This window comes from Triticum aestivum, chromosome 6D (genome assembly GCF_018294505.1).
Source record: "Triticum aestivum cultivar Chinese Spring chromosome 6D, IWGSC CS RefSeq v2.1, whole genome shotgun sequence".
In the NCBI taxonomy this organism is placed as follows: domain Eukaryota; kingdom Viridiplantae; phylum Streptophyta; class Magnoliopsida; order Poales; family Poaceae; genus Triticum; species Triticum aestivum.
In genome coordinates this window covers 245,279,359-245,351,447 of record NC_057811.1, presented here as the reverse complement: position 1 = coordinate 245,351,447, position 72,089 = coordinate 245,279,359, and the positions used below count along the sequence as shown (strand labels likewise).

Below are 72,089 nucleotides of genomic sequence, written 5' to 3'. Positions count from 1 at the left end.
CCAAACGGTTGAATACTAGCAAGCGTTTGCCCACAACACACGGCCTATTCCATTACAAATAGGTCGGATGGATCAACAGTATGCCATGTATCGCACATTCTCAAAAAGTAATGCGGTAGACCTTCTTTAACATGTGTTAAAAAATAAAATAAAAATAAAAAAACAAGGACCTCGAGGTTAAATTAGCTGAGGGAATGGGACATTTCGGTCATTTGACCGAAATGACCCATCCCAACACCTAATTTAGCATCGACACAACTTCCCATCCAGTCACCCATCCGATGGCTACTCTAGCCTGAGCACACTTAACTTGATAGTTTTCTTACATAAGCTACTGGTAGAAAAGCTAGTCCTTGCTGATAGAAATGCCTCTTCGCATCCTTATGGCGTATCCGGATGACGGACCGTCCCACAATGGCCAATAGATGTTGTGTAGACAGAGCATATCACATACGTCTTATTAGAAGTAGTCGTCTGCGTTATTATCGGTCTTCGCACACGTTTCTGATTACAGACCTGTTTGCCGCGTATCACACACATCTTGTTATATTGAACCGTTTATGTTCTCTTGCCTAATCACAAACAGTTCATCCGAGTGAACCGTATGATGTACATCACACACACCTTTGATCTGGCTGACTGTTTCTTTTGTGTTGCCTAATCATAAACAGTTCATCCGAGTGAACCGTATGCTGTGTATCGCACACGCCTCCATCTGGCTGCCCGTTTCTTTTGTTCCTCCTCATCGCAAATAGTTCATTGAACTGAATCGTATGCCCTTCATCGCACACGCAACTAAAACCTGAACTATGTTTGATGCATCCGTCATCGCAAACGTTTTACACATTTCTGACGGTTTTCATACAGCACCGTTTGCGATTATGGCATCGCACACAGTTTCTCGAAGGGTCTCTGATCGTAGTGTCACGTTAGCAGCATCCTGTAGTAGTGTATCATGATAAATGTTTATTATTCATGCTAGAATTGTATTTACCGGAAACTTAGTACATGTGTGAATACATAGACAAAACAGAGTGTCACTAGTATGCCTCTACTTGACTAGCTCGTTAATCAAAGATGGTTAAGTTTCCTAGCCATGGACAAGAGTTGTCATTGGATGAACGGGATCACATCATTAGAGAATGATGTGATTGACTTGACCCATCCGTTAGCTTAGCACTATGATCGTTTAGTTTATTGCTATTGCTTTCTTCATAACTTATACATGTTCCTATGACTATGAGATTATGCAACTCCCGAATTCCGGAGGAACACTTAGTGTGCTATCAAACGTCACAACGTCACTGGGTGATTATAAAGATGCTCTACAGGTGTCTCCGATGGTGTTTGTTGAGTTGGCATAGAACGAGATTAGGATTTGTCACTCCGATTGTCGGAGAGGTATCTCTGGGCCCTCTCGGTAATGCACATCACTATAACCTTGCAAGCAATGTGACTAATGAGTTATTTACGGGATGATGCACTATGGAACGAGTAGAGAGACTTGCCGGTAACGAGATTGAACTAGGTATTGAGATACCGACGATCGAATCTCGGGCAAGTAACATACCGATGGCAAAGGGAACAACGTATGTTGTTATGCGGTTTGACCGATAAAGATCTTCGTAGAATATGTCGGAACCAATATGAGCATCCAGGTTCCGCTATTGCTTATTGACCGGAGATGATTCTCGGTCATGTCTACATAGTTCTCGAACCCGTAGGGTCCACACGCTTAACGTTCGATGACGATCGGTATTATGAGTTTATGTGTTTTGATGTACCGAAGGTAGTTCAGAGTCCCGGATGTGATCACGGACATGACGAGGAGTCTCAAAATGGTCGAGACATAAAGAATGGTATATTGGACGATGTTATTCGGACACCGGATGAGTTCCGGGGGTCACCGGATAAATATCGGAGTGCCGGAAGGGTTATCGGAACCACCAGAGAAGTAATGGGCCTTATTGGACCTAGGGGGAGAGAGATGGGCTCCCAAGGGCTGGCCGCCCCCCCCCCCCCTCCCATGGTCCTAGTCCGAATTACACTAGGGGGAGGGGCGGCGCCCCTCCTTCCTTCTCTTTCCCCCTCCTTCCTTCTTCTCCTAGTAGGACTAGGAAAGGGGGGAGTCCTACTCCTACTAGGAGGAGGATTCCTCCCCCCTTGGCACGCCTATGAGGGCCGGCCGGCCTCCCCCTCCCTCCTTTATATACGTGGGGAGGGGGCACCCTAGAACACACCAAATTTGATCTTAGCCATGTGTGGTGGCCCCCTCCACATATTTCCACCTTGGTCATATCGTTGTAGGCTTAGGCGAAGCCCTGCATCGGTAACTTCATCACCACCGTCATCACGCCGTCGTGCTGACGAAACTCTCCCTGGCCTCAGCTGGATCAAGAGTACGAGGGACGTCACGGAGCTGAATGTGTGCAGATCGCGGAGGTGTCGTGCGTTCGGTACTTGATCGGTTGGATTACGAAGACTTTCGACTACATCAACCGCGTTACTTAACACTTCCGCTTTCGGTCTACGAGGGTACGTGGACACACTCTCCTCACTCGTTGCTATGCATCACCCAGATGGATCTTGCGTGTGCATAGGAAATTTTTTGAAACACTACGTTCCCCAATAGTGGCATCCGAGCCAGGTCTATGCGTAGATGTTATATGCACGAGTAGAACACAAAGAGTTGTGGGCGATAATAGTCATACTGCTTACCAGCTGTTGGTGGAAACGACACCTATGGGATCACAGGGAATCCATTCAACGGTTGGCGGGCGCGGGCCTGTGGAAAGAGCAGGTTTAGAAGATCAACACGGGGGAATTTATCCAGGTTCGGGCCGCAAGTGATGCGTAATACCCTACTCCTACTGGTTTGTGTTTATCTGGTGTTCTTGGACTAGCTACAAAGCGTGCAGGGTCCAAAAAGTTTGAATCCTTCTCCAGTATGCCTCGGTCCTCCTTTTATAGCCAAAGGGGTCGCCACAATGGCACCCAAGAGGTGGAAAGTTTGTAATGTATACAAGTCTATCCCCTGGCACCCTAGGACAAATGCATTTAATGCGGTGCCGATGTGCCCTCTCACTTTATCGGGGATGGCAAGGAAGCTCGTCCCGTTCGTTGCCGCCTCGCCTCGCTCTGACGCGTGTCCAAGCTGACTATGCGAGCAGTGCCATGCTGGCTGGCTAGCTGCTGAGTTGGTGCGGTGGCAGAGTATTCACGAAGATCTGCAGGCCACCACACAGGTGCTTGCTGAGTTGGCCTGGAAGCTGCACGTTGCTACGCAGGTGCCTGTCTTGTTGGCGGGTTGACTGTTGTGTTGGAACGGCGGTGGAGCCTTGGCAGGTGTGGGCCTGGCTGCGGCCCCGCAAATGTCCCCGACAAGGGTCTTGCCGGGGCCCCGGCAAGAGCCTTGCTGGGGTCTCGGAGGTGTCCCCGGCAAGGGTCTTGCCGGGGGTCTTCTGAGCGTCCCCGGCAAGGATCTTGCCGGGGGTTTCCGTCTTCTAGTTCTCATCTAGTCTTGTATGTTCTTGGTCTTCACAAAGATCTGCATGCCACCATGCAGGCGCCTCCCGGGCCTTGGTTCCAATGTTATCGACGGTGTCGGAACTCTTAGGCTCAAGGGTGGCAACCTTGCTGGTGTTGGGCAAGTTCCCCCGGCAAGGCTCTTGCCGGGGCTACGTAAGCTGCCCCGGCAAGGCTCTTGCCGGGGAGAGCCCACCTTGTCCCTCTGCTCCTCGCGCCTTTGGCTTGGCCCTGCTCTGGTAGTCTTGCGTCTTTGATTCCTCTGCCCCGCCAAGCGTGGCCATTGGCGTGTGGCTGCAACTACCCGCGCACAAGTAAAGGGGTATAAAAAGGACCCCTACTTTTGTACATCGACAGGAGCCCCCGGGCCTGGGCCACATATAAGCGCGGAGCGATATTGGGCCAGGCCCAGAACTGTGCACGGGTACGTGTGGCAGAGTTTTACCGCAGTAACTCCCTCGCCAGTTGCGCTTCCCCACGACACGCGTTGAATGTGTGACGTGGGGGTCGTGCGTGGGGCGATTGCTGCCCGCTTGCGTCACGTCATGGTAAATGGTAAAGAGGTGGCCCACGCCTTCCTCATAAAAAGAGGAAAACGCAGGGGCGCGGCTCATTTACTAAGTGCACTCGGGTCATGGCCTTCAAGGCGCCCGTGCCCCACGATCACGGGGTGGAAAACAGTCGCTTCACTTGTCTTCTCGATTCTGGCCTGCTCGCCATGTGTTCTCCATGCCCCAAGGAGGGTAGGTGGTGGACGCGGAGGGCACGGGCCTTAATGGCGAGGCAGGAAACCGGGTCATCGCTGATTGGAGCAGCGGGTCGGTCCCGATTCCCTGCACCCCTGGCGCCCGGATTGGTTAAGTGGGGCGGCCGAGCCCCGGCCCCGCCCCCTTATAAGAAGAGGAGGGGGATGGCATCCTTCAATCCTTCAACATTCATCTCATTCCATCTTGACTCCTTCCTTCCCTTCGCTATGGCGAGAGGGCGCGCCAGCGCTCCGATGGCAGCGATGAGGGTCTCTGCTTGACAGCGTGCCCCTCCTCCCCAAGAGCTCGTGGTGGCAGAGCCGGCCGCGAGAGGAAGAGGGAGGGGCGAGGTTGAGGCCGCCGTGGCGCTCGGGGGAGAGGAGAACGGGGCGGCGCACCGGCTGCGCCTCCGCCAGCGGCTCCTCCCCCAATGGAGGGCCATGTCGGAGACCAGCCCCATGAATTCTTCATCAGGCTGCACAATCTAGTGCGTGGTCGCCTCTGTCTCCCCACTTCGTTCGCTCGGGAGATGGAGCTCGACCCGCCACAGGCCTTGAGGCTGCATATGATGGGCTGCAGGAATGGCAGCATGCGGGTCGACGTCGACTTCCCTGCCCCTCACGTCATGTATCTCCGCCGCCGGTGGAAAACCTTCGCCCGCGCCCATAGCCTGTCGGAGGAGCTTGTCCTCCACTTTGCATTGACGGAGAGCGGCCTACTTTCCGTCAAGGTCTTTGGGCGCTCGGGAACTCGCCTAAGGTGTTGTGTGGAGAGCTCCACTGACGACGAAACTTCCTCCTCGAGTGAGAGTCACTAGGAGGACAGCGACATCAACGACGAGGGCGTCAAACGGAAGGACGCCGACTCTGACTCCGACTGACCACGTCGCCCTCCTCCCTCGGCCACGCGCCCTGCCGATGGTCTTCCTCGTCAAGCTCTCCATCGGCGCGTTCCCCGCCGCTTCCTTTTTGCCTTCACCTGCCGCACCTTGGAGGAAAGGGGCAAGAACGGAGATCACGGGGCACCTACCTTTCTTTTAAATTGTAGGCAATTGCCAAATCTTAATTTCTAGATAATGTAATCTCTCGAGCCCATGCTTGTGTCATGTAACCTCTGTTCTTGCATCAGCATGTTAATGAAAAAGTCTAGCCTTGCCGGGATGAAAGTGCGTTATATCGACTAGAGGGGGTGAATAGGCGATTTTTATGAATTCTTCACTGAGGAATTTGCCAGTGAGGAAATTCCTTAGCAAAGAAATACTTGCAGTGGAATAAGTACTCAAAAGTATGCATAGCAGAACACAAGCATGGTCATCATGATGAAATGAAGACAAGCACAGAGTACAGAAAGCGTAAACACAGGATAACATAGGATGAAGACAAACAGACTGAAGAAATTGAACTGAGGAAATTGAGAAAGTCTTCAGTCAAAGTCTTCAAACACATATATGAACAAGTGCACAACACAGTTATGAGGAAATGAAAGAATTGAGGAAATAGAACCAGTTGGCTTGGTGAAGACAATGATTTGGTAGACCAGTTCCAACTGCTGTCTCAGTTGTACATCTGGTTGGAGCGGCTAGGTATTTAAACCTGAGGACACACAGTCCCGGACACACAGTCCTCAGCGTATTCTCCTTGAGCTAAGGTCACACAGACCTCGCCCAATCACTCGTGGTAAGTCTTCAGGTGACTTCCGAACCTTCACAAACTCGGTCACTCGGCGATCCACAATTCCTCTTGGATGCTCTAGACCATGACGCCTAACCGTCTGGAAGAAGCACAGTCTTCAAAGGTAACAAGCGTTAGATCCACGAAGGATCAATCTTTTCAGTGATGCTCAATCACTTTGGGTTTGTAGGTGTTTGGGTTTGGGTTTTCCTCACTTGATGATTTTCGCTCAAAGTCCTCGGAGGATGGGATGCTCTCAAATGACAAGTGTCAGTTTCTCTCGGAGCAGCCAACCAGCTAGTGGTTGTAGTAGGCGGCTATTTATAGCCTAGGGATCAGCCCGACATGATAAGACATAAATGCCCTTCAATGATATGACCGTTAGGTGGGTAGATATTTTGGGACAGCTGGCGAATAGCACAGCAACGGTCGGAAATTTGATATCAAATTCCTCAGGGCTATCATGTTCCTCACTGTGTAGGCAATCCGCACTGGCGAATTCCTAACTCCTCAGTCAGAAGAAATTCTTCAAAGACCAGAAGAACTTCGTCTCTGTCACTGAAGAATATGACTGAACTGTATGAGATTTCCAATGGCTTCACTCGAAGGGATTGGTAGGTGTAGGATTTTGAGTTGATCATCACATGGAAATTTTTCCTTAGTATTTCCTCGACCCCCTTTAACAGTGCGGTGTTTCCTATGACTCAAGAGAGGGAAAATGAAACTACGAAAACAAAAGTCTTCATGCTTCATGTTCCTCAAATGAATACCAAGTCTTCAAGGTCACACCAATTTCTTCACTTTCAAAGTCTTTAGAAAGTCTTCAGAAATCCAAAGTCTTCAGTCGAAGAACTTCATTTTTAGGGGTCGACTTTCTCTGTAAATATCGAAGTCCTCATAGACTTATAGACCTGTGTACACTCATAAACACGTTAGTCCCTTAACCTATAAGTCTTCAATACACCAAAATCACTAAGGGGCACTAGATGCACTTACAATCTCCCCCTTTTTGGTGATTGATGACAATATAGGTTAAGTTTTCAATGGGGATAAACATATGAAGTGTAAATACTAATATTGAGGAATTTTATTGCAAGATATAGAAGAACTCTCCCTGAAGATGTGCATATTGAGGAATTTGCTTTTGAAGCAATGCACACTTGAAGAGTAAAATCATGGAGATCTCCCCCTATATCTTGTAATTCATACACGCATTTGACATAATATATGAAGAATTTGAAATGCATGATGAAATATGGTGACTGATGTAATTCAGCATGCGTGCAATAACATTAACGAGGAATAAGCATGCAGAAGAAACAGCAAAAGTATCAGGCCACCATAGAGTTTAAGTTTACAACTTGATCCAACAAAGTCATCAGAAGAACGAGAGTTGTAACTTAGAAAAAAACGCCCATATAGATAGACCCACTTGAAGACTAACTCAAATTTCTCCCCCTTTGTCATCGAATGACCAAAAGGTTCGAAAATGAGGACTAACGCCCTGAAGAATATCAAGTTGATGAAGGAGCGCCAGCGTTGTTGGGGTCGTTTGTTGATGTAGGGCCTGCCGCAGTGTCGTCCAAGTCTTCATGCTCGTCGGTGTCACGCGATGAAGAATAGGAGCTGGCCACCAAGGACGGAACCTTGACCTTCTTGTATTTCTTCGGTGGAGGTGCAGGCCAGTCAAAGTCCTCCTTGATACCCATTTTCTTCAGATCTTCTGCGCTATAAATGTGCGACAGAACAGTCCGGGTGCGGTTGAGGGTTTCATGAAGGTAGTAATGGTTTTTCTTCACTGCATTGTGGGTAGCAGTCATGTTGTGAGGAATTGAACCAAACTGACGCTTGACCCATTTGTGATTGCGATCAACCTTCTGGTGAAGACTGAGGAGAAGCTCACGGTCAGTCATCACCCTGGGAGCTGTGCCTTGAGGATTTGGCTTGGTTGCGTTGGCGGCAGAGTCATGGGTGGCAGTCATCATTGGTGGAGTAGGACGTAGCCTTGCGAAATTGACCATCCAATGGACGAATGCCTTCATCAATAATAGCAGTAGCCTTGCCCTTTTCATCAGCTGAGGAAAATGTCCGTTTGAGGACTTCAATTGGGGGCAAGTAGCTGCAATGGTTTAGTGTATCAGCTTTGTAGTTGAGTGAAGACCTTGTTCTGATGAATCTCATAATCCACGGAGCATAAGGCTTCAACTCAAATGGTGACATTGCGACATTGGCCAGAGTCCTCATGAAGAAATCATGGAAGTTGACGGGAACGCCATGAATGATATTGAAAAGCAGATTCTTCATGATGCCAATGACTTCTTCTTCATTCGAGTCGTGGCCCTTGATAGGACTCAATGTCTTCGTCAGAATGCGATAGACAGTCCGAGGCACATATAACAATTCCTTCACAAGGAATTTAGTTCTTGGGGCCTGACCTGGCTTCAATGGCTTCATCAGCACTTGCATATAGTGATCTGTAAGCTCAGGTTCACTGTAGACGCAACGAGCAGCTTCAAGGGGAGGACTGAGAGGCAAAGCACGAAGCAATTCAGTAGTTGGTGCCTTGTAGTGAGTATTTTCACACATCCAGTCCAGCACCCATGAATTCACATCTTCAGAGTCTCCGGTGATGTGCAGAGTTGCATAAAATTGAAGAATGAGCTCTTCATTCCAATCACATATATCAGTGCAGAAATTTAACAGTCCAGCGTCGTAAAGAACACTAAGGACTGGCACGAAGCACGGCAGAGATTCCATATCCACGTGAGGAATGTGCTCATGATCGAAGACTTTGTCTTTGTTGAACAGCACTGAGGAATAAAAATTTGCCTGGCTGGCAGTCCAAAAACGCCTCTTCCTAATGCGAGCAGAGTCATAGGGGTTGTAATCAGTGAACAATACGTGCTCGCCGAAGAAATCATTAACCTTGAATTTTTGTTTCCTTGAGAATGGCTCCTTTGGCTTGGGCAGAGGAGTGTCAGTCAGTTGCATTACAACCTCAGGAATCGCAATCTCAGGTTCCTCTTCAGTGGCAGCCTGGGTCTTCAATTCTTCATTTTCATTTTCTTCAGCACTAGTGGCTGGAATTTCTTCATGAGCTTCATCAGATCCCATTTGAACTGTAGTTGTTGGGGACTGAGGAATTTGTTGCAATGGTGTGAAGAGTGGAGAGTTGGGGTGCTGACTTTCCCAAAAGTCATCATTCATCACTGGTGTGGTACAGCCAATGTCCACGTCTTCATCTTCTATTTCTTCAACGCCGGCCTCTTCAGCAGTAAACTGAGGCATAGGCGAGGAAACTGTGGGGGTTGAAGGGATTTTATCCACTTCAATTTCTTCATCCATCTGCTCTGACGAAGCGGCAGAAGGATTTTCTTCATCAGATCCGCTAGGGATCACATATTCTTCATCAAAAGGGACGATTTCCTTTGATGGCATGGAGGAAATAGGAACAGCATCAATTGGATTAGCAAATGAGCTTGTCAATTTCTTCATCTTCTTCGGTGCTGAAGAATCTGAAGGAGCTGATGCTTAACTTTCCTTCATTGTTGCATGCTCTGCAGCCTTGGTCTTCTTCACATCTGATGCAGATGGAAGAATTGGAGTTGGGGTAGGCGCGGGAGGAGCAGAGGAATGTGGTTGATTTTCTTCAGGCACAACTGATGCAGTTGCCCTAACCTCTTCATTTTCTTCAGGCGCACCACTAGTGGATGCCCTGGCAATTTCATCAGCGGCTGGAATGCAGTCATCAGCCCTGGAACTCACATTTTCTTCAGCAGCCTGAATGTCATCAGCGGTGCTGGCATGTTCTTCAGTTGGCTGAGCAGATGCTTCAGCCTGAGGAATTTCTTGTTGCAATGGGGCTGCAACATTGGAGGTGAACTTTTCAGTCAGTTTAACAAACCTGACCTTGGCTCCTTTCCAATCAGCATAGTAAGCATTGAAATCATCGCTGAGGACTTTGATTTCAGACTGGATCTTCACAAGTTCATCAGTTGTCATAGAGACAACGTTGTTCTTCAGGAATTTCTCCTTCCTGTACTGCGCTTTCTTGAGCTGGCTGGCCTTCTCAAATTTCCATTTCTCTTCTTGGATGAAGGCAGTCAGCATATGACTTTGGCCAGGAGTCAGCTTGAAGTCGGGCATAGGAGTGTTTGGGTCCTTGTGCCAGAGATCAATGTAATCGAGGATCAACTTTGGATCCAAAAGCAGAGGCACATTTGTGCCCTTGGCTCTAGCGGCCCTGACTTGCCTATCTCTGATGATTTCAGCAAGTTCTTCATCATCAGCTTCGTCTTCTTCAGACGGCACTTGGAAGGCGACCTGCTTCTTGTGAGGACTTGGGTGAGAGCCTCGTCCAACAGTTGTCTTTGTCTTCAGCAGAGAGGGTCCTGTTGAAGAATTTGGTGCAGCTGAGGAACTAGCTGAAGCTCCTGAGGCAATAGAGATGCCTGTAGTCCTTTGGCACATGGCAAGATGCACAGGATCTGAGGATTTGGTCGGAGCAGCTGAGGACTTTGGAGGAGCAGGAGCAGCGTGAGGAATTGGCCGTGAGGACATTGACGGTGAAGCACTTGGCTTACGCGCAGGCTTCTTTGCCATGGATTTCTTTGGCTTGACAGAGACCTCAGCGGCAGCGGCAGCGGCAGCAGCAGAGTCTTCATTGAATTTCCTCACTGCTTCTCTGGCTTGTCTAGCCAGCTTGGCCTGGCACTTGGCCCATTCATCAGGATAATCCTCACCGCGCTTGAGGCTGGTGGGATCCGCTTCTAGCCCAGGTGCCAACGGAGGTCTTGAGCATGGAGGATTGAGTGCGAATTTCTTCATGTACTTGGGAGTCACATACCTGTACTCCCTCTACTCTCTTGCCCATCTCCTCTCTATCTTCTGAATGCGCACCTTGCGCTGATTTTTATCTTCCTTAGGGGGTGTGCAGTACCCAACATAGATGTCCTCAGGGATTTCAAATGCAGTGTTGATCTCAGGCCTCTTTCCTCCTTTCTGTGGCTTCTTTCCATCAGCCATTTTCTTCAGATGAGGAATTCGAACAATTGAATTCTCTGAAGAAGTATGCAACCTTTCTTCGAGGAATGCTACAAATGAGTTAAGTTGATGAGAACCTAGTGATTCAGCAGCGGACATGAGTACTTGTGAACAGAGTATAGTTGCGAGGAATTTGGAGAGGTCATATGCGTTCTCAGAAGATTTTTCAAAAAGAACAAGTTTGAGGAAGTTGACCAAATGAGTCTTGAAGAATTTCACTAAGCGTTCTTTGTCTTAGGTTCCAGAGTTGTATAGATCGAAGATCCACACAATTGAGGAATCTTTAAGAACAATTATTGCTTAGAGAAATGAATCAAGAACAGATGACATGTAAGGTGTTTAGTGTGTGAAGAATTTGAAGAATAAACACCTTTGAAGATTTTGTAGAGATCATTTGAATCAAAGAGGGCATTAAAAGTAACTTTTAATTTACCCTGAACGAAGAACACGACGAACTGTGAGGTAGAGATGAGAAGTTCGTCTGTGCAGATCTTCCACGCCCTAACTCGGCAGAGGAAGACGGCTACGGTGGCGGCGGAGCGAAGATTTCCGCGGCCGGCGCGAGTACGGCAGCGACGAGGTCGTGGCAGTGAAGCTCTTCCTCACCGGCGATGATGAAGTAGCGGCGGCGCTAGGGTTTGAGAAGCTCGAGCTGGAGAGAGGTCGAGCGGAGTAAAGGAAGTGAGGAAGGGGAGAGGGGTTATTTATAGCCACGGTGAAAAACTGTTCGCCCGAAGAAATTGGACGAACGTGCCCCTGACCCTTCTCATTCTCTTGACATGTGTCACCCACGTACTGAGAAGTGGAGATCGTGTTAGATCGTGGGTGAATAGATAAGTATTTCGTGGGATGCGGATCGGTTTGAGCGGCAAAGCCGAAAATTTGGATAAGATAAGTTAAAAGTTCCGTTCGCAAATTCTTCAGCTGACAAGGACACAGTGAAGATTTTGAACGAGTTTCAAATAGAATGCACATGAAGAATTTGTGAATAGATTGGGTTGAGTATAGCATAGAGGGGGAAGGGTCCGATCACATTCACTTAGCAGAAAAACCAACTTGAAGAATTAGCCATAAGTGAATGTTGTAGAGGACATAAACTCATATATATATATATATAGCCAATGAAGAAAAACGACGGAAACAGTGAAGACAATGCAAAGTTGAAGAACATGAACAACTGAGGAATTTCAAAAACTGAGGAAAAACTCAAATTGAAGATTTTTCAACTTTTGTGGTGGCGTGACCCACCGTATAAGAATGATGATTTCAGACACCGCGTACAATTGTCGTAGGGCTCTGAGAATCAAATTCTTCATTAATTTCTTCACACTTAGAGTGTTATTCTTCATTGATTGAAGAAAAACGTTTCTTCATGTGTTGCACATCTAAGTCATCGATTTTGCATAAGTGTTAGGATGAGTTCCTTTTCAAAGAACATTCGAAGATTCTAGGATATTTAGCTCACACCGCAACTTGCTAAATCTCTTCTCATCCAAGGGCTTTGTGAAGATATCGGCTAGCTGTTCTTCAGTCTTCACATGCTCAATAGAAATGTCGCCCTTCAACACATGATCGCGAAGGAAATGATGACGAATCTGAATGTGCTTTGTCTTCGAGTGCTGAACTGGGTTGTGAGCAATCTTGATGGCACTCTCATTGTCACAGAAGAGAGGCACATTCTTCACATTGACGTTCTAGTCCTTGAGAGTTTGCTTCATCCACAGCAATTGAGCACAGCAAGAACCAGCAGCAATGTACTCAGCTTCAGCAGTAGACAGTGATACACAGTTCTGTTTCTTCGAGGACCAACAGACCAAAGATTGTCCGAGGAAATGACATGTACCAGATGTTGACTTGCGGTCCACACGATCACCAGCATAGTCAGAGTCAGAAATATCCAATGAGATCAAAAGTCGAGCCCTTGGGGTACAATAATCCAAGTGTTGGTGTGTGAGCTAGATATCGAAGAATATGTTTCACAGCCTTATGGTGTGATTTCGGTGTAGCTTGAAATCGGGCACACATGCAAACACTAAGCATAATATCTGGCCTAGATGCACATAAATACAATAACGAACCAATCAAGGAGCGGTATACCTTTTGATCGAAGTCAATACCATTTTCATCAGTGCACAGATGGCCATTTGTGGGCATCGGAATTTTGACGCCTTTGCAATCTTGCATGCCGAATTTCCTCAGTACATCCTTGAGGTATTTCTCCTTAGATATGAATATGCCATTGCACTGTTGACGAATTTGAAGACCTAAGAAGAATTTCAACTCTCCCATCATAGACATTTGATATTCTTCACTCATCATATAGGCAAATTCATCACTATAACGTTGGCCAGTACAGCCAAAGATAATATCATCAACATATATTCGGCACACAAACAATTCACCATCATAAGATTTAGTGAAAAGAGTAGGGTCGAGTGAACCGGGTTTGAAGCCTTTCTTCATGAGGAATTCCTTCAAAGTATCATACCATGCCCGAGGGGCCTGCTTGAGGCCATAGAGGGCCTTATTGAATCTGAAGACTTTGTCAGGATGCTTTGGATCTTCAAAACCTAGGGGTTGAGCAACATATACTTCTTCCTCAAGCTTACCATTGAGGAATGCACTTTTCACATACATTTGATATAAAGTGATATCATAATGGTTAGCATAAGCAAGTAATATGTGAATAGCTTCAAGTCTAGCAACACGTGCAAAAGTTTCATCGAAATCAATTCCTTCAACCTGTGTGTAGCCTTGAGCTACAAGCTGTGCCTTATTCCTCACCACAAGGCCATTTTCATCTTGCTTGTTGCGGTAGATCCACTTTGTGCCAATGATATTGTGCTTGCGAGGATCTGGACGTTTAACCAGTTCCCAGACGTTGTTGAGTTCGAATTGATGTAATTCTTCTTGCATGGCCTGAATCCACTCAGGCTCCAGAAATGCTTCATCTACCTTAGTGGGCTCTGTGATAGAGACAAAAGCATAGTGCCCACAAAAGTTAGATAAATGTGAAGCTTTTGAGCGTGTGAGAGGACCTGGTGCTTCAATGTCATCGATGATCTTTTCAACTTGCACTTCTTTTGCAATGCGAGGATGAGTAGGTTGTCGTCGAGGAATTTGATCAGCATTTTCTTCAGCACCATTTTCTTCAGCATTTTCTTCAGGTGCATTAGCTCGACGTTCTTCACGTTCTGGAATGAATTCTTCAGCAGATTGTTTGGTAGGAATGACATCCTCAGTAGCCTTGAACTTGATAGTTTACTCAAGTGTAGGTTCATCTATCACAGAGGGCAGGTGCTCTCTTTGCGAGCCATTAGTTTCATCGAACCGCACATCTACAGTTTCAACAACCTTGTGAAGAACGTTGTTGAAGACTTTGTAGGTGTGCGAGTCCTTTCCGTAACCAAGCATAAAACCTTCATGTGCTTTTGGTGCAAATTTAGCATTGTGATGAGGATCTCTAATCCAACATTTAGCACCGAAGACTTTGAAATGACTCACATTGGGTTTCTTGTCAGTGAGGAGTTCATAGGCAGTCTTCTTGAAGAATTTGCGAAGATATACCCTGTTGATGATGTGGCACGCAGTATAAATTGCCTCAATCCAGAAGTGACGAGGCGTCTTGTACTCATCAAGCATAGTGCGAGCCATCTCAACAAGAGTTCTGTTCTTGTGCTCCACGCCGCCATTCTGCTGAGGAGTACAAGGAGCAGATAACTCATGAGTAATACCAAGTCCATCAAGATAGTCATCAAGACCAGAATTCTTGAACTCAGTTCCATTGTCACTTCTGATGTGCTCGATCTTCACACCAAAGTTGGTTGAAGCCCTCGAGGAAAATGGTTTAGACTTCCTGCACTTCATGTTTGTAAGTAACAATGTGTACCCATGTGTATCGAGAGTAATCATCAACAATAACAAAGCCATAGAGAGATGCGTCATTTGTGACTGCTGAGTAATGGTTAGGACCGAAGAGATCCATATGAAGCAATTCAAATGGTCGAGTAGTGGTCATGATAGTCTTCGCTGGATGCTTAGCCTTGGTCATCTTTCCAGCTTCACAGGCTCTGCATAAGTGATCCTTGAGGAATTTGACATTCTCAATGCCAATGACATGCTTTTTCTTCCCAAGCGTGTGCAAATTCCTCATGCCTGCATGACCAAGTCGTCGATGCCATAGGCAGCCTTCTGAAGCTTTTGCAAGTAGGCACACGGCTGGTTGCGGTCCTGTAGAGAAATCAACAATATACAAGTCTCCTCTCCTAAAGCCTTCGAAGACTTTGGAATTGTCAGCTTCCATGATCACAACACAACGATACTTGCCAAAGACAACAACCATATCAAGATCCAAAGCATTGAGACAGACATGAGGTTGTATCCTAAGGACTCGACAAGCATGACTTTGTCCGTGTGTCGATCCTTTGAGATCGCAACCTTACCTAGACCCAATACCTGACTTTTGCCTTTGTCAGCGAAGATGATATGCTTCAGATGAGATGGTGATAAGGGAACATCCATCAATAGATTCTTGTCACCAGTCATGTGATTTGTACATCCACTATCGAGGACCCACTCAGTGGCTTTGGGTTGATCATCCTGCAGATGAATTAGTGCAGCTTACAAACTCATATACTTCATCAGTGAAGAATATGACATCAATTCATCAGATCAATTTCATCAAGTTATAGAACAGATAAAGCAGTATGAGGACGTGAGAAATGAAAGTTCATTTCTTCATGATTAGCCCGCGTCCTTTCAGGCACTCTTCAGGTCTCCAGCAAATTTTTCAGACGTTCAAGCACGTCTGGAGACCTGACCCTGCATAAAAGATTAGTTCTTTTTCTTAACCACCCACATCTGAAGGGGTGGCAAAGAGTTCATCACTCTACGAGCTCCATACGAGAAAGGTGGCATAGAAGCCAATCCATTTTGTTTCACATAAGAGGAGTTAGGGTAAGCATATGAATAAGCAGAGAAATTCTTTGAGGACTTATGAACATAATGATTAGAAGAATAATGCTCATATTCATAGCCCTTAGCTCTTCCCTGCGAAACAGAGTTGTTAGCACGATGATGTTCATATGAGGACTTTGATCCTTTTGAGGAATATGATCCACGTGAGGAATTCGATCCGTATGAGGACTTGGATCCATATAAAGAATTTGATCTGGGGTTCCTATTCTTCACAGGTGGTGTCATGAGGACATTCACCTGAAGACTTTCAAGGCACCTTTTGGGAACCCAGATTTTCTTCATAGGAGAACCGTTCCTGCAGTTAGTGCCAACATATCTAGCAAATACTTCACCATTCTGATTTTTAAACAGTTTATAGTTGGAGTCAAATGACTCATCAGAAGAATGAGAAGATTCACATGTAAAGCCAGATAAATTAGATGGATGAACTGGAGGTCCCTTTGCAGCAATCCATGAGGTTTTAGGGTACTGCTTAGGCTTCCAATATGTACCATCAGCATTGATTTTCCTCTCAAAGGCAATACCCTCTTTCCTAGGGTTCCTGTTGAGGATCTGCTTTTTAAGCACATCACAAAGAGTCTGATGCCCTTTGAGGCTTTTGTACATGCCTGTCATGTACAATTCCTTCAGCCCTGCATTGTCAGTGATACTAGCAATGTCCTCAGATGAGGAATTAGTGATAGCAGAGACAGTTGAAGAATTTGTAGCATTAGAAGCATTTGAACATTCAGGTGAAGAATTAGCATATTCACGTTCAATGCATTTCAAACACGGAGGAACAAATTCTTCCTGAGCAGCGCTGATCTGTTGAGCAAGTAATGAATCGCGCTCCATCTGAAGATCTTCATAACTCACTCTTAGCTTCTCAAGATCTTGCTTTCTTTGAAGAAATTCATAAGAAAGCTTCTCATGAACAGATAAGAGAGTGTTATGATGACCTTGAAGGTTGCCAAACCTAGTCTGAAGTCTCTGAAGATTTTCAGTCAAGGTTTTAGTGCGATCCATTTCTTCACCCAACATATCATCACTTTTGTCTAGCATGTTTTGAACCTTTTCAAAAGCCCTTTGTTGTTTCACAGCAATCTTAGCAAGTTTAGAGTAGCTGGGCTTGAGGTTTTCATCAGATTCATTCTCACTAGATTCAGAGGAGGTATATTTGAGTACCTTGGAACCCTTTGCCATGAAGCAATAGGTGGGAGCGTAGTCATCATTGCCTTCATCAGCCTTGTTGGTGAAGCCATTTTCTTCGGAGTTGAAGATAGACTTGCTGACGAATGCAGTAGCGAGAGCTAGACTCGCTACTCCAGACTCGGACTCCTCAGATGCCTCCTCTTCCTCATGTTCCTCAAATTCAGCTTCAGAGTCCATTTCCTTGCCAATGAATGCCCAAGCCTTCTTGGATCTGCTCTTCTTGTGAGATGAAGACTTTGAGGATTTTGATGATGAAGATTTTGAGGATTTCTTCTTTTTCTTCGCATCATCAGAACTGTAATCCTTGTATTTCTTCTTCTTTGATTCCTTTTCCCACTGAGGACAATCTTGAATGTAGTGTCCAGGTTTCTTGCATTTGTGACAAAGCCTCTTCTTGTAGTCACTGGATGAGGAATCATTGCTCCTTGAGGATCTTCCAAAGCGACCACGTCTTGAGAACTTTTGAAATTTCTTCACGAGCAGTGCTAGTTCCTGGCTCAGTTCTTCAGGATCACCAAGGCTGCTGCCAGAGTCTTCATCTTCAGACTCAGAAACTGCCTTGGCCTTCAGTGCACGTGATCTGCCATAGCTCGAACCATAGAGGTCTCTCTTTTCAGCAAGCTGGAACTCATGAGTATTTAGCCTTTCGAGGATATCAGCGGGATCAAGTGACTTGTAATCAGCACGTTCTTGTATCATCAATGCCAGAGTATCAAATGAGGAATCAAGCGATCTCAACAATTTCTTCACCACCTCATGGTCGGTGATGTCAGTGGCACCAAGCGCTTGAAGCTCATTTGAGATGTCAGTGAGGCGATCGAAGGTTTGTTGAACATTTTCATTGTCGACTCTTTTGAAGCGGTTGAAGAGATTGTGAAGAACATCAACTCGAGAGTCACGCTGAGTTGAGACTCCTTCATTCACTTTGGACAGCCTATCCCAGATAAGCTTAGCAGTTTCCAAAGCACTCACTCTTCCATACTGTCCTTTGCTCAGATGGCCACATATGATATTCTTCGCTTGAGAATCGAGTTGCTTGAATCTCTTCACATCGGTAGCGTTCAGTGAGGGTGAGACAGAGGGAACACCATTTCCCACAACATACCAGAGATCGTTATCAATTGCCTCAAGATGCATTCACATCTTATTCTTCCAGTAGGGGTAGTCCGTCCCATCGAAGGTAGGACACCCAGCAGAGACCTTGATCATACCTGCGGTCGACATAACTAAAACTCCAGGCGGTTAAACCAAAATCACACAGAACAAGGGAGTACCTTGCTCTGATACCAATTGAAAGTGCGTTATATCGACTAGAGGGGCGTGAATAGGCGATTTTTATGAATTCTTCACTGAGGAATTTGCCAGTGAGGAAATTGCTTAGCGAAGAACTACTTGCAGCGGAATAAGTACTCAAAAGTATGCATAGCAGAACACAAGCATGGTCATCATGATGAAATGAAGACAAGCACAGAGTACAGAAAGCGTAAACACAGGATGAAGACAAACAGATTGAAGAAATTGAACTGAGGAAATTGAGAAAGTCTTCAGTCAAAGTCTTCAAACACAGATATGAACAAGTGCACAACATAGTTATGAGGAAATGAAAGAATTGAGGAAATAGAACCAGTTGGCTTGGTGAAGACAATGATTTGGTAGACCAGTTCCAACTGTTGTCTCAGTTGTACATCTGGTTGGAGCGGCTAGGTATTTAAACCTGAGGACACACAGTCCTCACCGTATTCTCCTTGAGCTAAGGTCACACAGACCTCGCCCAATCACTCGTGGTAAGTCTTCAGGTGACTTCCGAACCTTCACAAACTCGGTCACTCGGCGATCCACAATTCCTCTTAGATGCTCTAAACCATGACGCCTAACCGTCTGGAAGAAGCACAGTCTTCAAAGGTAACAAGCGTCGGATCCACGCAGGATCAATCTCTTCAGTGATACTCAATCACTTTGGGTTTGTAGGTGTTTGGGTTTGGGTTTTCCTCACTTGATGATTTCCGCTCAAAGTCCTCGGAGGATGGGATGCTCTCAATGACAAGTGTCAGTTTCTCTCGGAGCAGCCAACCAGCTAGTGGTTGTAGGGGGCGGCTATTTATAGCCTAGGGAGCAGCCCGACATGATAAGACATAAATGCACTTTAATGATATGACCGTTAGGTGGGTAGATATTTTGGGACAGCTGGCGCATAGCACAGCAACGGTCAGAAATTTGAGTATCAAATTCCTCAGGGCTATCATGTTCCTCACTGTGTAGGCAATCTGCACTAGCGAATTCCTAACTCCTCAGTCAGAACAAATTCTTCAGAGACCAGAAGAACTTCGTCTCTGTCACTGAAGAATATGACTGAACTGTATGAGATTTCCAATGGCTTCACTTGAAGGGATTGGTAGGTGTTGGATTTTGAGTTGATCATCACATGGAAATTTTTCCTTAGTATTTCCTCGACCCCTTTAACAGTATGGTGCTTCCTATGACTCAAGAAAGGGAAAATGAAACTACGAAAACAAAAGTCTTCACGCTTCATGTTCCTCAAATGAATACCAAGTCTTCAAGGTCACACCAATTTCTTCACTTTCAAAGTCTTCAGAAAGTCTTCAGAAACCAAAAGTCTTCAGTCGAAGAACTTCATTTTTAGGGGTCGATTTTCTCTGTAAATATAAAACTCCTCATATACTTATAGACCTGTGTACACTCATAAACACATTAGTCCCTTAACCTATAAGTCTTCAATACACCAAAATCACTAAGGGGCACTAGATGCACTTACACGGGAACCCGTGCACGTGTATGCTCGTGCAGAGGCGAAACGCGTCCTTAATGTAAATAAACGAGTCCTCCCGGCAAGCTGCCCTGCCGGCGCCCTTTGCGCCTGCCGGAGAATCATATCTGTCGGGTTACAGACAAAGGGTCCAGCCCCCCGTCTACCTCCTTTTAGCAAGGGCTACTACGACCACTCCGACCGAAGCAGCGTTCGGGCCGGAAATGGGAGCACCCAAGTTTTTAAAGAAGAGTGGCGAGGTTTTCTAATGCACAAGTCATAGGTTACGAACACGAATGGGCAAGAGGTAAACTTTATCTGTTTGGTTTGCTGGGGATCGTCGTGCTGGGCGGTCTTCTCGACTTCTTGCCGGAGCTGGGTCCTCGACGGGATCGCGCGCCCTTGTCGTGGCTGGAAAGAAGAGAGGGTAAGAGTATGGTGAAGGAAATATGCCCTAGAGGCAATAACAAAGTTGTTATTTATATTTCCTTATATCATGATAAATGTTTATTATTCATGCTAGAATTGTATTAACTGAAAACTTAGTACATGTGTGAATACATAGACAAACAGCGTGTCACTAGTATGCCTCTACTTGACTAGCTCGTTAATCAAAGATGGTTAAGTTTCCTAGCCATTGTCTAAGAGTTGTCATTTGATAAACGGGATCACATCATTAGAGAATGATGTGATTGACTTGACCCATCCGTTAGCTTAGCACGATGATCGTTTAGTTTGTTACTATTCCTTTCTTCATAACTTATACATGTTCCTATGACCATGAGATTATGCAACTCCCGAATACCGGAGGAACACTTAGTGTGCTATCAAACGTCACAACGTAACCGGGTGATTATAAAGATGCTCTACAGGTGTCTCCGATGGTGTTTGTTTAGTTGGCATAGATCGAGATTAGGATTTGTCACTCCGAGTATCGGAGAGGTATCTCTGGGCCCTCTCGGTAATGCACATCACTATAAGCCTTGCAAGCATTGTGACTAATGAGTTAGTTGCGGGATGATGCATTATGGAACAAGTAAAGAGACTTGCCGGTAACAAGATTGAACTAGGTATTGAGATACCGACGATCGAATCTCGGGCAAGTAACATACCGATGACAAAGGGAACAACGTATGTTGTTATGCGGTTTGACCGATAAAGATCTTCATAGAATATGTAGGAACCAATATGAGCATCCAGGTTCCGCTATTGGTTATTAACCAGAGATGAGTCTCGGTCATGTCTACATAGTTCTCGAACCGGTAGGGTCCGCACGCTTAACGTTCGGTGACGGTCGGTATTATGAGTTTATGTGTTTTGATGAACCGAAGGTTGTTAGGAGTCCCGAATGTGATCACGGGCATGACGAGGAGTCTCGAAATGGTTGAGACATAAAGATCGATATATTGGAAGCCTATGTTTGGACATCGGAATGGTTCCGGGTGAGTTCGGGCATTTATCGGAGTACTGGGGGGTTACCGGAACCCCCCGGGGAGTACATGGGCCTTAATGGGCCTTAGTGGGAGAGAGGAGGAGGCGAACAAGGAGGGGGCGCCCCCCCAAGCCCAATCTGAATTGGGGGGGGGCCCCCCCCCCCCCCCCCCTTTCCTTCCTCCTTCCTCCCCCTTCCTTCCTCTCCTAGTCCAACTAGGGAAGGGGGGAATCCTACTCCCGGTGGGAGTCGAACTCCTCCAGGGTGCGCCATAGAGGGTCGGCCCTCCCCCCTCCTCCACTCCTTTATATACGGGGGAGGGGGCACCCCATAGACACACAAGTTGATCATTGTCTTAGCCGTGTGCGGTGCCCCCCTCCACCATAATCCACCTTGATCATATCGTTGTAGTGCTTAGGCGAAGCCCTGCGCCAGTAGCTTCATCATCACCGTCATCACGCTGTCGTGCTAACGAAGCTCTCCCTCGACACTCAGCTGGATCGAGAGTTCGTGGGACGTCACCGAGCCGAACGTGTGCAGATCATGGAGGTGCCGCACTTTCGGTGCTAGGATCGGTCGGATCGTGAAGACGTACGACTACATCAACCGCGTTGTCATAACGCTTCCGCTTACGGTCTATGAGGGTACGTGGACTACAATCTCCCCCTCTCATTGCTATGCATCACCATGATAGATCTTGCGTGTGCGTAGGATTTTTTTTGAAATTACTGCGTTCCCCAACACATGGAACCTCGGTGCTCCACTATCAATTATTGGAATCAAAAAGCAGCACAGTACCCTGGACAAGCATGCATATACGTATACACATATACATGGAAATCGATAGGAAACTATACATACTAAGGGATTTCTTTCCCTGACTGAGCATAGGGTCTGCGCCTGGCTTTGTACATAGGGTTACATGCCTTGTCGGCAAGGCTAGTACAAAATGGGGGTTGCCGGGGCTCCCGACAACCGTGCCTTAGGGGTAAAACTTGCGAAGATGTTCGAAATTCCAGGAATTGCTCACCGGAATGCTTCGGTCTCCAGGCGGACTACGCCGGGCCTGGTGACTCGTATTACCCGATAAGGGCATTCCCACTTTGGCGTCAACTTGTTTGAATTCTTGGCGGACTGAATCCGCCGAAGAACAAGGTTGCCTTCCTCAAGGCTTCGGGCGTGAACCTTGCGGCTATGATAGCGGCGCAAGGCCTGCTGGTAGCGAGCGGCTCGCACAGCAGCCCGAAGACAATCTTCCTCAAGGAGCGTCGCAACCTCTAGGTGCAACTGCTCTTGCTCAAGCTCATCATAAGCGAGCACTCGAGGTGACCCATATATGAGTTCCGTGGGGAGAACTGCTTCTACCCCATAAACCAGGGAAAAGGGTGTCTGGCCAGTAGCTCGATTTGGTGTCATTCTGATCGACCAAAGAACTGTTGGCAACTCATCAACCCAGCGCCTTCCGCACTTGTGCAGCTTGTCAAAAGTCCTACTCTTGAGGCCTCGCAGCACTTCTGCATTCGCCCTCTCGGCCTGGCCGTTACTTCTGGGATGACCAATAGAAGCAAAACAGACCTTGCTGCCGAGGTCTTGATTGTACTGCATGAAGGTGCGGCTCGTGAACTGTGTGTCGTTGTTGGTGATGACTCTGTTGGGCACACCAAAATGGCAGACTAGCCCCTTGAAGAACTTGACGGCTGACTGTGCTATCACCTTTCTCACTGGTTCCACTTCCGGCCACTTTGTGAACTTGTCGATCGCGACGTACAAGTACTCAAAGCCCCCGACAGCACGGGGAAAGGGGCCCAGTATGTCGAGCCCCCAGACCAAAAATGGCCAGGAAAGAGGGATTGTATGAAGAGCTTGGGCTGGTTGATGAAGCTTCTTTGAATGGAACTGGCACGCTTCACACTTGGTTACTAGGGCAGTTGCATCCTGGAGGGCAGTGGGCCAGAAGAAGCCTTGCTGGAATGCTTTGCCGACAAGGGCTCTCGACCCTATGTGGGAGCCACACATGCCTCCATGTATCTCTGCCAACTGCCTCAGTCCGTCTTCCCGAGGAATGCACTTCAACTTCACACCGTTCAATCTCCTTCTGTATAGGGCATCATCCACAAACTGGTACATGCTGGACCGATGGGATACTTTCTCTGCTTCTTCTTGTTCCTCAGGAAGCTCCCCTATTTGGAGGAAACGGACGGTGTGTTGTGCCCATGTTGGAGCCTGAGGCTCGATGGCAAGGACTAAAGGCACATCTTCGGTCGCAAGGGCAACTGCCTCTACGGTCAGAGCTCGAGGCTCTGCGGGGGGTTGCTGCTCTCCGGCAAGCTTGGGGCACCCGGCAACGTCCTTGCCGGCGGCTCCTGGGAGCTCAACGGGAAAGTACTTGCTAGGGCCTACCTTCCTTCGCTTGTTCTGTCCTGCTGATGGCTCGATGGACGGTTGAGTTAATTGAAGCACAAAGGTACCTCGTTCCACATGCAACTTCAGGGCGACGCGTTTCGACAGGTTGTCAGCAATGCCGTTCTCCGCTCGGGGAACATGCTCCGCTTGCAATCCGTCAAAACGCTCTTCCAACTTCCTCACTTCATCCACCTAGGCCTCCATAAACGGGCTCTGGTAATCCTTGTTGACTTGCTTAACGAAGAGCTGCGAATCACCTCTGATGATGAGCTTCTTGATTCCGAGGTCTGTCGCGATCCTGAGACCGACAAGCGATCCCTCGTACTCCGCCGTGTTGTTCGTTGATTTTTTCTGGGGAAAGTGCATCTAGACTACGTACTTGAGGTGCTCTCCGGTGGACGCGATGAGTAGCACGCTGGACCAGCACCTTGCAGTGAGAAAGCACCATCAAAGTACATAACCCAATCGTGGCAGGTCTCCTTGCCGGGAAGGGTGGTTTCTTGAACCTCTTCGTCGGGCATTGTGGTCCATCTCAGGGACTACTTCAGGCCCCCGTGGGGGAGGGAGACGACGGGGCACCCTGCCACGCGCATTGTCCCTACCGATTTCGCCAAGGCCGGCCCAAATCGGTACCCCTTCTTCATTGACTACTTCTCTTGCGGGCTCTGCCCCCCTTTCTCTGATTTCTTCAACGACGTCATGCACACCTATGACTTCCATCTTCTGGATCTTACGCCGAATGCCGTGGCGTGCATGGCCTTCTTCGCCCATCTGCTCAGACTCTATCTTGCCGGGACCGAGCCTTGCCGGGGGTTCCGCCTTGCCGGCATTAGGCCCTACCGGGAAGGGCCCCAGCCCACCATCCGACGGCTCTGCTGCTATTGGTGCTTCTTCCTCAAGTTCCCTCTACGCCACCAGCGCAACACTGACCACTTGATTCATTATTGTGAAGTACAGCAGCAACGGCTTTTGTGGTTTATGCGCGACTAGTATTGGCGTGGAGGAGAGGTACCTCTTCAAATCTTGCAGCGCTGCCTCTGCATCCGGAGTCCACTTTACTAGACCCGCCTTTTTCAAAACTTTGAAAAAGGGGAGGGCGCGCTCAGTAGATTTGGAGATGAACCTACTCAGGGCAGCAACGCAGCCGGCGAGCCTACGGACGTCTTTGACCCGTTTTGGCGCCTCAATCTGCTCGATTGCCTTGATCTTGTCGGGATTTGCTTCGATTCCACGTTGGGACACAAAGAACCCGAGAAGTTTGCCAGAGGGGACACCGAACACGCACTTCTCTGGGTTGAGTTTGATGTTGATCTTGCGCAGATTTGCAAATGTTTCCTCTAAATCTTGCACGAGCGTGGCCCTGTCCTTGGTTTTGACCACTATGTCGTCCATATAAGCTTCCATATTTCTATGTAGTTGGGGCTCAAAACCAATCTGGACCGCTCGGGCAAACATTGAACCAGCGCTCTTCAACCCGAAAGGCATTCGTACAAAACAGTACGTACCACATGGGGTGATGAACGTGGTTTTTTCTTCGTCTTCCTTCATCATGAAGATCTGGTGGTATTCTAAATAAGCATCGAGGAATGACAGCAGGTCACACCTGGCAGTGGAGTCCACTATATGGTCGATGTGTGGCAGAGGGAAAGGATCCTTTGGACAGACTTTATTGATATCTGTGTACTCAATACACAGCCTCCATTTCCCATTTGCCTTACGCACCACCACTGGATTGGCCAACCACGTGGGGTGGAGCACTCCTCTAACCAGGCATGCCGCCTCTAACTTCCTGATCTCCTCGATGATGAACTCTTGTCGCTCCAAAGCTTGCTTCCTGACCTTCTGCTTGATGGGCCGTGCATGAGGACAGACAGCAAGATGGTGCTCAATCACCTCCCTAGGAACGCCGGGGATGTCGGATGCTTGCCATGCAAACACATCGACATTCTCCCGCAGGGAGGCGACGAGCATGCTTTCCTATTTGCTGTCGAGGGTGGAGCTTATAGTGAAAGCCCCACCCGTGCCGTCCTCCTTGACGTACACCTTCTTGGTCTCTGGTGGTGCAGCCTTGGACTTCTTGCTCTTGTCGGTGGAGCTCTCTGGCACGTCCTCAACGGGAGCGCAGCACTCCGAAGAGGCGCGCTTGCCGGAGTGGGTGCAAGAGGTCTCGCCGGAAGAGGTCTTGCCGGAAGGGGTCTTGCCGGCAGAGGTCTTGTCGGCCTTCTTCCTTCCCGGGGCTTCAGCGGCAGGAGCAAGTGCCTTGGCGGTAGTTGCTGCGACTGCCTCTTGGTAGAGTTGGTCGGCGCAGATGAGCGCGTCTTTCTTGTCAAAGGGGACGGTGATGATGGTCAGCGGCCCCGGCATCTTCAATGTGTTGTAGGCGTAGTGTGACACCGCCATGAACTTGGCGAGCGCTAGGTGGCCAAGGATCCCATTGTACGGCAAGGGGATCTCGGCGACATAAAAAACGATCTTCTCTATCCTATAGTTCAGCTCACCCCCAAACGTAAGGGCAGCGTGATTTTACCTTTCGGCTAACTCCTTCCCGGGTTGACCCCTTGAAACGTGCCCGTCTCCTCGAGATCTCCATCAGGAATCTGCAGCTTCTTGATAACAGCGGGCGAGATCAAATTCTGACCGGCCCCACCATCAACCAGCACTTTTGTCATCTTGAGGTTGCGTATTGTTGGTGAAACCAACAACAGAAAACACCCAACCACAGTTGTGCGATCAGGGTGATCCTCGGTGTCAAAAATGATGGGCGTGCGGGACCACTTCAGTGGTTTCTGGGCACCGAACGATGGCTCTACCGCAGTGACCTCACGCGCCCACTGCTTTAGTTGGCGGTGAGAGGTGTGCAGCGAGGCGCCACCGTCGACGCACATGGCCTCTCTAGCTTTCTGGAATTCGTGCTCGCCGGACTCTTCGTCCTCGTCATGATCATCATCTTCCTCCTTCTTGTCGCGGCCCCGAGCGGGCCTCTCTTGTTGATTATCTTTGCCACGGTGACCTCCTTGGCCGCCATGCTTCTTGTCGGACCCCTCAGGACCATCCTGACCCTTCTCCTTGTCCCGCCTTTCATATCCAGCTTTGCCACGGTGACCTCTCTTGTTGATTATCTTTGCCACGGTGACCTCCTTGGCCGGCATGCTTCTTGTCGGACCCCTCAGCACCATCCTGACCCTTCTCCTTGTCCCGCCTTTCATATCCAGCTTTCTGCTTCTCTGCAAGCAGCTCAACCTGTCGGCGGTTCTGGAGGTCATGGCCCTTGGTGCGGTGGATCTTGCAGTACTGCTTGTCGGATCCTCCTGGCTTGTCGGCGGCCGCCAAGGCCCGGCAGGCGGCGCACCCGGCAACCTCCTTGCCGGGGTCGTCAGCCTTGGCCTTCTTGGTGGCGCCGGGGTCACCGGATCCCTCAACGGCAAGCACAGTCTTGCCCTTACGCTTCCTGTTGCGGCGCCAGCCTTTCTTCGTCGGGGCGGCGGCGTCTTCGTCCGTGGAGTCGGTTTCCGCGTCGGCATCCTCGCCGGGGTACTTCCTTCCTTCCTCACTCCAAGCACATCTATCAGCCAGAACATAAAGTTCGGCTACATCCTTAACCTTATTCATCGCCAGCTCTTCACGCATCTTACGGTTGCGTACATTCTGATGGAACACACTGATGACAGTGGCGGGATGAACATCTGGGATTGTGTACTGCACACGGCTGAATCTTTGTATGTACTTACGCAGGGACTCGCCATCCTTCTGGGGGGATGACATGCAAGTCACTCGCCTGGCCAGGAGCTTGGTGGCCTCCGGTAAAGGCGCCAACAAACTCGTGGCACGGATCCGACCAGGAAGAGATGGAATCCACTGGCAGGTGCATAAACCACGACATGACGTTGGGCTTAAGCGCCAACGGAAAGTAGTTGGCGAGCACCTTGTCGTCGCGAGCCCCGGCGGCTTGCATCGCGATAGTGTAGATGTTGAGGAACTCCGACGGGTGAGTCTTGCCGTTGTACTTTTCCCCAACATCAGGCTTGAACGTGCGGTGGGAGGGCCACTGGAACTGCCGCAGCTCTCAGGTAAAGGCCGGACAACCCACCTCATAAGGCAGGTCGCCAGAGCCCCCCGACGCTGGGTGGTCCATAGCAGACCCCGCACGCCGATCCGACTGATGGCGCGCCTCCCGCCGTCGCTCGATGGTAGTTCAAGCGTCTTCCTGAGCTCGCTCTCGAAGAACTCGACGTTGGCCACAGCGGGTTCGTGGGTCGGACGACGCTGTGGAAACGTTGTCACAGGCGTCGGCCCGACGAGCCGGTGGCTGCTGTCGCGGCCGTGGGGGAGGAGAGTGCACCATGGTTGCAGCATCTCCAGTCCTCCCACCGCCGGCATGCACTGGCTCGATAGAACGCCAACATGAGGGTCCCGCTGGGAGCGGCTCGTCTTTGTTGGCGAAGCTGACAAGGCTTCGGATGGTGGCCCTCCACTCGTTGAGCTTCTCCGCAGCAGGGGGAAGTCAAGGAGCAGTTGCACGCGTGCCAGAGCTTCTGCTGGCATGGGCGGTGGTGAAAGCTGCGTGGACCATGACGCGCTCCGACTTCTAACCAAGTTAGAAGGAGCTCTGTCATGGTCTCGCGGCCGCACGCCGCTGCCGCCAGTGTCAGGGTGCGCACGCCGGCCTGGTGCGTCCTGAGAGTGGCGCACAGGGCTCTTCCCGCGGCGGTGCCCGGGAGCTCCGGCGTTGCAGTGTCGCTCATCACGCGCGGCCTGGGAAGGTCGCGGCGCGGGCGCCAGCTGGGGTGCCATAGAGGTTGCCGCGCCGCCCGTGGGCAGCACGGCCCCGCCCCCAGACCCAGCGGCGTGTGGATCGTCGTCTTGGACTCGAACAACGCCGCTCGCCTGGCTCTGATTGCTAGAGTGTCATGGATGCTCACGGGCCACGTCTCCGGCACCATTCGCGGCCACCCGGCCGCCTGCCCGCGCTGGTGCGAACGGGCCGGCTCCGGACGACCCGATCACTGCGATCCCCTTCTTCTTGGGGGCCATGGTGATGACGAAGTCGATGCGCTAACTTCCAAACCGGATTTTCACAGCTTGCGCCCCCTACCTAGCATGCCAAAGATGTTGGTGGAAACAACACCTATGGGATCATAGGGAATCCCTTCTACGGTTGGCGGGCGCGGGGCTGTGGAAAGAGCGGGTTTAGAAGATCAACACAGGGGAATTTATCCAGGTTTGGGCCGCAAGTGATGCGTAATACCCTACTCCTGCTGGTTTGTGTTTATCTGGTGTTCTTGGACCAGCTACAAAGGGTGCAGGGTCCAAAAAGTTCGAATCCTTCTCCAGTATGCCTCGGGCCTCCTTTTATAGCCAAAGGGGTCGCCAAAGTGGCACACGGGAGGTGGAAAGTTTGTACTGTATACAAGTCTATCCCCTGGCACCGTAGGATAAACACATTTAATGTGCTGCTGACGTGCCCTCTTACTTTATCGGGGACGGCAAGGAAGCTCATCCCGTTCGTCGCCGCCTCGCCTCGCTCTGACGCGCGTCCAAGCTGACTAGGCGAGCAGCACCATGATGGCTAGCTAGCTGTTGAGGTTGTGCGGTGGCAGAGTCTTCACGAAGATCTGCATGCCACCATGCTGGTGCTTGCTGAGTTGGCCTGGAAGTTGCACGTCGCTACGCAGGTGCCTGCCTTCTTGGCGGGTTGACTGCTGTGTTGGAACGGCGGTGGAGCCTTGGCAGGTGTGGGCCTGGCTGCGGCCCCGCAGATGTCCCCAGCAAGGGTCTTGTCGGGGTCTCGCGGGTGTCCCCGGCAAGGGTCTTGCCGGGGGTCTTGTGAGCGTCCCCGGCAAGGATCTTGCCGGGGGTTTCCGTCTTCTAGTTCTCATCTAGTCTTGTATGTTCTTGGTCTTCACAAAGATCTGCATGCCACCATGCAGGCGCCTCCCGAGCCTTGGTTCCAATGTTGTCGACGGTGTCGAAACTCTTAGGCTCAAGGGTGGCGGCCTTGCTGGTGTTGGGCAAGTTCCCCCGGCAAGGCTCTTGCCAGGGCTACGTAAGCTGCCCCGGCAAGGCTCTTGCCGGGGAGAGCTCACCTTGTCCCTCTGCTCTTCGCGCCTTTGGCTTGGTGCTGCTCTGGTAGTCTTGTGTCTTCGCTTCCTCTGCCCCGCTAAGCATTGCCGCGGCCGTGTGGCTGCGACTGCCCACGCACAAGTAAAGGGGTATAAAAGGGACCCCTACTTTTGTACACCGACACCAGCATGTCATACTTTGATTCGGCGGTATTTTTGGATGAAGCGGCTCATACCGACATTACGTGTACGCTTACACGAGACTGGTTCTACCGACATGCTTCGCACACAGGTGGCTAGTGGGTGTTTGTTTCTCCAACTTTAGTTGAATCGAGTGTGACTACGCCCGGTCCTTGTTGAAGGTTAAAACAGCAAACTTGACGAAAAATAGTTGTGGTTTTTATGCGTAGGTAAGAACAGTTCTTGCTAAGCCCGTAGCCGCCACGTAAAACTTGCAACAACAAAGTAGAGGACGTCTAACTTGTTTTTGCAGGGCATGTTGTGATGTGATATGGTCAAGACGTGATTATATAGATTGTTGTATGAGATGATCATGTTTTGTAACACAGTTATCGGCAACTGGCAGGAGCCATATGGTTGTCGCTTTATTGTATGAAATGCAATCGCCATGTAATTGCTTTACTTTATCACTAAGCGGTAGTGATAGTCGTAGAAGCAATAGTTGGCTAGACGACAACGATGCTTCGATGGAGATCAAGGTGTCAAGCCGGTGACAATGGTGATCATGACGGTGCTTTGGAGATGGAGATCAAAGGCACAAGATGATGATGGACATATCATATCACTTATATTAATTGCATGTGATGTTTATCCTTTATGCATCTTATTTTGCTTAGTACGACGATAGCATTATAAGATGATCTCTCACTAAATTTCAAGGTATAAGTGTTCTCCCTGAGTATGCACCGTTGCTACAGTTCGTCGTGTCGAGACACCACGTGATGATCGGGTGTGATAAGCTCTACGTTCACATACAACGGGTGCAAGCCAGTTTTGCACACGTAGAATACTCGGGTTAAACTTGACGAGCCTAACATATGCAAATATGGCCTCGGAACACTGATACCGAAAGGTCGAGCGTGAATCATATAGTAGATAGGATCAACATAGTGATGTTCACCATTGAAAACTACTCCATCTCACGTGATGATCGGACATGGTTTAGTTGATATGGATCACGTGATCACTTAGACGATTATAGGGATGTCTATCTAAGTGGGAGTTCTTAAGTAATATGATTAATTTGAACTTTAATTTATCATGAACTTAGTACCTGATAGTATTTTGCATGTCTATGTTGTTGTAGATAAATGGCCCGCGCTGTTGTTCCGTTGAATTTTAATGCGTTCCTAGAGAAAGCTAAGTTGAAAGATGATGGTAGCAATTACACGGACTGGGTCCGTAACTTGAAGATTATCCTCATTGCTGCATAGGAGAATTACGTCCTAGAAGCACCGCTAGGTGCCAAACCTGTTGCAGGAGCAACGCCAGATGTTATGAATACCTGGCAGAGCAAAGCTGATGACTACTCGATAGTTCAGTGTGCCATGCTTTACGGCTTAGAACCGGGACTTCAACGATGTTTTGAATGTCATGGAGCATATGAGATGTTCCAGGAGTTGAAGTTAATATTTCAAGCAAATGACCGGATTGAGAGATATGAAGTCTCCAATAAGTTCTATAGCTGCAAAATGGAGGAGAATAGTTCTATCAATGAGCATATACTCAGAATGTATCGGTACCACAATCACTTGACTCAGCTGGGAGTTAATCTTCCAGTTGATAGTGTCATTGACAGAGTTCTTCAATCACTGCCACCAAGCTACAAGAGCTTCGTGATGAACTATAATATGCAAGGGATGGGTAAGACAATTCCCGAGCTCTATGTAATGCTAAAGGCTGCGGAGGTAGAAATCAAGAAGGAGCATCAAGTGTTGATGGTCAACAAGACCACCAGTTTCAAGAAAAAGGGTAAAGGGAAGAAGGGGAACTTCAAAAAGAACGGCAAGTAAATTGCTGCTCAAGTGAAGAAGCCCAAGTCTGGACCTAATCCTGAGACTGAGTGCTTCTACTACAAAGGGACTAGTCACTAGAAGCGGAACTGCCCCAAGTATTTGGAGGAGAAGAAGGATGGCAAAGTGAAAGGTATATTTGATATACATGTTATTGATGTGTACCTTACTAATGCTCGCAGTAGCGCCTGGGTATTTGATACTGGTTCTGTTGCTAATATTTGCAACTCAACAGGGGCTATGGATTAAGCGAAGATTAGCTAAGGACGAGGTGACGATGCGCGTGGGAAATGGTTCCAAAGTCGATGTGATCACCGTCGGCACGCTACCTCTACATCTACCTTCGGGATTAGTTTTAGACCTGAATAATTGTTATTTGGTGCCAGCGTTAAGCATGAACATTATATCTGGATCTTGTTTGATGCGAGACGGTTATTCATTTAAATCAGAGAATAATGGTTGTTCTATTTATATGAATAATATCTTTTATGGTCATGCACCCTTGATGAGTGGTCTATTTTTACTAAATCTCGATAGTAGTGATACACATGTTCATAGTATTGAAGCCAAAAGATATAAGTTTAATAATGATAGTGCAACTTATTTGTGGCACTGCCGTTTAGGTCATATTGGTGTAAAGCGCATGAAGAAACTCCATGCTGATGGGATTTCGGAAATAATACATACTGATGTATGCGGTCCGATGAGTGTTGATGCTCGCGGCGGGTATCGTTATTTTCTGACCTTCACAGGTGATTTAAGCAGATATGGGTATATCTACTTGATGAAACATAAGTCTGAAACATTTGAAAAGTTCAAAGAATTTTAGAGTGAAGTGGAAAATCATCGTAACAAGAAAATAACGTTTCTACAATCTGATCGTGGAGGAGAACATTTGAGTTACGAGTTTGGTCTTCATTTGAAACAATGCGGAATAGTTTCACCACTCACGCCACCCGGAACACCACAGCGTAATGGTGTGTCCGAACGTCGTAATCGTACTTTATTAGATATGGTGCGATCTATGATGTATCTTACTGATTTACCGCTATCTCAGATCTATGATGTTACTTGACCATGACGAACCTACGAACTATGAGGAAGGCGATGATGAGCCCAGATTCCGCAAAATGGCTTAAGGCCATGAAATCTGAGATGGGATCCATGTATGATAACAAAGTATGGACTTTGGTTGACTTGCCCGTTGATCGGCAAGCCATAGAGAATAAATGGATCTTCTAGAAGAAGACTTATGCTGACGGAAATATTACTGTCTACAAAGCTCGACTTGTTGCGAAAGGTTTTCGACAAGTTCAAGGAGTTGACTACGATGAGACTTTCTCACCCGTAGCGATGCTTAAGTCTGTCCGAATCATGTTAGCAATTGCCGCATTTTATGATTATGAAATTTGGCAAATGGATGTCAAAACTACATTCCTTAATGGATATCTTAAAAAAGAGTTGTATATGATGCAACCAGAAGGTTTTGTCGATCCAAAAGGTGCTGACAAAGTGTGTAAGCTCCAGCGATCCATTTATGGACTGGTGCAAGCATCTCGGAGTTGGAATATACGCTTTGATAGTGTGATCAAAGCATATGGTTTTATACAAACTTTTGGAGAAGCCTGTATTTACAAGAAAGTGAGTGGGAGCTCTGTGGCATTTCTGATATTATATGTGGATGACATATTTTTGATCGGAAATGATACTGAATTTTTGAATAGCATAAAAGGATACTTGAATAAGAACTTTTCAGTGAAAGACCTCGGTGAAGCTGCTTATATATTGGGCATCAAGATCTATAGAGATAGATCAAGACGCTTAATTGGACTTTCACAAAGCACATACCTTGATAAAGTTTTGAAGAAGTTCAAAATGGATCAAGCAAAGAAAGGGTTCTTGCCTGTATTACAAGCTGTGAAGTTGAGTCAGACTCAATGCCCGACCACTGCAGAAGATAGAGAGAAAATGAAAGTCATTCCCTATGCTTCAGCCATAGGTTCTATCATGTATGCAATGCTGTGTACCAGACCTGATGTGTGCCTTGCTATTAGTTTAGCAGGGAGGTACCAAACTAATCCAGGAGTGGATCACTGGACAGCGGTCAAGAACATCCTGAAATACCTGAAAAGGACTAAGGATATGTTTCTCGTTTATGGAGGTGACAAAGAGCTCGTCGTAAACGGTTACGTCGATGCAAGCTTTGACACTGATCCGGATGACTCTAAGTCACAAACCAGATATGTATTTTTATTAAATGGTGGAGCCGTAAGTTGGTGCAGTTCCAATCCGTTGACTAAGCCTCTCTCACGAGCAAAACATGATCAGCACCAAGACTCCATGGGTGTTAGAATCATTACAATGTAATCTAGATTATTGACTCTAGTGCAAGTGGGAGACTGAAGGAAATATGCCCTAGAGGCAATAATAAAGTTGTTATTTATATTTCCTTATATCATGATAAATGTTTATTATTCATGCTAGAATTGTATTAACCGGAAACTTAGTACATGTGTGAATACATAGACAAAAGAGAGTGTCACTAGTATGCCTCTACTTGACTAGCTCGTTAATCAAATATGGTTAAGTTTCCTAGCCATGGACAAGAGTTGTCATTTGATGAACCGGATCACATCATTAGAGAATGATGTGATTGACTTGACCCATCCGTTAGCTTAGCACTATGATCGTTTAGTTTATTGCTATTGCTTTCTTCATAACTTATACATGTTCCTACGACTATGAGATTATGCAACTCCCGAATACCGGAGGAACACTTAGTGTGCTATCAAACGTCACAACGTAACTTGGTGATTATAAAGATGCTCTACAGGTGTCTCCGATGGTGTTTGTTGAGTTGGCATAGAACGAGATTAGGATTTGTCACTCCGGTTGTCGGAGAGGTATCTCTGGGCCCTCTCGGTAATGCACATCACTATAAGACTTGCAAGCAATGTGACTAATGAGTTAGTTACGGGATGATGCATTACGGAACGAGTAAAAAGACTTGCCGATAACGAGATTGAACTAGGTATTGAGATACCGACGATCGAATCTCGGGCAAGTAACATACCGATGACAAAGGGAACAACGTATGTTGTTATGCGGTTTGACCGATAAAGATCTTCGTAGAATATGTGGGAACCAATATGAGCATCCAGGTTCCGCTATTGGTTATTGACCGGAGATGAGTCTCGGTCATGTCTACATAGTTCTCGAACCCGTAAGGTCCACACGCTTTAACGTTTGATGACGATCGGTATTATGAGTTTATGTGTTTTGATGTAATGAAGGTAGTTCGGAGTCCCGGATGTGATCACGGACATGACGAGGAGTCTCGAAATGGTCGAGACATAAAGAATGATATATTGGACGATGTTATTCGGACACCGGATGAGTTCCGGGGGTCATCGGATAAATATCAAAGTGCCGGAAGGGTTATCGGAACCACCGGAGAAGTAATGGGCATTATTGGGCCTAGGGAGAGAGAGAGTGGCTGCCAAGGGCTGGCCCCCCCCCCCATGGGCCTAGTCCAAATTGAACTAGGTGGAGGGGCGGCGCCCCCTCCTTCCTTCTTCTCCTAGTAGGACTAGGAAAGGGGGGAGTCCTACTCCTACTAGGAGGAGGATTCCTCCCCCCTTGGCACGCCTATGAGGGCCGGCCGGCCTCCCCCTCCCTCCTTTATATACGTGGGGAGGGGGGCACCCTAGAACACATCAAAGTTGATCTTAGCCGTGTGCGGTGCCCCCTCCACATATTTCCACCTCGGTCATATCGTTGTAGTGCTTAGGCGAAGTCCTGCGTCGGTAGCTTCATCATCACCGTCATCACGTCGTCGTGCTGACGAAATTCTCCCTCGGCCTCAGCTGGATCAAGAGTACGAGGGACGTCACCGAACTGAACGTGTGCAGATCGCGGAGGTGCCGTGTGTTCGGTACTTGATCGGTTGGATCGCGAAGACGTTCGACTACATCAACCGCATTACTTAACGCTTCCGCTTTCGTTCTACGATTATACGTGGACACACTCTCCCCGCTCGTTGCTATGCATCACTTAGATGGATCTTGCGTGTGCGTAGGAAATTTTTTAAATACTACGTTCCCCAACAAGTTCACATCAAGTGGTATTAGTTTTCGGGTTCATAAGTGAGAGATTTACAGTTTTTATTATATTAGATTTTTTCAGTCCTATAACCTACAAAAAGCCAAAAAAATTAGTTCATCCATCGCACCTATTTTTCTTAGCCCTTAGCAACTTTTGCATCTAGTATTTGTGTAGTTGAATTTTTGGTTGCATTCATCTAATACTCGTGATCTTGTTTTTTTGTCCAGATCATAATTTGCACTACACGCTTCATTCTCAATGTAAAAAAAAAATACAATTTCGCGGACTCTTGTCGCAGACTTGCGGTTGCAAGATTTATTTGCTGCTGTAAATTTTTACTTAGCACATCTGCTGTCGCACCTGTAACCACGTCCCATCTGCCTTTAAAAAATTGTTCTTCTGCTGCCGCGCACACTTCCACGCCTTCTGCCGCTAGCGACCAAGCATCCCAATTCCATCAGCACATCCATCTATCATTATTTGATTATTAGTGCCACTGCTGGTAGTACACGTCCCATCAACTTGCGTTGTGCCTTGGAGTTTGCTTTTACAACTACCATCGCTCAAACATTCCAAGAACTTTCCTCACGTTATTTTTTCGCTACACTATCATCTTTGGTATACGTGAGTTCTTGTTTGTTACCGGCTTGACCAAAAAAGGGCCAAAAAATAGAAGAAAAACAGAGAAGAAAAAATAGAAAAAAAAGAGAGGAAAAGAGCAAAATAAAAGAGAAGTGCATAGTTCAGGCCGGCAAGCAGCTGTTTTAAGTCGTGTTGATCGGTTCGTTTTTCAGGACAAACACTTTTGCTCCTACATTATCACTGCTCCATATATCGTCTATTTTCGAGCTTTGTCACTGTGTTTATACTTCACTTATCTAGCTACTTGGAGCTATCATATTTTCATCGATTTTCACTCCCTTCATTCAGTATCTGGGTTTAGGTTGTTTTATCTTTTACTAGTCGACTGCCAGCACTAGTTAGGAGTTTGAGCAATTATTTAACTTGCATTGTTTTTTGCTAAATTGTGCCACTAATATTGTGAGTTGAGAAACCTTTGCCAAGCTACATTTTTTCCTACCAATAAGTACAGACCTGACTCTACTGATTCCTGGTTATCTCTCCATTCAATCTTCATCGGTAGTTTGAAGCCAACACTAACACACCGATCACCACCTATTGCATTGGTAAGAACAAGTAAGAATTTGATACTAAGCTTGAGTGTGAGTGATTTCTCTCCACACGTCCTACTAGTTGATAGGGATTATACATTGTGTGTTTTATCTCTTTCCCTAACAATGGCACAGGATTAACCCACACTTGAGGGCCTTACCGCGGATGTGAAAGTCACCAGTGAGCGTCTCGCCCAACTTGAGAGTGCTCAGATTATGGCCGAGGAGAGGCTCAAGGCCATCGAGGATGCACAGGGTGTTGCCAACACACATCTACAGGACATCTTGTCACGTCCGGATGGCTTGCAGACTGCACCCCTCATCAACAACAACATTGATCCCCCCAACTCTGCAGGTGTTGCCGCTATTTCGCCAGCTCGACGTGTGCGTGTGGGTCATCCACAACATCCAGCTACTGTCACCGATGCCGCTGCCATAAACCAGCACCAACGCATTCCTCCCCGTGTCAACGAGGAATGCGGGGACAACTACGAGGATTATTCCGGTGACACCGAGGACGACCAAGCAGCCGACCGCCACAATGACCGTGCTCATCGACAACTACGTTTCAACCATCAAGGTATGGCACGAGGTCCACCTAGTTATGATGTTTGAGATTATGACCACTCTAGTGCTAAAATTAAATTTACTATGCCTGCTTTCAATGGTAAATATAATCCAGATGTTTATCTTGATTGGGAACTTTCTGTTGAACAAAAATTTGCATGTCATGATATTCCTGAGAACCAAAGAGTTAGGGCATCCACTAGTGAATTTACAAACTTTGCTTCTATTTGGTGGAGTGAGTATTGTCGTGTTAATGCGAACAATATACCTGCTACTTTGGATGCTTTAAAATGAGCTATGCGACAACGTTATTATGCTCGTGACAAACTACATGAATTGCAACGTTTAAAACAAGGTAGTAGTTCTGTAGAGGATTATTATCAAGATTTACAAACTGGGTTAATGCGATGTGGATTAGTTGAAACCGAAGATGCTATGATGGCTGGGTTTTTAGGTGGTTTGAATCGTGATATTCAGGGTATATTGGACTATAAGGAGTACAATTCTATTACTCGTTTGTTTCATTTTGCTTGTAAAGCTGAAAGGGAAGTACAGGTACGACACAATAAGGGATTAGGTAACTTTTCTGCAAGTCGTCACTCATCATGGACACCCTCTCCACCTGTCCCAACCACTACCGAGGCAACACCACATATCTCGAACAATGGTGCACTCCCAACAAGTTCAAAATCAGCTCCACAATCCTCAGCGGTGTCGAGAGCAATTTCTCAAGCACCCACCACTTCGTCTGGACGCACAAGGGACGTGAAGTGTCATAGATGCAAAGGTGACGGGCACTTGATGAAGGACTGCCCAAATAAACGTACTTTCATTGTGCAAGAAGATGGTGAGTACTCCTCCGCTAGTGATTTGGATGAAGATACACATGCAATGCTTGCCACTAATAATGCAGGTGACACTAAAGAGCATGACACAGAAGAGATACATATTAATGTTGTGATGCCAGATCGGTACCCAAGCCTTGTAACCATGCGAGCACTTAGTGCCCAGGTGGGGCATGCTGAGATGCCTCAACGCCATAATCTTTTTCAAACTAAGTTTGTTGTCAAAGGGCATTTCGTTCGTGTGACCATTGATGGCGGAAGCTGCAATAATTTGGCGAGTACAGAGATGGTAGAGAAGCTTTGCCTCACCACTACGAGACATCCTCATCCATATTACATCCAATGGTTCAACGACTGTGGTAAGTTGAAGGTAACGCGACGTATGAGAGTCCATTTTACACTTGGTTCGTACCATGATTATGTTGACTGTGATGTCGTCCCTATGCAAGCTTGTTCTTTATTGTTAAGTCAACCTTGGCAATATGATATTAGTGTTACTCATAATGGTAGAAAAAATTCGTATACTCTCGTGTTTGAAGGAAAAACCAACTTGCTTCCTGTGACCCCCAATGAAATAATTAATGATGATAAAGTTAAATCAATGGATCGAACTACACATAGTATGCTTGCTATCAATTCTGAATTTTTTCTATTGAGTGTCCCAACTTCTGATCTGGACATACCACATGCTCAGATAGTTCATTTGCGGTCCCATAATTAATATATAGGCTCTATGTGGGATAAACTTTATCATGATATACATGAGAACTTTATCATGATATTCATAATGGTGCTATTACAAATTTATCAAACCCTCTTCAGCTAACGCCTTTGGAACAGCCTATATACATTGCATCTATCTTTTCTTTGTTGTGTGATGTGTTCCGGATAGGTGAAAGCCGAGGACGGCTTTGTTTTCAAGAAAGGGAGGATGATGTGGACATAGACGCCACAGCTACATCTACAAATATTACATGATATATTTTTCAGGTAATCTCGATTAACAATTACACAATATGTTGTTTTGTTATTCAAGATAAAATTACGACACCATGCTTTATTTTGTACAACATTAATGGAGAAATGTTGTTCACGGCAATAAAGAAATTCAAAAAAAAGCATAGCTATTTGAAGAAGTAAAATGGTTATCATGCATGCAAGTGAAGCAGCACGTCCGTCAAAGAATTGGAGTCCAGCTATGCTTGCGTACATGCATCGGGAAAAGGAGCCAGACAGCCATGCTTGTGTACATGCATCAGGAAAAGGAGCCAACTTGGATCCAAGGAGTATGTACGCCACGTTGGGCCAACACATCTTGTTAACAGAAGTCGTGCACTATTGGGTCTCCGTGTGCTGCGTTCCGCGGTCGGCCGCTCTTTATAAATAGCTAGCCTAAAATAGAATTTAGACTCTGGTTTTTTAAGAAGTTTAGCTATTGTTACTTTTATTTGTCTTCGCTCGTAGCGTCTAGTGTGACCATCAAGACACCCTATCGGAACCCCAACTTGTGAGATTTATTCCATCTAGCATATTTCCAATTTTGAGATTGATTGGCTATTATTTTCTTGCATTTCTTCGATTTGCTTGTAGGAAAAATCCTTCGTGGATAGGTCGACCGCGCCGTTGGCTCGTCGATAACGTTGTGGACTTGATTCAACGATTGTCGTGGATGTCAGTCGTGTACGGTTCTCCCTGTACGGTTGGTAGCCGGATCGTGAGGGTCAAGTCCCACCCAAAATCGCAGTTATCTCTCTCACATCGAAAGATTGGGCCCCAGTTCACATCACTTGATTTATTTTTGTCTATGATTGTCATTGATGTGTTCCTAACATAATATTTGTTAGAGTTGTGTCGAATATTATTGTATAAGATAGGTTACAGTTGGACTTGGAGCCGTATGATGTGTAGACAGGATATGGAGTCGTGTCCAAGTAGGACACTTATATCCTAGGCCTCTTATATAATGAGGGGGTAGACACACGATGTAACCTATGCCAACATAATAGCACGGGGACGCGGGGAGCCGGCGGCGTGTGCCGGCGCCCGGACGGCCGGGGTGCGTTACTGTAGCGGTGTCATGGGGAGGAGCGCCCGTAGTCAGGCCCCGGGATGTAGCCATGATGATGAACCTTGTTAACAAATCTCGTTGTGATTGCTTGGTCCTCGGTAGATCGACGAAGCGCTTCGGATTTATTCTAACAAGTGATATCATGAGCAAGGTTTGATATTCGAAGGTCACGGATTGTTGATCTAGAGGAGGGGTGCCAATTTTCGTATGGTTCGCGTGGAAGCAGAGAGGAGCCAAGATCGCGTACAAAGGCGATGGGTTTGACACTGCGCGCGGTGTACCTGTGATGATATAGGCACCGTGAAGCAATTGGGATCGGGACACTTCTCGGCGGATTAAATTAGACAGTTTGCATGAGATCGATGGAAGCAATGTGGCGTACGTGCGGCTTGACGGTGACTGGGCAAGCAGCAGCAGACGCGTGGTGGCGGCAGCGCGATGGATCGATCCAGCGTATGCCTTAGCCTAGCGTGCGGACGCTGTGGACATGCGGGCCAGGCGCTGGTAGACTTCAGGCCAAGGCGACCTAGGCAGCAACAGGGCAGACGGCCGGCCGAGGCAAGGCACGAGCCAGCAGGAACGTACAGGGCCCATCCAGAGGAGGAGGCCATGAGCTAATTGATCAGGAGGAGCAGGCTGCTGGTTTTGATGGTGTAAGAGATCGTGTGAGATTTGTTTTGGAAACAAAAGAGAGGACGGGGCCCTCGTGTGTGACGTGGACGATGGCAGCAAATCAAACGGCAGAAAGATAATCCATCGAGTTGTGCATCCATCGAAATTAGCAGGAGCTTTTGGCGGAGCTAGCAAAGGGCTAGCATCGGCAATTGTGCAAGGAGCAGACCACGTGAAAAGACTAGAAGACTTTTTGGTTGGAATTGCTACTAGTATACGTAGGCATACCACACAGGATTTTTAGCTTGTGTACTTTGGCATAGCTGGGAAAGCTCAGACAAAGGTGAAAATTTGTTGGCACAATAGAGATGCTTCTGGTGTTGTGGGAAGTCAAGCGAGCTAAGATGGAAATATTATGTAATGGATGAGTTCTGCGGAAGATGATTTGGGAGCCTGGAGAGCGTTGTGCGGGATCATGCATACACAGAGCGTCAAGCAGTGCACGAAGATGTGTGGGCGGGCACGATGCAGGGTGGAACATGGTTGCAGTCGGACAAATTCGGCTGGGTCGGACAGGACAGTCTGATGGACCGACAGGGATGTTGGTCAAAGCAGAAGGCGGCGGTGATTTCAGCGACAACGACATAGGAGTGTGATGCTGATGGTGTCCGACTTTTGGGGCGTGGAAACACGCGGTGCAGGCCTGAGGGCTTGTGCGGCTTCGACAGACTATGACGCGTGGTTGATTCAAGATGGTGCACATGAGAGCTTGGAGTAGACGGGGCGCGGGAGGGTGGCACGTACAACCACCATGGAGTCATGTTGAAGGTGGAGTAGGAGCCTGATGGATGACTTCACTCTGTGCTGATGGGGGGCTACGGTGTAAGTTAACGGAGAGTCGAAGCCTATTTCAGCGGGAATAGCGAGAGACACGTGGTTCGGACTGGGCACCAGTGGTCTGATGAAGACGTGATACTCGGCATCGGTCGGTGATGATCAATGGTTCTCTGCAGTGAGGGTTGAGGCAGTGTGGGCAAGCTACCCAGGAGACTCGACCAGGACGGCAGAGGCTCGGCGCGGTTATAGCGGCGAGGCGTGCGGTAAGTACGGGACACAACGACAGGCCAAGGCACTGGTCATCAGATATGTGGTCAGATAAAGTGTGCAGAGGGTGCTGAAGCAGTGTTGACGAGTACCAGATTCAAGTTGGTGACTGGGTCTATCGGTGCCGGTTGATGGACAGGAGTTGACCATGGAGAATCTGAGAAAGTGATGGAAAGTCTGAAATTGTCAAAAGCTGAGAGAGTACATGGTCGTATGTTCTGTGGTGTTCCGTGCACATGGCAAAGTGCAGATGACAAGTAAAGAAGGAGGCAGAGTGCTATAGTTGTGGGACATGTCAGAGACTATCCGGGAACAGGGTGAGGCAACTGCGAATTTGACTCGGGTTGACTACAAGCGACGGTGAAATTCCTTCAAGTTTCAGACAAGCAGTCAAGAAAAAACGGTGACATTGAGTTCAGATAACTCTTATATGTGGCGTCCATTATATGAGTTGTTCATTTTCACGCAGATAAGTTATCGGTGTGTGATAGCGTTGAACGGAAACTCCGAAAGTTGGGAGCATATAGAAGAGTAATGAGGAACTTATTTTTGCTTAAGAGTTGACTGTGGTCAAGAAAAGGAGGGACTACAGTTGTAGGTGGAGTCATATGGAGACTGGGAGTAGCAGCGGTACTCATGGCGTATCTCAAGTCCAATGTACATGGAGGTTCGGCACACGGATGAATCTAAGATGGTGGAGAATATTCGCCAAGGTGGAGTTTGTTAGAGTTGTGTCGAATATTATTGTACAAGATATGTTACAGTTGGACTTGGAGTCGTACGGTGTGTAGACAGGATATGGAGTCATGCCCAAGTAGGACACTTGTATCCTAGGCCTCTTATATAATGAAGGGGTAGACACACGATGTAACCTATGCCAATATAATAGCACGGGCACGCGGGGAGCCGGCGGCCGGGTGCGGTATTGTAGCGGTGTCATGGGGAGGAGCGCCCGTAGTCAGGCCTCGGGATGTAGCCATGATGATGAACCTCGTTAACAAATCTCGGTGTGATTACTTGGTCCTTGATAGATCGACGGAGCGCCTCGGATTTATTCTAACAATATTAACTTTTTTTTCTAAACCTTTGGCAATGGGAATTTAGGGTCCACAAAAATATTTTCCTCTTTCTTGACCTCCATGGCAGTGGAACTAAGAGAATAGCTTGCATTACTCCCTTGTTGGATGAACATGGATATCACTTTTGAGGTTTGGTTCAATGTATTCTTTGGAGTTGGTAGCCGTGAGCTTTTGGTGTCAACCTTCTTACTCGAACCAAATAGTTGTCCATTATATATGGTTATCAGTTTTTGCACTTATCATTGTGAGCACTGCACATTTAATATTTTATTTTTTTATTAGTTTTCCTTGTTTTCTTGTGTTACGGGTGTTTTGGAGTGACCAAGCACCATAAAAGGACCAAGGATGGGATCAATACGGAGTCAGGCAGGGGTCAGACTTAGCCATTTCGAAGGTCAGACAAAAACCATTTTTCTAAAATGCTCCAAATCAAGATCTGAGACCAGAAATGGATTGGCGTTGTTCATACAAATCCAACGAGCCCAAGAACGTCAAATCCCGAGTTCGATGGTGACCATTTTACCAGAGAAGGTCAAACCAAAAGATGGCCTTTCATGCGACCGCGTGCAGTCGTTTTGGCGGTCGTTTGACGTGCAGTCAGCTCCGAAAGTTTCCCTTCCAGACGAGATTCTTTACTGATTTCGTCACCGTTCGATTCCACAAGATCCTTGACTCGTAAAGAAGAGATTGGTGGAGGATAAGGCTCATCTTGAGCCCTTGGATGAAGCCTATCAAGAGAGGAGGCTAGGGAGGCTCCTATATATGTCATCCTCAACCCTAGTCGCCGCAATTCATGATCCATTTATCTCATTCATCCACAACCATCTCCATTGCTGCTCCACACCAGAGAATGAGGGACAACGCAAGGAGAGGAGGCTCCATCACCATGAGCACCGGCCTTCGGGCCGATGCCCTCTCGCCGGCGCCGCCACCACCATCATCATCATCATCATCACCATGCCGTCGCCATCACCACCATGCCTTCTCCCTTCACCGACTTGATTCGGGCTTGTAACTCATCCCGACTTGTCCCCATCGAGTAGTTGTAATTGAATATAAAAAAATAGTAGAATGACTCATCCCAACTTGTCCCCATTGAGTAGTTGTAATTGAATATAAGTAAATAGAATGAAATATATTTTATCATGCATGGTTGCACATGATGATGGGACCATAATTAGGTGATCTGACTTACTTACATGTTGAAATAAATAAGTTAGTAGGGGTCACTCTTATCTATATAGGATGTCAGCGGTGTGCTTAGCCCATTCACCTCAGAATCGCAGTGTCGGTAGTTTTTTTTAAAAGGGAAGATTCTTTGTTCATCAAATAAGGGCAACGTCATTTACAAGAAAATCCAAGATAAAACTGTGCGCACTAGAATCCCAAAATGACGAGGATTGATCAAGAAGCTGATTTAGCAAGACAATCAACAACCGCATTTGCATCTCGACGACAATAACCAAAACAAACCTTCCCGAACCCTGTTGCAAGTTGAGCACATTCAGCAATGATCGCCGCGTCAGCTCCATAGTAGTAGTTTTGTAGCTTCAATCACAGGAACACGATCGGACTCGATCTCCACCTTGTTACGGCCTAAATGTGAGGCCAGAATTAATCCATTCTGTAACACGAGAGCGCCTTTTTACTTGCTAATGTTGCAACTTAACTGACTAATCAATTGATAGATCTAGTTGCTGATCCCACAAAAACTAATACAACATGGTGGATTGGTAAACCTAGTTTCACGTGACTACCCCAGGCATCTCATGCAATGGCAAAGAATGATAGGATTACTTCCTGGAGACGCTGTTGATCTTGTCGTTGATTCACGGACTACCTTACAATACACTGATCTCCAAATAACTATCGCTAAGCAATTTATTACGGGTCTGTTTCATTTGGTTGCCATTTCCCCTTCGCATGATAAAAAACTATCCATGGCCGAAAAATATTGCCATGTCCGCATGTTTTCTTCATCCTTCTTGCTCTCCTGCAAACATAAATAAAATATTTGGTACTTCTGTTTGAAGAAAAATATTCGGTAATTTTTACTGCTAAGTGCATAGATTAGCATGCTTTCACCCAACAATACTAATTGGCAAGATTACATTATGACATCGAAAATGGAATTATGGGGTTGTTTTGTTGGGCTTGGGCTGTGGCTTTCTGTGCCCTATAAGCCGCCCAACCAAATACCTTATTTAGAGTTTATGCAATATTTCAGGGTTTCATCTACCTACCTCGTATTTCTGAAGCAATGATGTCCACACAGATTTGCACTGTGCTGGTGTACGAGTTATCCCCTGCTTCAACAGGCTACCAGATATCTCTTCCCACAGAACCATTCTTCCTTTGACGGTTTGGAATTTCTCATTCATTTCTCCACGCAGCTGTATTAAGCTCTTAATTTCCTCGGGCTTCCACTTGTTCTTTCTTGAAGATTTAGCTGGAGCAGGAGCTGACGTGCTGGAATCCTTATCAATTATGCTGATCTTGCCGAGCTTTGGTTTGTTCCCTTGAGCTGAAGCATTGACAATTCTTGCAATTTTTACTGCTGTAGGGGACTTGAACGACTCCCAAAAATGATCCAATGTTTTAGGCTGATGTAAATCAGGAGAGAAGAATGATTCACCATTGGAGCTAGTGGTTGCATCGTCAGGTGTTGTTCTCATGACCTCAGGGATGCTCTCTGCAAACAATGTAATGACATCATTGGCACGAACTGATCCACAACTACATGAAATGTTGACAACTGAACTAACAACTAGTGTTTAAAGTTCCAGGGATAAACAAAGTAACATATCAAATACTTGCCGCTTCATACCTTCAGCCTCACGCTCTGGGTTCTCTGGCCGTGTTTTCTCATAGTCTACAAGACTCATATGCCTATTTATTACCTCTTCTGAGAAACCTACTGTAGTGTTCTCTGAAGCAACTACAATGACGTCAGGTCTCTTTCCACTGTACTTTCTGACCATTTTCCTCAAGATTTCAGATACCATTCGCTCCATGTGACTAAGTGGGCAATTCAAAGGACAGCTTGACAATGCAGCATGCGCAGCCTTGTAAAGTGCATCAAGTAGTCTACCATAATCAAGCCATAGACACCGTGTTGTTATTTTAAATTTCCCTTTCAAGCCAGACTGTGGTGAAGCAGGTTTAGGTCGGAAGATCTCCATGCTGCAGGGAACAAATAATATGTTTAGCATTTTGGGGGTGCCTAAAAAGTAAAAACAAACACTGCATACTGTTTTATCATCTCAACAATGTTCAGATGCATTTTGGGGGTCCTCTGATTCACAACTAAAAACAACTTCTGCTGAAGATAAACATCATGACAAATGCCCCAAAACCGTGTGAGAAATTACCTGACAAAGATAATGCCATCAGATGCGATCCTGAATCTCTCGTCAATGCAGAGATCAGTGGACGTTCCAAAAGCTTTGTCTCCGTCACTATACATTAACTATAATATCAAGTACATCATGTTAAGTTTCAGAGCTGTTAAGAGACAAGACAGAGATAGTAGGATTAAATGATTCACCTTAAAGTCCTGCTTCCCTAAAGAAACAAACCCATTTGACAAAACCTTTCTGTTTCTTAGATGAGATACACCAAGCATCTCCCCATTTTTAATTACCTGCAATCAAAATAAGCAACTAAGAAATCCTACTAAATGCTAACATAATGGACAATATAAGGAGTAAGAACATGTCTATATGATGGCAATGCTAACAAAAAAAAACATCATGCCATCATTTTTAGTGTTAGGGGCGTAAAATGAGCAGCACTACATTAAGTTTAAGGTTTGTCTCCCTTAGCATATAGTCATATACATCTATGGCACTAAGATACCTGAAGTCCCAAACCATGGAAGACAGATTACTTACAGTAGTGTGCTTTATGCCAGTTGACCTTCCTAGCAATTCATGTTCTTTGAGAAACAAGAGTTCCCCATGAACAGGCAAGAAATGCTGCGGTTTAACAATCTGTAGAACTTCCTCCTGGAAATAACAAATTAAAGACACATTATCTCCTCTAATCTCAAGTTAACATCAGAATTAAGAACATTTCACACGGAGATCTAGACCTAATTCTATAGCAGTATACTCGCTATGTTACAAAAATGCATGACGTTCCAAAACACAATCTCCAAGATGCACCTTCGACTGTTCTTTTTTATATGTATAGTAAATTATGAAAATGATAATACTTTAAAACTATTTTTATGGAACATCCAATGGTGCGTTCTACCAAGCAAAACAAAACTGCTTTCTGTAATCAGTTGGCAAAGACGGTGAAGTTTCAAACGGGGATAGTAGTAATATATATTGTTACCAGGTACGAAAGCATAACAAAGAGCAGAAAGCAACACATGAGAAAAAATTTACCAGTTCATCGTGATAAGCATGCCCAGATGTATGGAGGCCAGCATCTTTACCCATAACAATTTTGGGGCCAAGGTCGGTGAGGCGATTTAACATCTTCATTACCCGGGACTCGTTTCCAGGGATAACCTGAAAATAAAAGCATATGCATGATGAGATTTGGCAATGCTATGCTCAAAGGAGAAACCAGTTGACCTGCAACCATAAATACTACAACAAAGGTATGTTAGATGCTTTTCACCAATTCATTTGGCGCCCTTTCACGCATATTCGTTAAGAGGAATGATATTTTAAAAAAAATGTGTACTAGAATGCCACAAAGCATGGACACGGCCAAAACTGCCAAATTGCCGTCCTAATTCGGTGGGACACGGCGATACGGCCGGACACACCGGAATACGCATGACCCCAGTATCCCCAGATTCTCGGATCAAAAAAAAAAGTAAAAAAGGAAAGACACGGCTAGGACACATTGGGGACACAGGAAGCCCAATAACAAACAGCCTCGGCCCGGTACAAACCCTATTTTGCAGGGTTGCACACACGCTCACCACGAAAGGACCGCTGCTCCCAACCGAACGCGCCATCGCCGCCTGGATTCGAGCGCCGCCGTCGCCTGGGTTCGAGGACCGCCGCCGTCACCAGGACTTGACCGCCGCCGCCGTCGCCTGGGTTCGAGGACCGCCGCCGTCACCAGGACTCGACCGCCGCCGCCGCCGCCAGGACTCGACCGCCGCAGCCACCACCAGGACTCGACCTCCCGATGGCAACCACGCTCGAGCAGATAACCCCAGCAGCCTCTCCTCAACCTCTTCATCTCTTTCTCTCAGAAAAAAAAAACCTCTTCATCTCTTTGCTCGATTTCTTGCTGTTGAGTTGCTGCTGCTTGCTTCCCATGTGGCCATGCAGTTGCTGCTTGCTCTTCAGCTGCTGCTCACTTACATGCTGGTGCCTGGTTGCTGCTTGATGCTAGGGAGCATGGCATCTGGGAGCACCAACGCCGGTAGCCAATCATCCGTGAGTGAGGGTGAAAGTTACACCTGCATCTTCTGCTGTGTCTTCTCCAGTCTCTACTCTCTAATAGACTAACACTAGCATTTGATGTATTATGCAAGTTGCAATGACATGGGTCTCTCTAGAGGATCAATTAATTCAATCAAGCACTGATATCAGACAACAAATAGAAATGGAGCAGTATTCTGATCTCATCTTAGTTTCTCTTCTTCTTTTTTTGTTTTTAACTCTATTACATGGCATGTTTTGATTTTTGTTATATACTCGCCGTATCCCCGAATGGCTGTTTTTGGAAAATGCCGTATCCCGTGTCCCCGTATGTGTGTCGCCATCTTTCCATCCCCGTATCCGTGCTTTTTAGCTAGAATGTAATTAGTTGTAACACAATCATGAGAAAGTAAATTTTGTGTAACATAACCCACGTATTATTGGATTAATACATCAACGTCAAAGCTTAAAATTGGATAGTCAAACGACATCCTGCATCTCCAAATAGAGGGGGTACCAATTTTCTTCAGAAATTAAGAAAGTCATGCTCAAGAAAGCTGACAGAGTCAAGAATGCACACGGAGCAAAAATATATGACTACGTTCCGTCTGACTAATCTCAAAGGTTCTTGAAACAACTCAATGATACTACATGAGCAATACCTTAGCTGAATAAAGAAGGACGTCCTCTTTGGATAGTTTAAGAGCATGGCTCCCACCATAAGATGCGAGATTCAGAGCCGCACGTGGCTCTGCCTGGACAAATTTTATACAGAGATGCAAGAATTATAAGAATGTGAATGACCAACTGATTCTGAGGACCATTTAGCCTGTAACTCTTACCTGTGAACCTGTAGTAACGACTAAAAGATTTTTAGGGTCATATGCATCCATGTCCTCTGCCTTAACCTGCAGAAAGGTTCTGAAATTATGAACACCACTTTGTTGCATCATCATGTGGGATATCAAAAGACTGCTGGAAGAATCTACTACTGACACAAACCCTAATTACCGAAAAGTAGATAAAAGTAAACGACAATATTCTTCTCTGCTTTATATAGTAGACATATCTATGTGTCCATTAACTCAAGTTATGTTAGAAGGAATTCGTAGGCCCCTTTAGGTGTTTTCGCATGTAGATATCGCTTGCTAGTTTACCAAAAAACCAAATACACACACAAACACACATACACACACACACACACTTTTCTTTTTGCCACAACAGGGAGCTAACTGAATTTTATTGAGGTAAACACACAGTACATGGGTTAAGGAAAACAGAAAGGTGTTCACTTGGTCAGAACACAGTCAAGCATCGAGCTACTGTAGGAGCTGCTAAAACTTCTGCAACTAGCATTCAAGCCCCTTGAGTGTACTGACAGGAGCGCCATACAATGAAGATAAAGTAGATAGCTGAAAGCAGATTGTGCTGACACAAGAACATCAATTGAACAGATCGCCAATAGGCAGTATAAAGAGACAGTTCCAAAACTGCATCATTCACAACAATCACAATAACAGTTGAATAAGTAACTTATCAAGTAAGTTGCTGCATACCAAGGTTGATGGATCCAGTGGTGCCTTTCCATCCCTGAAAGCAGCCTCAAGGTACGTCCGCAGTGACATTCCAACAAAGACCTGTTTCAGTTTACCAAAACCACAGACTAAGAAACTATGAACTACAAAAATCATCAAATTAAACAACGTGTGGTGTAGTCTGTTGAACTAAGACTCAAAGATTACCAGCCTTCGACCAGTTAAGTCTGCAGCGGCTTTGATGCTCCCAATGCGATGTATATTTGAAGCAAATTGTGTTGTAATTACTCTTCTCCCTTTTGCTTCTGAAACATGACGCAACAATGAACTAGCGACAACAGATTCACTGGTGGATCTTCCAGGGGACAGAATATTTGTTGAGTCGCTCATCATCTTGAATTGAGAGAAAAAAACAGAAATATATAGTTAGGATCATACAAACGAAGAACTTCTTATGCCAGGTGAAACCTGGCTCAACACTTCTTTAGTTTTTAAATATTTGTAGTTCTTTTTTCATAGTAAATGTGTAGCTTTAAATATAAGGTCAAATTTGAAGTTTGACCAAGTTCACAGAGAAAAATATCAACATCTAGAATACCATATTATTGGAAAACTTTACAAAGTTTGACTCAGGAAAAAAAATTATATGTCTTTACATTTTGGCAATGAGGGAGTATCTTTGTACAATATTGCATAGGTGAAATATATGCCAAAGACCTAAAGAATTGGGAAAAAAGGTACAGATCTTAGTCAATAGGGATCAACTTACCAGAGTAACACCTTCTTTCGAGAGCTCCTCCAATGCTTCTCGGTCGAATATTCTCCCATCCACTGGTGATTCATCAATCTTTAATTGAAAATAAGTTAACCAAACAGTCCAGTTAAAGAACATAGTGTACAATTATTGCTGATATAACTTACTTTCCAGTCACCAGTATGGAAAATTGTGCCATCACCACAACGAAGCACTAATCCACAGCAGTCAGGAATTGAATGAGTTACGCGGATAGGTTCCACTTCAAATGGACCAGCCTGAAACCTATTTCTAACTCTAAAACTCTTTAGCCTGGATGAGAGAAAAATCCCAAACTCCTTCAAACGTTTCTTTATGAGCTGCCCAAATATGAATAAATTCATGTCATAACTTTTGAAGATTCGGCAGCAAATATACAAGTAATAATACATCAACATCATGAAACATGCAAGCAGTGATCAAACAATTGAGTGTTACCTCCATCGTAAAAGATGACGCAAAAATAGGTGTGGTCGAATCCAGTGCAGGAATAACCTATCAGCAGAAACGATGAAGGGACAGCTGAGCATATTCCAAAGGTGGATGCAATTGGAAGCTAAAAAAGCTCAGAAATATCATCTCAAGATATAAAGTTAGCAGTGTCTATGAAAAGCAACATGTAAAATAACAAAAACGCAGAAAAAGTGTATACACAAGAAGAGCTAACCAGATGCCAAACATTGGCATGCTCGTGTATAATTTAAGTGTGCCCTGTTTGAACAAGCCCTGCCCAAATTAACTCAAAGAAAAACTATGGTATTCACAAAATAAAATTATGTGACTTCTTGTCCAAGTCATACATCTAACGTTGAGATAAATCAAAATCGATCTAAGCCTTGAAAGCAAAGATTGTTAATGATGGAATAACTATTTCCCACTCAATGCCCTAGAAGAAAAGATCAAGAGTACTTCCTCGAATCCCTCCTCGCCCATAACAAATACTAGTGGTGCCACATGATTTTCCTCATAAGAACACTTGACATGTGGCATCATGTTGACAGCTCTTGGATTTAATTGCCACTGGAGCTATTTCTGAAAGATGTTATTCAGCAAAGGGAAACTTTGGCTCAGGATTGCATGTATTATACAACGAAGAGGGTGTTGTATAACAAAACTACCTATCTTTGAAGTTTGACAATTAAGACATGTTGCGCATGAAAAGAATGAGACTGTAAACAAGAGGTTCTAACTTGTCAACCAGGGAGTTCCATTGTGCTATTGTGACTCAAAATATGATACAGGACTGTTAGTTTCCATATCATTATCACATAATTAAGTGAGCAGCAGATAGCCAAGCAAGCATGATAAATGTTGTATTAGAGTAACAGAAGAATTATTTACCCAAGGCAACGCACCGATGTGATCTTCATGGCCATGTGTAATAATAACTGCTTCAATTTTGTGGCTCCATTTCTTGATGAAAGTTGTGTCGGGAATAATCTTTTGCACACCAAACTCGTCGTAGCTGACATAAGTTCAAGTAAAATGCACTACGTCAAAATTCAGCACACGTGTGGACAGGAAACAATAGATAATGACAGTTTTCCTCCCGGCCTCCGGACGAACTAAGGATGCATGCAGTAAGTGAACAGGAAATTCTATACATGCACATTATACACGTCTACCTAGAGAATCCGCATAAAAATTTAAGTCCTTGTGAAGCAGTGTGATTTAGAAGAGAAGCAGTTGTTCATCAAAGTCCTCACTTGAGTATGGTTTCTAAAAATGTGGTCAGAAAATGCATTATAAGGATGACACACGCAGAAACAGATTAGCAAGCTACAGGAATACAAGTATGAAACACATACTCTGGGAACATAACCCCTGCATCAATCAGGATATAACGGTCATAGTTCCCGACGAGCATGCAATTCATGCCGATTTCCCCAAGGCCGCCGATTGGGAGGACCCGGAGGGGCGGACCATCCACCCCTTCGTAGAACTGCTCCATCTTTCGCTTGACTGAATCTTCCATGCTCTTAGTAGCACCCTCGGTTCTCCGGAACCTTCTACGGGGTATTCTAGATTCATGAGACCCTGTGAGATATAAGGAGGAGAAGCGCATTGGTAGGCCGATTTGGGGCGAGAGAAAGGACAGGTTCGTCAACAGGGGATGAAGGTTCAGAAAGTCGAGACATTTACCTCTGCCGGAGGGAGTTGCGAGCACACAGCATGATATGGAGGTGGGCGCGGAGGCAGAACGGCGGCGAGCGGAGCCGCAGAGGCACAGAGAAGAGAGGGAGGCGAGCGCGACCATGGCGGCGGCGCGGGCGGGGGTGGGGTGAGGGGGGTGGAGTGGAGTGGAGCACAGACCGCGAGAGAGCGGATGGGATAAGAGCAACTCTAGCACACCCCGCAAAACACCGGCCCGCAAAACGCGTTTGCAGTTCACGTAAAACCGCTTTTACGGGCCGGCGAGGGCTAGCACAGATGCAGACTCCTCAAACGGAATATGTTTTTTTACGAGTCGGCTATGCGGGTTTTACTCGGGCAATAGCGCAACGACCCGCAAACAGCAAAACTGCAAATCTGAAATTTGTCATAGGGCTTCACAAACAAGTTCAAATTCAAATGACATAAACAGTTTGCGCGGGAATAAAAGCGAACTTCATTACGCAAAAGAGGGCATGCAAAGGTATGCGCCCATGTTCGGCATCATCTTGAGGGTCGATTTTCACTCGGCGTCATGGAGTCCATCTTGAAGTTCATCGGCGCCACCGTAGCCACCGTAGCCACCTCCGTCGCTTGTTCCAACTCCCACACCGAAATCATCCACATTGCCACCGTATGGAGCAGAGAAAATATCACCGGAACTGGCAGACGGACCGGCCGAGGCGACCATTCTCCTCTTCAAGATGTCTCTCCTTGCCATATCATGCCATGCTTTGGTGACGTCGTCCATGTCATTGCGGTTTATTGACATGATCTTGTTCTCTTCGGCGAGCAACAATGACAGCGATTTGTTTTCAGACGCGCGTACTTTTCTCTCCTCAATGGCAGCTTTGCGCAGCCCCTCTTCCTTGAGCATTTGCCTTTTTCTTGCTTCTCTTTTGCCTTCTTTTCGGCCAACTCTTTCTTGATCTCCAACGACTTCAACAACATTAACTCGTTTGATTGCACCATGGCATCAATCTTCTCCCTCAAGCTCGATGCTTCTTGCTCTCTCTTTATCTTCTCTCTAGTCTTCTTGTCGCCATCGGGCTTGTTCAAATTTCTTGGGCCATCATCATCTTCATCTTCATCCATGTTTGTAAGTGAGCCTCTCTTTGGTGGGGACTCTTTGTCGATCAACTTTCACTTGTCGCACTTTTGGAGCAACTCCCAACAATGCTATAATTTGAAGAATCTGCCTTCCGAAGCTTCCATGTCCTTGTATCTATGTTGAGCAATCTTCTCCTACACAAAGCGAACAAGATGTTGCAATCATTTTTCATGATACATAATGATGATGCACGACTTGAACAAAGGCAAAGCAAACTCACATAGTCGGACTCCACGGTGCCACTTGGAGGTGCATTGCGTACTTGCTCCAAGCAAGCTGCCCAACAGCTGCACATAGGCTTGATGTTCTCCCAACGGCCTTGAAGAGACCGAAAATGTGCGTGGAGTCTTGTTGGGGTAGTTTTTCATAATGCGGAAGTATTGATCTTCGATCCTTTGCCAATATCTCTTGGCGGTTTGATTAGTACCCGTGCATGCATCAAGAGACACCGCACTCCATGCTTTGATCAAAGCTTGATCTTCCAAGATGGTGTAGTTCTTCGATCTTTGGCTTTTCCCAGCTTTTGCTTGTGAATTCTCAAACGCTTCCGCTTCGATCTCAGCCAAGTCGTCCGCACAACCATGGTCGTCCACGCCGCACTCTATTTCATTGTAGTCGAAAGGTTCGAAGGGGCTTGATCAATGTCAACCGCGTTCGTGTCCAACAAGTTCACGAACTCGGTTGTTGCATTGTTCGAGCCACCGTTGTACCGAACGATAAGAAGTCACGAGCTAACGATAAACAATGGCGAAAATGAAAGAGAATCACCAAAGTCCGAAGAGATATACCTTCCGCCATTTCGTCAAACACCTCGCTCGCGGGGGGAGCGGCACCGTTGAACGGCATCGCCGGAGCACCTCCTTGCGGGGGGATGGAGTGAGAGGTTGAAGAAGATTTGTTCCTTGAAGTCGGAACCTTCCTCCGCTTTGCGCCCGCGACCTTGCCGGCCTTCTCCGCCGCCGGCCAGGATCGCACAGCGGCATTGCCGCCCGGAGCGCGGGCCATCGCGGCGGGGCAGCCGGATTCCTGCCTTGCACAAGCACGTTGCCCTGCCGCTTGCGGGCAGGCGTGGCGTGTGCTTGGGCGGCGCCGGCGGGGCCTACATGGCCGGCGACGAGATCCGCCCGAGGGGAAGGGGCGTGCGCGACCTCGATGGTGACGGGGGGCAGCATCGGGTCATCCATGGCGGCGAAGGACGGCTGGGGAGGAGCGGCCGGAGCTTCGGAGGAGGGAGGGCAACGGTGGCGGAGGGTGCGGGAAGCGGGAAAGGGGCGCGGAAATGTCCCTCCCGCCAAATCTCGCGTCGGATGGGGGTTGAGCTCGGGTCGGCCTCCTAGCCCTTGAAGATAGAGGTTGGGGGAGAAGATTTGCCACGCCCCGCAAAAATTTTTGCGGGCCGGGGCGTTTTGCGGGGTGTGCTCGTGCCGATTTTTCGGCCCCGACCCGCAATTTGGCGGTTATTTTGCGGGCCGGGGCATTTTGCGGGGTCTGCTAGAGTTGCTCTAACGGAGGTGCCGTGGTTGGGAGGTTAATGTTTGGATCGCGGTCAAAGTGTAAGAGCATCTCCAACAGCCGCCGAACGCGCCGCGCGCTAAAACCTACTTTGTCGCGTGCCCATCGCCTGGTTTGGCGCGGCGGACGGCGCTGGCTCTAGCAGCCGCGCTAAAATGCAGCGCGCGCAAAAAATGCAGCGCGCATGACTCGCACAAACAACATATGCATTTCAAATAGAAGCAAAAATGATCAAACTATAACAAAATAAATCAACAATAAATAGTTCAATTCCGTTATTACAACCCAAACAAATAGTTTATCGTTCAGTACAACAAATAGTGCAATAAACACAACAAATAGTTCATGAACAATACAATGTCGAACGCACAAATCATGCTCTTTGTCGTCCATGCCATTCCCACCACTCCTTAATGAGATCCTTCTGAAGATCATTGTGCGTTGCGGGACGCCGAATGGCATGATAGGAGGCAACAAAACGGGCCACCCTTTCAGCCCTCCGTCGCACTCGCACAGAATGTCCCAAGAGCTCATACTGTGAGTAGTCTAAATCTTGGCCACGCTCATTCTCGATGATCATGTTGTGCATGATCACACAAGCGTGTATGATGTACCAAAGCATTTTTTATCCCAAAATCTAGCCGGTCCTCTCACAATAGCAAATTGGGCTTGCAAAATCCCAAAAGCTCTCTCCACATTTTTTCTAGCCGCCGCCTGAGCATTGTGGAAATCAAGATTTTTCTTACCTTCCGGCTTTTTCAACGGCTTCACGAAGGTTTGCCACTTTGGATAGATGCCATCCGCTAGATAATAGCCATAGTTGTATGTACGGCCATTTGTTACAAACTGCACCGGTGGCAACTCACCATTTGCAATCTTACTCATCAGTGGTGACCGGTTGACAACATTGATGTCATTCAAAGTTCCAGGCATTCCAAAAAATGCATGCCAAATCCAAGTCTCTTGATCGGCCACCGCTTCAAGGATTATAGTGGAACCCTTTTTTTGCCCGTGGAATTGCCCATGCCATGCCTTTGGACAATTCTTCCAACTCCAATGCATGTAATCTATTGAGCCAAGCATGCCAGGAAAGCCGCGAGCTTTATTCATCGCCAATAGCCTTGCGGCGTCTTCAGCATTGGGAGATCTCAAATACTCCTCGCCAAACACTTGCACAATTTTGACTGTGAAGCGCTTGACACACATGATGGCTTGACTCTCACCCATAGCCAAGTGATCATCAACTAGATCAGCCGGGATACCGTATGCCAACATACGCAAAGCGGCTGTCACCTTCTGAAAGGTGCTATGCCCGAGCTCTCCGGCGGCATTCCTCCTTTGCTGAAAAAACCGGTCATGGCTCGCTAGTTTCTCTGCAATGCGCCTGAACAACTCGGTGCTCATCCTAAACCGGCGACGAAAGTACAACTCCGGGTATGTGGGATTCTCCATGAAATAGTGCCTCATCAATCTGTTATGGGCATCGATCCTATCCCTCCAAATTTTCTGCCGACCCATAACCGAACCACCGTGCTTTGGTTTTTATTGATATGCATAGCAAGGATCATTGCAAGATCCTCCTCCTCTTCCATATCAAATTCTTCTTCGGAAGAATCATACGACGAACTCATCTACAATGTTCAATACTATGCTATAAAAACTAGAATCAACATGCACCAAATTCATGACATTTGAGCAATACATACCTTGCAGGCATTTTGTCGAACACCTTGCGGGCGCCGAGCGGCAGCGAGCGCTCGGGCGCTATTCGTCGGACGACGGACACGCGCAAGGGGCGGCGGGACTAGAGGGAGGGCGGAGAAGTCGCCGCGGCGCGGGGATAGGCCGGGGAAGCGCCGGAACGGTCGCCGGATGGCGCGGGCGGTGGCGGCGCGGCTGGATGGGGGGGGGAGTTGCGAGCGAGCGCGCGAGAGTCCAACGCGCGGGAGCGGGCGCAGCAAATAAGCGGCGCGTGATCCCGTTTCGGCCCGCGCGCTGAACTAGATATGCCACGCGCGCTGTTTTTGTGCGCCCGCTGGAGCCACTATACAGGTTGCGCGCGCGCTAAAACGGGCAATTTTGCGGCGCGGCGCTAGTTTGGCGCGGCTGTTGGAGATGCTCTAAGAGCATCTCCAGCCGTTCGGCCCCCCAGGGCGCCGAAATAGAGCAGCCTGGGGGTGCGCCGGTGATAAATTCGGCGCTGGGGGCGGTTCGGCACCCAGCCGTCACCCCCCGGTCCCCCCAGGCGTCGTATTCAACCCAGCTTTCGGCCCAAAAACGGCCCGATATCTGCGTGAATCGGCCCATATTCTGACTTGTTCGGCGTGTTTCGACGTTAATTTTCGCATACAAATATATAAATCAATTATTTCGTCACATAGTTCGGCGTGGTTCGGCGTGTTTCGGCGTGTTCAACAAATAGTTCACTACAAATTATATAGTTTAACAAATAAAAACTCAAGTTTCATCGCACGTCATTCCCGGCCTCGCCCTTGAGCCTCCATAGGTGCTCCACCAGATCCTGCTGCAGCTGATGATGCACCTGTGGGTCTCGGATCTCCTAACGCATACTGAGCTAGGCAGTCCAGGTTGCCGGTAGCTGGTGATCAACTTCGGCTAGAGGGCCTTGCCTGTAGTATGGTTCAGTGTCAAACACTGGGTCTTCTTGCTCTCTTTCGATGATCATGTTGTGCAGGATGACACAGCAAGTCATGATCTCCCACATTTGATCTTTCGACCAGGTCTGAGCGGGGTATCGGACAACAGCAAATCGAGATTGGAGCACACCAAATGCCCGCTCGACATCCTTCCTGCAAGCCTCCTGAATCTTCGCAAACCAGGCTTTCTTGCCTCCTGCCACAGGGTTTGAGATGGTCTTCACAAATGTCGACCATCTCGGATAGATGCCATCAGCTAGATAGTACCCCTTGTTGTAGTGCCGCCCATTGATCTCGAAGTTCACCGGAGGAGAATGGCCTTCAACAAGCTTGGCAAAGACAGGAGAGCACTGCAGCACGTTGATGTCATTGTGAGTTCCTGGCATACCAAAGAAGGAGTGCCAAATCCAGAGGTCCTGTGTGGCCACTGCCTCAAGCACCACACTGCAACCGCCTTTGGTGCCTTTGTACAACCCCTACCAAGCAAATGGGCAATTCTTCCATTTCCAATGCATGCAGTCGATGCTTCCAAGCATCCCAGGAAATCCTCTTGCTGCATTCTGTGCTAGGATCCGAGCAGTGTCTTCCGCATTGGGTGTTCTCAAGTATTGCGGTCCAAACACTGCCACCACTGCCCGACAGAACTTGTAGAAACACTCTATGCTGGTGGACTCGGCCATGCGCCCATAGTCGTCGAGTGAATCACTAGGAGCTCCGTATGCAAGCATCCTCATAGTTGTCGTGCATTTTTGGGTGGAGGTGAATCCTAGTGTGCCGGTGCAATCCTTCTTGCACTTGAAGTAGCTGTCGAACTCCCGGATGGAATTCACAATCCGGAGGAAAAGCGTTCGGCTCATTCGATAACGGCGCTGAAATGTTTTCTCACCGTGCAATGGAGCGTCGGCGAAGTAGTCCGAGTAGAGCATGCAATAGCCTTACAGACGATGCCGGTTCTTTGCTTTCACCCGCCCAAGCACCGAGCCACCTCGCCGCGGCTTCTCACAGCTTGCGAGCAGGCCGGCGAGCACCATGAGATGCTCCTGCTCCTGGACGTCGGCTTCGGCTTCCTCATCCAGCAACGCCGCAAGCGCCTCCTCATCTTCGGAGTCCATCGCCTTGTGGGCAATTCATCGAACACCTTGTGGGCGAGGTGGGCGCAAGCCCGCCGGTGTACAGGCCCTGCGCGGCCGGAGCGCCGGAAAAGGTGCCTAGGCGGCGGCGGAGAGGCTGCCTCGGCAAAACCTCTTCTTTTTCCTGTATGGGGATGGTCTACCTAGCTGCGGCGGGCGGTGGTCGGCGCCGGGATCGGCAGGGTGGCGCAAGGTGGCGGCCGAGCGCGGGGGGTAGGAGGCGAATCTGGGTGGGTGGCTTGACTTTTCACCTGTCAATGTGGCCCCAGGAACGCTTTTCCCTTGCGCCGGAGCCCCCGAGCGCCCCCAAGTGCGCCGGGTTCGGCCTGCGAGCGCTGGGCGCAAAAACAGGCTGAGCCGGCGGAATTCGGCGTCCTGGGGGCGCGACTGGGCCGTTTTTTTGGCGCCGGCGCGAATAAATTGCCTGGGGAGGCCGTTCTGGGGGCGCGGCTGGAGATGCTCCCGTTCGGTCCCCAGGACGCCGAAAAAGCATTGTCTGGAGCTGAACTGGTGTTTACTTTCGGCGTGGGGGCGATTGTGTTCCCAGTCGCTGCCCCCAGGTCGCCCCAAATCGGCGCAAACTCGGCGATTTGATTCAAATTTATACAAACACGGCACAAACTCGGCGATTTTCATTCAAATTTGTACAAAAAAAACAGAAAATAAAGTACGCCTACTACGCCTAGCCCTACTACGCCGCTGCCACCGCCCGCCTTCTAAATGCCGAGGAGCCTGTAGAACCGGGTGTAGTCGCCGTCGCCGCCCTGCGTCCTGCCAGAGCCGTCGACGTCCCTATTGCACCCCTGACCAGGGTCGCCGACGTGCGGGGGGTGGACGGCCCGGGCGCGTCCTCGTCGTCGCTGCCGAGGATGACGACGTCGCCCTCGTCGCGTCCGCGGCGCCGGGCATTGATCTCCTTGTATGCCCGGCGCTGGCGCTCCACCTACTTGCGGACGTAGTCCGCCTTCGCCCACTTGAGGGCGGTCTCGTCGGCGGCGGCCATCTCTGCGTGCTCCTTCTTAACGGGGAGCAACCCCGGCTCGGTCTTCAACCGGACGAGGCAGAGGGAACGAAGGGAGGGGTGTCCGCCCTCATTGATTACTAGGGCACCGCTGCGGGTGCGGTGCCCAAGCGGCGTCTCCTGCAGCTCCGGCTTGACGGGGCAGAGCGCCGGCGAACCGGAACCCGACGACGAGGAGGTCACCGCCTCCATTCGCCACGGCGTCCAAGAACTACCGTGGTGGCGAGAGAAGGATGGGGCGATGGGTACTCGAGGCGCGGCGTGTTGCCAGTCTCGATGTGGTCGAGGATGGCCTCGAGGGTGCGGCCGGGCACGCCCCACCATTCACGCCGCCCGTCGGCGTTGAGGCGGCCACGGGGGATGGTGTCGTTTGCTGAGGCGACCTGGTCTTCGTGGCGGCGGTCGAAGTACATCGTCCATAGCATGTGGCTGTCGGCGGCGTACCTCGGCTCGTTCCGTTGCACCTCGGACAACGACGAATGGATGCAGGCGATCTCGGCGCGCCGTTCAGCCCCGGTGGGCACTAGGGGCACCGGGACGCCGCCGGCGCTCAGCCTCGACGAGCCTGGCACCCGCATGTCTGGGCGCGTCGGGTAGTCGGCCTCATAGAGGAGGTGATGTAGGGTAGAACGCTAGATACCCGATCTTTCACGAAAGGAGCGGATCCCGCGAAGAACACGAGGAACAAGGCGAAAACACAAGAGAAGCACGGGGAAAACACAGGAGAAATCACTCAAACCAACAAGATCCGGTTACACATGTGCTAGATCCTCAAAACACAAAGACATACAAGATCCACGATCTACAAGGGACGATACAAGTAGCACGTTCTTCTCCGTGAGGAGGTCTTGAGGGGTCTTCCCGTGAGAGGTCTTGAATCCACTTGGGGGATCTTCTCCGTAGAGGTTGTGAACTCCTAAGGAGAAGGGGATCAAGTGGAGAGCAAAGCCTCTCAATGAGCTACTACTTTGCTAACCCTAAAACATAGGTAGGAGAAGAGTATATATAGTCTCGGGGGCGAAAGTGTACACGGGCCTCGGCCCAAGTCACTGCGCGCAGGCAGGGCCGGAAGGTCCGGGCGCCGGAGGTTCCGGGGTGGGTCCGGCCTAACCAGAGAGTTGGCACGGGAGAAGCTGGGCTGGTGTCCGTGGGTCGGAAGGTCCGGGCTGGCCGGAAGGTCCGGGCCAGGTTCCACGCCATTTCCGGGCTAACCAGAGAGTTGGCACGCACGGGCTGGTCTGGGTCGTCGAAGGCCGGAAGCTCCGGGTCGGCCGGAGGTTCCGGGGGTCGGAAGTTCCGGGCTGTACAGAGAGTTGACGCCTCTTCTTCTTCAGCTCTTGGCTCCTTGGCTTGCGCATTGTACCTGATCACACATAGCGTCTCGGACTTAGGCAGTAGCCATGTCTCACTCGAAGGAAAGGGAAACTCAAGTAGGAGTTATGTCACCTTGGATTGAATAGCACGAGCTCTTGCTCTTGTCATGGGTCCACATGGAGCTTGGATAGTCGAGGTAGTGTCCATGGGGATGACCGTGGGATGCTCCGCATCAGGAGGCGCACCTCGTCCTCACGAAGATGGCATCGGCCGAAGCCGTTCGCCGCCACGGTGTCGCCTAGGTAATGCTCGGCCGTTGCTCCTTAGCGAGGGGAGAGGGGGAGAGTGGCTTCTGTGGGGAGACGAGGCGAGAGAGGAGGCGAGTTATGGTGACTGTGGCGTTCACCGGCGGGGAAGTCGGCTTTTATAGTCGAAGCGAGGCGGTGAGAACCTACATGTAGGGTGTCACGTGGCGGGAGCGGGCGGGACGCGCATCGCGGCGCCTTCACTGTGCCGCCCGTGAGACATCAATGGAGGCTGACCGGCGCGGTAGCGCGTCAGCCTTGGCATTGATTCCTGCAGGAACCGAGGCGATGAGGACGACGAAGCAGCGTGTCGCTGACTCGGCGGACCCATTCCCGTTCGCGCTAAAAATAGTTTCCCCGGCGCCCCCAGCGCACCGGGTTCGGCCTGGGTCAGCCAGCGCCAGTTTTGGCCCAAACCGGCGAAAAAAGGCTCCTGGGGGCGCGACTGGGCCATTTTTTGGGCGTCGGCGCTAAAAATGGCCTGGGGGCCTATTGAGGGCGCGGCTGGAGATGCTCTAAGGCCAACTGCACCCAAAGACGACTTCCTTTTTGTCCGTTAAGGCAATGGTGCAGGCTCTGGTAGATGCGTTGGCCGTGCATCCAACATGCGGACGCATCTCATCTGGCCGCCCGATTTATTTTGCAAATGAATAGAAAACTGAAATTTTGGCACCGCGGTCGTAGTTCATGCTAGCGGCCATAGTTCATATGTCGGCCAGAATGCCAGCGACCGATACACATGTTAGCCTACAAAATGATCAACCTCCGAGTTTTCACGCCGGCGACAAAGCCAGCGGCCGGCACGCTTGCCAGCCTACAAATGATCAACCCTAAAAAAAATTCCCGCAACAAAGCCAGCGGCCGGCACGCTTCCCAGCCTACAAAATGATCAACCCCCAAGTTTTCTCGACGGCAAAAAAGCTAGCGGCCGGCACACTTGCCAGCCTTCAAAAAGAACGACCATAGTCCACGGCCTGAGGCCTCCCTAGTTCATGACGTCTTGGTCGAACATCTCCTTTTGCCGCTTCTCAAACCAACCTCTTCTCTTAGGGGACATGTTGGTCAAGTCCACGGTCATGATTGCTAGCGCCACCTCTTTTGCTTTTCTGTCGGTATTGGTGGCATCGATCGTGAGCTTCTTCGTTTGGACGACCTCCTCTATGTCGAGCTTCCTCCTCTTGACGGCCTCCTTCATGTCGAGCTTCTTCATTTGGAGCTTCAAATATATATTCATTTGCTCCTCCTTTTCTTGGTGCTTTCTCTCGTCCCTCACTTTCTTTTGGGTCATCATGTCATGCAAATGTAATGGCAAAGGACACAAGATGCAACAAACGTGAACATGGCATAGCAATGAAAGAGGAAGAGGCCATACCAAGTCGCCCATCCCTAGGCCACTCACGGGACGGGTTTCAATGCTCTCAAGCGCAGCACAAGACTTGTTGTATTCTTGTTGAATAAACCCTTGTCTCTTTTGGATTGACTTGATGTAACGGGTGCTCGCGAACTCATAGGGCAGAAAAATCCTCCGTTCATGAAAGGTTTTATGAACTCTCGTCCAAAAAATGGATTCTTTTTTCTCGGCACTAGTCTTGCGATCTTGGCCTATCTCCTTCCAACTCTCACAAATCAACATGTCCTCTTCTTTGGTGTACGATCCCATGCGAATGATTTGCCTCCTCCTTTTGTGCATCGGCCCTTTGGGTGAGCTCATCGATAAACAATGGCTCCTACTCAATGTCGATGCCCACTTCTTCTTCCTCTTCATAATAGATGTCTTCATGCCATGAGTCACCATGGTCGTCGCCCTCATCTTTGTCATGGACACCATAGTGGTCAACACCATCTTGGTCGTGACCGTCTTGGCTTTGGGTCTTGTCGGGATCGTAGCCTTCGTCGTCGGGGTGGAAGGCCTGGCCACGACACACGTAGATGACGTTCTCTATGAACGCAGGGTCGTTGGTCAACGGTGTCGGGTTTGGCGTTTCGTCGAACAGGTTGCGGGCACCGGGAAGGTTGGCTATAGGAGTCGACTGCAGCTGCTTCCTTTGCATCTCAGCGGCCGACTGGTCGGCGCCGTTGTGCCCTAGCGTGACGTTGAGGTCAATGACGGACATGGGGCCGGGGGCGGCCAACGCGATCACGCTGCCGTTCCGCGACGTGGAGAACCGGGTCGGAGCATGCTGCCACTCCGGATGAAAACCGCTCATCTCCGGTTATGTATGAGCTCGATGATTGGTACTACGGAGGGCGAACAACTGACAAGCCTGTGCTCGCCGCGGCCATGGCGGTGGCGGAGAGAATGGCAGGCACGGGTCGGCACAACCCAAGCATGCGGAGGGTGTGCGTCGTTGCTGCCTGTATGGCCTTGGCGATGATGGTCTCTTTGTCCTCGACAGCGGCCTTGTGTCACGCGGCAGCGGCCTCGAGGACGAACTCAGCAGTGGCCTTCTTCTCTGCCTGAACGGACTGTCAGGCCCTTCTCTTGGCCGATTCTATGTCGAGCCACGCAATCTCCGCCGGCGTGAGCTCCAACTACGGCTTCTTCTTCGGCATCGCGGGACAGGCGGTGGCGGCGCCCCTTCATGGAACTGCTCCATCTTTCGCTTGATTGAATCTTCCATGCTCTCAGTAGCACCCTCGGTTCTCCGGAACCTTCTACGGGGTATTCTAGATTCGTGAGACCTTGTGAGATATAAGGAGGAGAAGTGCATTGGTAGGCCGATTTGGGGCGAGAGAAAGGACAGGTTCGTCAACAGGGGATGAAGGTTCAGAAAGTCGAGACATTTACCTCTGCTGGAGGGAGTTGCAAGCAGGCGGCATGATATGGAGGTGGGCGCAAAGGAGGAATGACGACGAGCGGACCTGCAGAGGCATAGAGAAGAGAGGAAGGCGAGCGCGACCATGGTGGCGGCGCAGGCGGGGGGTGGGGGTGGAGTGGAGTGGAGCACAGACCGCGAGAGAGCGGATGGGATAACGGATGTGCAGTGGTTGGGAGTTTAATGTTTGGATCGCAGTCAAAGTGTAAGGCCAACTCCACCCAAAGACTTCCTTTTTGTCTGAATTTTTTCCGTTAGGGCAATGTTGGAGTGTCTGGTAGATGCGTTGGCCGTGCACCCAACACGCGGACGCATCTCGTATGGCCGCCTAATTTTTTTGCAAATGGATAGGAAACTAATTTTGGCACCGCGGGCATAGTTCATGCCAGCGGCCATAGTTCATATGCCGGTTAGAACGCCAGTGACCATCACACATGCCTGCCTACAAAATGACCAACCCCCGAGTTTTCATGCCGGCAACAAAGCTAGCCGCCGGCACACTTGCCAGCCTACAAAATGATCAACCCTCAAATTTTCTCGCCCACAACAAAGCCAGCGGCCGACACGCTTGCGAACCTACAAAATGATCAACCCCCGAATTTTCTCGACCACAACAAAGCTAGTGGCCGGGACACTTTCTAGCCTTCAAAAAGCATGACCATAGTCCACGGCCCAAGGCCTCCCTAGTTCACGACGTCTTGGTCGAACATCTCCTTTTGCCACTTCTCAAACCAACCTCTTCTCTTCGGGGACATGTTGGTCAAGTCCACGTCATGATTGCTAGAGCCGCCTCTTTTTGCTTTTCTGTCGGCATTGGTGGCCTCGATCGCTAGCTTCTTCGTTTGGAAGGCTGATACGTCTCCATCGTATCTAGTTTTCCTAATGCGTTTCCTCTTGTTTTGGACTCTAATTTGCATGATTTAAATGAAACTAACCCGGACTGACGTTGTTTTCAGCAGAACTACCATGGAGTTGTTTTTGTGCATAAATAAAAGTTCTTGGAATGGAACGAAACTTTTTGGAGATTTATTTCAGAATAGAAGAAAAATACTGGAGGCAAGAACCACCAGAGGGGGCCCTTGGTGAGCACAACCCACTAGGGCGCGCCCCCCTCCAGGCGCTCCCAGGTGGGTTGTGCCCACCTGGTGGCCCCGCAGACCCTATCTCCGACTCCTTAAATACCCTTATTCGGAGAAAAAAATCGGCAAGGAAGAATTATCTCGTTTCACGATATGGAGCTACCGCCACCTCCTGTTCTTCATTGGGAGGCCAGATTTGAAGTCCGCTCAGGGCTCCGGAGAGGGGGATCTTCGATCTTCGTCATCACCAACCTTCCTTCATCGCCAATTCCATGATGCTCCCCACCGGGAGTGAGTAATTCCTTCATAGGCTCGTTGGTCGGTGAGGAGTTGGATGAGATTCATCATGTAATTGAGTTAGTTTTGTTAGGGCTTAATCCCTAGTATCCACTATGTTCTGAGATTGATGTTGTTATGACTTTGCCATGCTTAATGCTTGTCACTAGGGCCCGAGTGCCATGATTTCAGATCTGGACTATTTATGTTTTCACCATTATATCTATGTTCTAGATCCGATCTTGCAAGTCATATTCACCTATTACATGTCATGATCCGTAAACCCCGGAGTAACAATAGTCGGGATACTTTCCGGTGATGACCGTAGTTTGAGGAGTTCATGTATTCACTATGTGTTAATGCTTTGTTCCGGTTCTCTATTAAAAGGAGGCCTTAATATCCCTTAGTTTCCTTATGGACCCTGCTGCCACTGGAGGGTAGGACAAAAGATGTCATGCAAGTTCTTTCCATAAACACGTATGACTATTTACGGAATACATGCCTACATTATATTTATGAACTGGAGCTAGTTTTGCATCGCCCTAGGTTATGACTGTTATATGATGAATATCACCCAATGAATTCACCGATCCAATGCCTGCAAAATTCTCATATATTGTCCTTGCTAATTTACTACTACTGTTGTTACTGTTACACTTGTTACAAAATCACTGCTATCATTGTTACCGTTACTGTTACTGCTACCACTATTATCAAAACTATCGTAGTACTTTGCTACTGATCACTTTGCTGTAGGTATTTAATCTCCAAGTGTGGTTGAATTGACAACTCAGCTGCCAATACTTGCAAATATTCTTTGGCTCCCCTTGTGTCGAATCTATAAATTTGGGTTGAATACTCTACCCTCGAAAACTGTTGTGATCCCCTATACTTGTGGGTTATCAAGACCTTTTTCTGGCGCCGTTGCCGAGGAGCATAGCTATATTTGTTGAGTCACTTGGATTATTATCTATCTATCACTATGAAGAATCTGAAGGATACCAAGACTAAGATATTTCCCTCTAAGACGAGGGGAGGTAAGGAACTGCCATCTAGCTCTGCACTTGATTCACCTTCTATTTTGAGTAAACTTAAAACACCACCACATGCTATTAACTCTGATATGTCGCAAGTTATTGATGATGCTACTTCTGCTATTGATAATGCTTATGATGATGCTATTACCTTGCTTGATGATAATATGCCACTAGATGAATTTCTTGACGAACAAATTGCTAGAGCTAAAGTTATTGAGAACGCGGAAACTAATGAAGTACTTGAAACTGAAAATCTTGAAACACCTATTAGACCTAGCTCTCCCAGATATGAATTGCCTAAAATACCTTAAGGTTATGTTATGGATGAGGAGACAACTAGAGACTTTCTTGCTTGCAATGATAGGGATGATCTTAAGAAATTACTATGCAAACTGAAAGAAAAATCTTTGAATGCTAGAATGAAATGTGATCCTAACTTTGCTACTTCACCTATCTTTGTTGATGATAAGGATTATGAATTCTTTGTCGACCTAGAGTTAATTACTTTGGTTGAATCTGATCCTTTCCATGGCTATGAAACTGAACCTGTTGTGGCACATCTTACTAAACTAAATGATATAGCCACCCTATTTTTCTCATGACGAGAAAATTCTCTACTACTATATTCTCAAGTTATTTCCGTTCTCATTAAAGGGAGATGCTAAGTTATGGTATAATACTCTTGCTCCTGGTTGTGTGCGTAGTCCCCAGGGTATGATTTATTACTTATCTCAAAAATATTTTTCTACTCATAAGAAACAAGCTGCTTACAGGAAATATTTAACTTTGTGCAAATTAAAGAAGAGAGTCTCCCACAAGCTTGGGGGAGGCTTCTCCAATTGCTAAATGCTTTGCCTGATAATCCCCTTAAGAAAAATGAAATACTTGATACCTTCTATAATGGACTAACCGATGCGTCTAGGGACTTCCTAGATAGTTGTGCTGGTTGTGTTTTCAGGGAACGAACCGTCGAACAAGCTGAGGAATTATTGAATAACATATTGAAAAATTATGATGATTGGAATATTCCTAAACCACCGCCTAAACCTACTCCAAAGAAGAGGGGTATCTTATATCTCGGTCCCGAAGATATACAAGAGGCAAAGAAAAGTATGAAAGAAAAAGGTATTAAAGCTGAAGATGTCAAAATTTACCTCCTATTGAAGAAATACATGGACTTGACACACCACCACCACAGGCGGTAGAGGTAAACTCTTTAATGAAATTTGATGAAAGTGACATCCCTTACAATAAACATCCTAGCCAATGCCTGTATGAGTTTGATAACTACATTAGAAAGCAAGATCACTTCAATGCAAATGTTATGAAACAGTTGAAATACAATTCTGATATGATTGCTCGCTTGAGTAACTTGTTATTTAGAATCACTAATGATGCTAGAGGAGTAGGAAAAGATGCCTCTATGGTTCATACTGAATTAGAACAAGTTGCTAAATCTCGAAAAGGATTGCTTGATGAAATATACAATAATATAAATGACTTTGCTGTTAGAGTAGCAACTAGAGGAGGTAAAATGACTCAAGAACCGTTTTATCCTGAGGGACACCCTAAGAGAATTGAACAAGACTCTCAAAGAATTAACACTGATGCACCTAGTCCTTCTAGAAAGAAAAAGAAAAAGAAAAAGAAAAACGATAGGACTTTGCATACCTCTAGTGAACGTGAAATAGAAAAACCTCCCGAAGCTAATAATGATGTTTCGATTTTTGATGCGGAAACTCAATCTGGTAATGAGCATTCATCTAGTGATAATGAGAAAGATAATGATGATGTTCATGAAGACACTCAACTAGACAAAGATAAAGAGCTAGATAATGATGTTGAAATAGAACTAGCTGTTGATCTTGATAACCCACAACCCCAAAATAAAAGATATGGTAAAAGAGACTTTGTTGCTCGAAAACATGGAAGGGAAAGAGAACCACGGGCTCAAAAACCCATGCCCTTTCCACCTAAATCAACTAAGAAAAAAGATGATGAAGAATTTGAACGCTTTGCTGAAATGATTTGGCAAGTCTTTTTGCGCACTCGCTTGACTGATATTTTAAAGATGGCTCCTTATGCAAAATATATGAAAGACATCATCACTAATAAAAGGAAAATACCTGAAGCTGAAATCTCCACCATGCTTGCTAATTATTCTTTTAAGGAGGGAGTACCTAAAAAACTAGGAGATCCGGGAATACCAACTATACCTTGCTCCATCAAAAGAAACTATGTGAAAACTGCTTCGTGTGATTTAGGAGCTGGTGTTAGTGTTATGCCTTTCTCCTTATATAAAAGACTTGACTTGAATGAACTCACTCCAACTGAAAGATCTTTGCAAATGGGTGACAAATCAACAGCCATACCTATCGGTATTTGTGAGGATGTGCCCTTTGTTGTTGCAAATGTTACTATCTTAACATACTTTGTTATACTTGAGATGCCCAAGGATGACAACATGTCGATTATCCTTTGTAGATCCTTTTTGAATACTGCAGGGGCTGTTATTGATTGCAATAAAAGCAAGATCACTTTTCGTATCAATGGTAATGAGCATACGGTGCACTTTCCGAAGAAACAATTCCAAGTGAATGGTATTAATGTTATTGAAAAATCTTCGACACTCACTATTGGAAGTTTTCAACTACCCCTACCTACTGCCAAAAAGAAAATTGAAATGCTTATTGTTGGGGACATGCATATCCCCGTTGAGGTAAGTTAGTGTACAAAAGTTCTTATGTTTCATGCTAATCAAAGGTGGTTGTTAATAAGACTTGATCAGCCTTATTAATGGATCATTTTTAGAGGTATGAAGTTGATGAATTTAGTAGGCACTACCTTCTGTCCTTATCTATTGTTCTATGTTTTTATTAGTTACGTAAAATAAAATGCCATGTTTATCCTGTTTTCAAGATTTTTCGTGCAATAAAAAATGTCCCAAAAATAAAAGTTCCCAGAATACCCTGAAAATTTAATACGATTTTTTCTGAATATTTCTGAATTTTTAGTGCAAATAACATCAGAGGGGGGTGCACCAGGTGGGCACAACCCACCTGGGCGTGCCAGCAACCCCAGGCGCGCCCTAGTGGGTTGTGGTTGCTACCTCTTGAGCATGCGTTGGTTTTCCCTTGAAGAGGAAAGGGTGATGCAACAAAGTAGCGTAAGTATTTCCCTCAGTTTTTGAGAACCAAGGTATCAATCCAGTAGGAGATAACACGCAAGTCACCTAGTACCTGCACAAACAATCAAGACCTTGCAACCAACGCGATAAAGGGGTTGTCAATCCCTTCACGGTCACTCGCAAAAGTGAGATCTAATAAAGATAATAAGATAAATATTTTTGGTATTTTTGTTGTATAGATTGGAAAGTAAAGATTGCAAAATAAAATAAATAGGAAACTAGAATTGTAGACCGGAAACTTATATGATGGAAAATAGACCGGGGGGCCATAGGTTTCACTAGTGGCTTCTCTCAAGATAGCATATATTACGGTGGGTGAACAAATTACTGCCGAGCAATTGATAGAAGAGCACATAGTTATGAGAATATCTAGGTAATGATCATGAATATAGGCATCACGTCCGTGTCAAGTAGACCGAAATGATTCTGCATCTACTACTATTACTCCACACATCGACCGCTATCCAGCATGCATCTAGAGTATTAAGTTCATAAGAACAGAGTAATGCATTAAGCAAGATGACATGATGTAGAGGGATAAACTCAAGCAATATGATATACACCCCATCTTTTTATCCTCGATGGCAACAATACAATACGTGCCTTGCTGCCCCTACTGTCACTGGGAAAGGACACCACAAGATTGAACCCAAAGCTAAGCACTTCGCCCATTGCAAGAAAGATCAATCTAGTAGGCCAAACTAAACCGATAATTCGAAGAGACTTGCAAAGATATCAAATCATGCATATAAGAATTCAGAGAAGAACCAAATATTATGCATAGATAAACTTGATCATAAATCCACAATTCATCGGATCTCGGCAAACACACCGCAAAAGTGTATTACATCGAATAGATCTCCAAGAACATCGAGGAGAACTTTTTATTGAGGATCAAAGAGAGAGAAGAAGCCATCTAGCTAATAACTATGGACCCGAAGGTCTGTGGTAAACTACTCACACATCATCGGAGAAGCTATGGTGTTGATGTAGAAGCCCTCCATGATCGATTCCCCCTCCGGCAGATCGCCGGAAAAGGCCCCAAGATGGGATCTCACGGGTACAGAAGGTTGCGACGGTGGAAAAGTGGTTTCGTGGCTCCCCCTGATGTTTTTAGGGTATAAGAGTATATATAGGCGAAAGAAGTACGTCGGTGGAGCTCCGTGGGGCCCACTAAAGGAGTCCTGGATTAAGGGGTCCACGGACGTCCGGACTATGTAACATGGGCCGGACTAATGGGCTATGAAGATACAAGACATAAGACTTCTTCTCGTGTCCGGATGGGACTCTCCCTTGCGTGGATGGCAAGCTTGGCGTTCGGATATGTAGATTCCTTCCTTTGTAAACCGACCCTGTACAACCCTAGGCCCCTCCGGTG

The 72,089-nt window shown here is 47.4% G+C and overlaps 1 protein-coding gene across 4 annotated transcripts; it reads right to left on the bottom strand.

Moving 5' to 3' along the window:
- Positions 1–44,772: 44,772 nt before the first annotated feature.
- LOC123144543 (ribonuclease J) lies at positions 44,773–53,464 on the bottom strand. Of its 4 annotated transcripts, XM_044563748.1 has the most exons (18): positions 53,258–53,417; positions 52,924–53,152; positions 52,457–52,580; positions 51,554–51,610; positions 51,244–51,435; positions 51,092–51,169; positions 50,530–50,715; positions 50,344–50,424; positions 49,630–49,695; positions 49,450–49,542; positions 47,789–47,914; positions 47,288–47,401; positions 46,942–47,037; positions 46,766–46,863; positions 46,222–46,577; positions 46,030–46,086; positions 45,638–45,918; positions 44,773–45,387 (listed from the first exon to the last, which is right to left on the bottom strand). In XM_044563748.1, the coding sequence occupies exons 1-18, from the start codon at positions 53,370–53,372 to the stop codon at positions 45,292–45,294; spliced, it is 2,445 nt and encodes an 814-aa protein (XP_044419683.1). In that variant the 5' UTR covers positions 53,373–53,417; the 3' UTR covers positions 44,773–45,291. The 4 variants fall into 4 exon arrangements, with proteins under 4 accessions (XP_044419683.1, XP_044419681.1, XP_044419684.1 ...); XM_044563746.1 differs by having other exon boundaries at positions 44,811–45,387; positions 45,638–46,086; positions 53,258–53,464; XM_044563749.1 differs by having other exon boundaries at positions 44,940–45,387; positions 45,638–46,086; positions 52,471–52,580; positions 53,258–53,398.
- Between the last annotated feature and the right edge of the window lie 18,625 nt (positions 53,465–72,089).

Excerpts from the sequence above, each read along its gene's own strand:
- LOC123144543 (XM_044563746.1), bottom strand. The coding sequence starts at position 53,372 with ATGGTCGCGCTCGCCTCCCTCTCTTCTCTGTGCCTCTGCGGCTCCGCT. Across the intron at positions 51,170-51,243 it reads TCCATACTGGTGACTGGAAA|ATTGATGAATCACCAGTGGA; the intron begins GTAAGTTATATC and ends TTTCAATTAAAG. Across the intron at positions 47,402-47,788 it reads ATGCTTATCACGATGAACTG|GAGGAAGTTCTACAGATTGT; the intron begins GTAAATTTTTTC and ends TGTTATTTCCAG.